Consider the following 72,089-nt stretch of genomic DNA (forward strand, 5'->3'; position numbering starts at 1 on the left):
ATTAGTTGTCGTCTTGAGTTAACTGTTTGGTTCAATTCTGCAAATGTGATGTTCAATTCTTCAGGCTGCAATTTTGTATTGTCTTTCATGTGAGAAATAAATCGAATTTATCTTTACAAAATTGTGGGTACATTCTGTTATTGTATACCATGTGAGGAGTAAATTGAATTTTGCTGTAGTAAATACATGAGAAACAAATACAATTGCTACAATTGGCTGTAGTTAACTGTTTGGTTAACTCTCTGATCTTCTATTATGAGTATGTTATATTGTGCAATGTGGTGCTCAGTTAATGTTTGGTTCATTTGTTGTGGTGTTTAGTTAACTGCTTGGTTCAATGTTATATTGTGCAATGTGGTGCTCAGTTAATGTTTGGTTCATTTGTTGTGGTGTTTAGTTAACTGCTTGGTTCAATTCTGCAATGCGATGTCCAATTGTCGTGGGTAGAATTTTGTATTGTTGTGCATGTGAGGAATAAATCGAATTTGGCTGCACTTAATACATGAGAAATATATACAAGTGCTATATTTCCTAGTTCTTAATCATGCTTGGTTTGGGTAAATGGGTTTTCCATGTGGCTTCAATTAATCTAATGAATCTGCAATGTGCTTATTTTTCATCAACATATTTTACTGATAGCATGTGAACCCTTACTTAACCTGATGACTAACTACCTTATATGTGTTGCAGGAAAACAATGGGAAGCACTGAAGTTTACAATCGAGGTTAGCACGTGCATGGTCCGTTTTCTAATAGCACATTATTGTGCAATTGCAGGAACCATTCTAATATTTTGGTTTTTAACAATTTGGTCTTGCGCATGTAGGTCCTGCTGCCAGAGGTTTTGACCCACTGTTCGACCCTTTTTGCATATGGGGAAATGAGTTGTCCATGAATATCAATCAAATCAAGAAACTCAGAAAGATTGTTGATAAAGAAATTAGCGACAAAAACAACAAGATCTTTGTCTGCACAATGAAGAAGACATCAGTTCACTACAAGATGGTAATAACTATTATACCTTGACTTTTTTATTCCTTTGCCCCATTTCCAATATAGAGAAGATATTTATGCACATCCTTGTTTTCAGGCCTTTCCAAAGCAGTTCACTGATGATTACCTCTTAAACCACCTCTATGGTCAAAAGGCGAGGAAGGTTTTCATACAACACCCACGGTTCAATATTGAAGTGTTCCTGAAGAGGTCGAAGGACGGACGGTCAATCATCCACAGACACTGGCCTAAAGTTGCAAAGACCTTCAACATGAATGAAGGCTCAATATTCGTCTTCTGCTTCAGTAGTTTTCCAGATGAGATGCATCTGTTTATATACCGTCTATGATGCTAATTTCGAAAGGTTCTACATTTTGCATGTGGAACTTGCTGCTAGTGCAATTCTGTAATGGGGTAGCTGAGTGCTGAAGCTATATCATGTTGTACTCTGATGTATTTCAATTATGAAATTCTGCTTCCTTAATATGGAAATGAAATATATTGTGTGCTTAATATGAATGTCAATTAGATTAATAAATAGATTATTAATAATAGGGCAATTAGCCTGCTAATTGGGTTTTGATATTGCAAACGGTTGTTGAAAAAATACCGTGGGCGATGACCTCAGGCAACGCACACAGTTTCTAGGAATAAACTGTGTTGGATCAATGAACAATCACACACGACTTTCTCTTGAAAACTGTTTGCGTTAGGCCACCTTGCACAAACGTTTACCACATAAAAACTGTGTGTCATGGACAGCCTTTGCCACACAGTTTCTTCTACGGACCGTGTGTGCTACATTCAATAACGCAAACGATTTAACGGGAAAAATTGTGTGTGATGTACATGTGAACGGAAAAGTTTTCCTTGGAGCGACTGTGTGGGATGTGCATACGAACGGAAACGTTTAGCGGAGACTGACTGTGTGGGATGTACTTGCGACCGGAAACAATTTCGCCGTATAATTGTATTTTTTTTAGCTCTACTGTACGCATTTCCGTATTTGAGTGCTCGCCGGTCGCACACGACCTCATTTTGCTGAACGTGTGTGCCAGGAGGGCATATCCCCGACGGTTTCTGGGTCGTGTGGGAAGGACCCCTATCGCCCACACTCACTTGGCGACGGTTCCAAATGCCGTCGCGAAAAGGGGTAAAAAACTGTTTGTTTAGGACCGACGCGCACCAGTGCTAGTAACTACTCCCTCCGTCTGGGTTTATTAGGCCTAAAGACAATTTCTCTTAGACCAAGACACATAGTAATTTGCTCACATTAATTCTTTCATTCCACTCCAAATGCACTCTCTCACATGCATGCAGCCAATAGAAAAGCACGCATGAAGTGTATTAATTTCTCAGTCATGACACCAACAACAATGACTTTCAATGCAACTAATGAAATGGTTGTATGCATGCACCTTTCCAAAGCGAGGCCTTATAAAAAGGGACATGCTTGTGATGCTAAGAGGCCTAATAAACCCGGACGGAGGGAGTAGATATGTTACCACATGCCTCTCTTTCTTCATTTATTGCTTGCCACATCTTCTATTTTATCTAGATATGTGTGATGTTACTACCTATGTTACTCCCACTATAGGTAATCTAAGATTTTTGAGAATACCTGATTTTCGTATAAGATGACTTACACACCTATACGGAGGAAGTACCTATGTACTGAAATACTTGTAGCTGGGGGAACAGAGGGAGTAGGAAGCAAGGTACCAAAATGGAGGGAGTGCATACCATCTCATTCTGTGTGTGCATGCATGCATAGCGCCGCTATTTCATTGAATATGTTAGGGCCGGAGTCTTCTCTCTGCTCGACCAGTCAATCCGAGTCCTTATCCGCTCCTCCTTCCGTCTGTCCCGCCTTCCCATGCGTGCATGCAGTTGCACCCACCACTCGAGCCGCTACGTGCTGCTCTATATATACTCGCCTTCATCTCCACTCTTTCTTCATTCTTGCTCCCTCACTGCCCCTCGCTTGATCTCTCATCTTAGCTAGCAAGGTAGCCTCTTACATTGTCCATGTCGATTGCCGTGGCCGCGTCGTCGTCTGTACCATGGCTCGCCCTCGTGGGTTTCCTCCTCGTGCTGCTCTGTGGCGGCACGCCGCACCGTGTCGACGGCGCGAGGCTCATGCGCGAGGTCGTGGCCTTGCGGGGAGCGCGTTGTGAGGATCTCGGTTCTAGCTCACATAGCCATGGCGAAAATGGGTAATTCAAAATAGGGATTTGTATTACAGACGTATTCCACCCAACCACCCACACATCTGTAGCAGTCCGCCTAGTCCATCGCCAAAAGAAAGGAGAAAGTAGCCAACGGCTATAAGTGGCATTACACCCGAGCTAACAGACCCAGTTTGGGCTAGCAAGTCGCTGGGGTAACTTCTTGGGCCTGGTCGACTTGGACCTCAGATCTGGTCCTGTAGCAATCTTCCTATTGTCGACACCAGCTTCAGCTGGTGTTGCTTCTTCTTCTTCAGGCGCAGTTGAGGTTGACAGTGGGTCACTAACATCCCTCCTTGTTTAGTAGCGGCTTGACCCCAAGCCGCAGCCCGAGGGAACTGTTGGCGCAAAGACTCCAGGTCCTCCCATGTAGGTTCAGCCGGAGAGGAACCACTCCACAATATCAAACCCTGCGCCACTGTCTTCTGTCCCACCTGACGGACTCGAGACTAAAGAACTTGCACTAGCACTTGTAGTCGAGAAAACCGGGGAGGCAGCTTGGAAAGTACCGTGGAAGTAGGAGGGATAACCTTCTTAAGCTGTGAAACATGGAAGGCCGGATGAATCTTGCTGGTGGCAGGTAATTCCAGTTTGTAAGCAACTTCACCAATCTTGCCAATTATCTTGAACGGCCCAAAAAACTTGAAAGAAAGCTTATGATTCGCCCGGTGAGCCACTGAAGATTGGACATAGGGTTGAATCTTAAGAAAAACCATGTCCCCAATATCAAAACAACTTTCAGCTCTGTGCTTATCGGCTTGGACCTTCATCCTCTGCGGAGCTCTATGCAAGTGCTGAGTGACAGAATCCAAAACTGTTTGTCTCTCTTGAAGCCAATGTTGGATATCAGGAGCAGCTACAGTGTCACTGGCTGAGATGACAAAGTACCTGGGAGAGTGCCCATACAAAATCTCAACGGGAGTCTTGCCCACTGCAGAGTGCCAATTAGTATTGTACCAAAATTCACACATTGAAAGCCACTTGCTCCACTGATGCGGATGTGCACTGATAAAACTTCTGAGATAACATTCAACTTGCTGATTTACTCTTTCCGTTTGCCCATCAGTAGCTGGATGATAGGCAGTACTCATATTGAGGTGTGTACCAGTTCTCTTGATCAGAGTCTGCCAAAATGTGCTAGTGAAGATAGGATCTCTGTCAGACACTATATGCTCGGGCATACGATGTAGCTTGTACACATTATCCAAGAACACTTCAGCCACCTTAGCAGTAGTGAAAGTATGTTTTAATGGCATGAAATGACCATATTTAGTAAATTTATCAATCACCAGGAATATACAGTCAAAATAACCTGAGATAGGAAGACCAGAAAAGAAATCCATAGTAACATATTCCCAGGCTTTCTTACGAACTAGCAGTGGGGACAGCAACCCGGGGTAATTAACCCTTTCTGGCTTAGCTTGCTGGCAAGTGAGACATGATTGGACTTTTCTCTAATAAATTTCTTCATTCCCGACGACCTAAAGAGGGAGTGAATTCTGCGATAGGTGACAGGGAATCCTGAATGACCACCAACTGGACTGTCATGGAAAGCAGCAAAGATCTTGTTATGAAGGTCCAGCTTATTACCAATCCAGATAGCTCCTTTGTATCTAATTATCCCTTGGAGTAGCTGGTGATTAGGTTTGGAAGTAGGATCAAGAGCTAACTGTTGAAAAAGTTCAGTAGCTGTCTTATCACCATTGTAACTGTCACTAATTTCTGCCATCCACACAGGCTGTACCTTGGAAACAGAGAACAATTGCTTCTCTGGTGGTCTTCTGGACAGAGCATCTGCTGCCGAATTCTCAGTCCCCTTCTTATAAGCAATTTGATAATCCAACCCCATCAACTTGGTAAGTGCTTTCTGCTGCCAAGCAGTGATAAACTTTTGACTCTGCAAATGGACTAAACTCTTCTGGTCAGTTTTGATAGCAAAATGTTGCATCTGCAAATAAGGTCTCCACTGCTCCACTGCTAACAAGATAGCCATATATTCTTTCTCATAGACTAACATACCTCTGTTCTTGGGGCCAAGAGCCTTATTAACATATGCCAAAGGGTGCCTTCCTGCATCAAAACTTCTCCAATTCCCTTATCACAAGCATCTGTTTCAATAACAAACGACTTATCAAACTGAGGAAGAGCTAGTACAGGAGCCTCAACCAATGCTTTCTTGAGAGTGAAAAAGGCTTCTTCAGTAATTGGAATCCATAAAAATGGCACTCCCTTCTCAAGAAGCTTGGTCAATGGTTTGCTGATTATGCCATAATGTTGAATACATTTCCTGTAATAGCCACTTAGACCAAGAAGTTATCTCACTTCTTTAACATTGGTAGGGGTAGGACAATTTTGGACAACAGTAATTTTGGTAGAATCAGTTGCCACACCTGCAGCACTAATGGTATGTCCCAAGTAGTCGATTTGTTGCTGAGCAAAGGCACATTTTGGACATTTTAACCTTCCACTGGTCAGCTCTGAGCGGCTCTAGCACTTTTCTAACATGTGATAGGTGCTCTTGGTAAGTTTTGCTGAAAACCAAGATGTCATCGAAGAAACACAATGTATTCTTTCTGTTTACAGGCTTCAAGGTAGTGTTCAGTGAACCCTGGAAAGTGCCAGAAGCTCCACTAAGCCGAAAGGCCAACACATTGAACTCATAGTGACCAATGTGAGTGGAAAAGGCAGTCTTATATTCTTCTCCTAGGGCCAGTCTAATTTGGTGGTAGCCAGCTCTCAAATCCAATTTTGTGAACCAAGCAGCCCCAGACAACTCATCCAATAGCACATCTATCACAGGGACTGGGAACTTCCCCGTAATAGTGATTGCATTTAACATCCTGTAATCAACCACCATTCTCCACTCTCCACCCTTCTTCTTAACAAGCAACATAGGTGAAGAAAATGGGCTTTTGCCGACCCTGATCATACCAGATTTAAGCAGTTCATTGATCTGCCTTTCAAGTTCATCCTTCAACTGAGGAACAATTTTGTATGGTCTCGCAGAAACAGGTCTTCCCCTGGAATCAGGGGAATGTGGCGGTCACAATACCTCCTGGGAGGTAATTCTGTGGGAGTTGCAAACACATCTGCAAATTCGTCAATGAGCTATTGCATTCCTATAGGAATTGGAGAAGGATCTGAAACCTGAATAGTTGAGATGGATACACATGTATAAGCACACTCAGTTGAATTGATCCCTTGCAAGGTAACCATTTTCCTGCATGATTGAAAGACATCCACTGCTCAACCCAGTCGATTTTCATGGGACTATGTTGGGCCAACCAGTCTAATCTGAGTATACCATCATAAGTGTTGAGAGACAGCAGCTTGAAATCTGATGTAAACTGCACCCCATTACTGGCCCAACTGCAAGCATTAATACTATGCTGACAAGAACTAACAGTTCCACCTGCATATGTAACATTGACTGGAGTAATGGAAGAAACACCTGACAATATCACATACTTGCTATCAAGGAAAGAATGTGTACTGCCAGAATCCACAAGAAATTGCAAGGAATGCCCTTGGATGAAGACTGTCAACTTCATAACAAGGGCCTCAGGTTCCTTTCCCATAGCAGCAGCAGAGAGCCTGATGGAATGCACTGAAGAGGTAGTGGATGAGGGATGCTCACTGTCAGAAGTTTCAGAATCCTCAGGTGTACTAGCCTGCAGTTGCTCAATCGTCTCCTAAACAAAATGCAGCTGAACAATGGACTTGCACACATGATCCTTGGACCACCTTTCACCACAAACAAAACAGAGGCACTTGGATCTCCTATATATACTCATGCAATGTAAACCACTTATCCTCATTATGGTGGGTTTAACAGTTTCAGACCCCTTCCGATCATCTACAGTTCTGACTTTAGGGGATGTTACAGCAGAAGAGACTGACGACATCCGCCTGGCTGGAAAATTATTGATGGGTGTAATCCCTTCTCCTAATTCTTCATGCAACAGAGCAAGTTCATAAGCCACATCTAAGTCCTTGGATTTCTGCAGTGCAACAGCAATCCTAACTCCAGGTTTCAGAGCATCCAGGAATCTTGTGGTGTAATGCAGGGCATTTGGCGAATCCTCATAGGCTGTTAACTGATCATACAACTCCGCGAAGCGATCCACATAATCCTCCATTGTGCTAGTTTGGGCAATACAAAATAACTTGTGCAGGAGAGTTTGGTGCTGGTTACGGTCAAACCTGCTTTGAACTGCATTACAAAATTCATTCCAATTGGAGTTAGGCATACGACGTTGAACAGATTCCAGCCAACGCGGCGCAACTCCTTCAAATTGAGTTGTGGCCAAGGAAATCCATCTATGGGCTGGGACGCTACATAATCTGAACTGATCTTCACAACGGTTTTGCCACATCCGTGGATTGGTGCCATCGAATCGAGGCATTTCCATATGCATAGAAAATGGGGATGACTCAGCAGCATCCGAAACAGAGAATTCACGAGGCAAAAAAAATTTGGGCGAAGGATTTGGATCTCGCGCACCTCTTGCCGAAGGAGGCACATAGATGTTATGCACCTTCCCGCGGTGGTCACCCTCGAAGCCCAGGCCGTCGCCGGCAGCGCTTCCACGAGCTTGGTCGTCGTTGTGCGACATCGAACTCCCGTCCAGCTTGAGCCCCGGATCCGCGGACTCGAGCTTGTTGACGTCCGCTCTAACTTGCTCGAGGTCAAGCGCGATCTCATCACGGATGGACATGAGGTTGTCGAGCGTCGAATTGTTGGCTTCTAGCATCTTGTTCATGGACTTGAGGAGAGATTCACCTTGCGCCTTGAACTTCTTGTCCAGATCGATGGAGATCTCGTGACGAAGCAGATCGGACACCGCTCAGCTCTCTTCACTGAGGTCCTCCATGGCCTGTCGCCGTCGACGGTCGCTGAATCTGGTGTAGTGGCTATGCGGCGGAAGATCCAGGACGAGAGGCTCCGATTACCAACTGTGAGGATCTCGGATCTAGCTCACATATCCATGTCGAAAATGGGGAATTCGAACTAGGGATTTGTATCACACACGTATTCCATCCAACCACCCACACGTCTGTAGCAGTACAGTCTCGGCCGAAGCGTCCTAGTCCATCGCCAAGAGAAAGGAGAAAGTAGCCAATGGCTATAAGTAGCGTTACACCCGAGCTAACGGTCCCAATTTGGGCTAGCAAGCCACTGGGGTAACTTCTTGGGCCTGGTTGACTTGGGCCTCAGATCTTGTCCTGTAGCAGTCTTGTTGTTGTCGACACCAGCTTCAGCTGATGTTGCTTCTTCTTCTTCAGGCGCAGTCGAGGGTGACAGTGGGCCGCTGACAGCCGCAGGCCGGTGTGGCTCCAGCTGGCACAACGGGGCAAACCAAGCCGACGCCGTGCAACACGACCGCCGCCGCACGGCGGTCTTCAGCGCCGCCCCTCCTCCGCCCTCCGGACGCGAGGTGTTCACGCGCAGCGCCCCTCATCCGCCCACCGGCCCGCCCGAATATACCGATCTTGTAAGAGCGTCGCGGGCCCACCTGGCTCCGGTTGGCACAACGGGCGCGAACTATGCTGGCGGCGGACACGGCCGCCACCGCACATCGCTCATTAGCAGCGCCCCTCCCCCGCCAGATGGCCGCACGGCGCTCATGCACCCCAAGCCTCTTCCGCCCCATCTGCCCGACCACCAGTGCCACTGTGGGTGCCACTGATCAACCATTATTGGTGGCCGTCTTCGTAGCCGGCCATAGCCCGTCGAGGACGCCGTCGCAATTTGAAGAAGCCGGCCGAGGGCTCACTCTCTGAGCTCGAAGAATCATCTCCGTCGAATTTCCGTTGCTAGCTTATTTTGGTCCTTTCGTAGTGTTCCGTGTGCATCCATCATGCACTAGTTGTGTTTCGTTTATTTTAAGAATGGGTTTGTCTAGGGCACATCTAAATGTGCCCTATTTATTGCATATTTAAGTGACTCAATCAAGTATAAAAAGGGAAAAAGAAAAAAGAAAGAAAATACCTGCATGAATCTCTGGGAAAAATCCACCTCGAACTTAGATGTGCAATACTTAGGGCATATCTAGATGTGCTTTAGCAAAACTGTTTAAGAATATATATATATATTAGTTCTTGTGCCGGCATCAGCATGCAATATAGTGGTGTTTTGATTATTGCATCTTGCACTTTTTTATTGGAACAAATCTCCAGTTTCACAAAGGTGGTTATTTTGAGCATAGACACGATCGATATATATGAAACACAATTTTGACCAGCAATTTATATATCATTATGTTTATCAAACCATTAAAACCATATATGTATTACGAAATGGATTTGCTAATTCCCATCTAGATGAGAAATTAAAGTTTACTCTAAAAAAAGAAATTAACAAAGTCACATCTAACTCCTATATCTTTGAATATTTATGTAAAAAAGAAAAGGAAAAAAAGCCCGCACAAATCTTCACGTAAAATCAAATGGTATAGGAGTTAGATGACAGCTAGCCAAACCCATTACGAAAGTATTTCTCAAAGATTTATGCAAAAATTACTCATATGAGGTACTGGAGATTATTGGAAGGTTTTAATTTGGGCACATCCGAATGGCCATTTTATTACTTACGAAGTTGAATGGAGAATTCGCCATCTTCGATGGATCCGGCTAGCCATCGGTTGAGATTTAACAGATTTCTAATCAACTCTGTGTGTGCTGAATCCCTATGATGCCATTGTTCATAAACAGAAAACATGTTTGCGTGATAAATTATTGCTTGATGCCGAACCCATCAGTTGGATAAAATCCCGAGCGACTATCTTCCATTGGTTGCACCCAAAGACCATGGACCTCACAGAAATTTGAAACTTTATGTTAAAAGTACAAACATTACGAGCTCCTTACGCGGATGGTGTCATCCATTAAAGGTACTCCCTCCGTCCGGAAATACTTGTCACCAAAATAAATAAAAGGGGATGTATCCAGATGTATGTTAGTTCTAGATACATTACCTTTTATCCATTTTGATGATAAGTATTTTCGGACGGAGGGGTAGCTTATACAACCAGTTTTCGAACACAGGGTTGTTTTCAACCACTTTTACTCTTTTGGGGCTTTCCAAACCAATAGTAATGTATCTTTGTTCCAACGAATGACATGCATAGGAGAGAAAAAAAATCCCAATGCAGCGAATGAGAGGCCTTATCTTTTCGCACCTTCACGTGCAAGTGCAACGCGTACGTACGGTACGATTGGCCAACCAGCTGAGCTGCAGGCATACGACGGACGTCCAGGCTCTCAGGCTTACTCGGTCTACTGGTGTGCTATATAAACACAGCCTCATATGCTTCTTGCAATGCTTATCACAGTCAGGCAGAGAGAGAGAGAGAGAGAGAGAGAGAGAGAGCGCAAACAAACAAACCGCAAAGCTACTTCTTCCTCCTCCATCCGGGCATCTGCCTCGCTCGATCGCCATGTCTCCACACGTCTCACCGCTGCGGCTCGCCGTCGCCGTTCTCCTCCTACTCGTGCTGATCTGCGGACGGCGACCATGCGGCGGCATCGGTGCCATGCCCGTGCCAGTGCGCGCGGACAGGAGCGGGCGAGCTCGGCGTGGTCACCGCCGGGGGAGCACAGTGCCGACGGGCGCCGGCGTCCGGAGGACGCCGGGCTTCTCGCTGCGCGGCACTCGTGTCACGCCGTCCGGCCCGTCAGAGCGCCACAACGCGTGGACCGATGCTAGCGACCCCGACGGGCGCAGCCAGAGTCTGGAGGCGCGGGCGTCACCCTGACCGCCGACGACGGCCGGCGTGGAGCATGCATATAACTATATAAGATGTAACCGGTGGGATTGACTTTTCCTTTCAGTGGCCAGGAGCTAGTAGCTCGGTTTGGTGTGTAATTTTTTTGTGCTAGTATGTGCTGCAGTTTTTTTTTTTTTTTTTTTTTGCGAATATGTGCTAGTATGTGCTGCAGTTAATCGGAGTTGCTTATCGCATTGTTGGTATGAGATTGATAATGCTAGTATCAATCAGTTCCCCTACGTGTAAAATAATTTAGTCAGTGTCTGCATGTACTCAGAAAGGATAAATAAAGAGTTATTAGCTGTTTTTAAATCTTCTTCCTGGTAACTGAATCCTCATTTGGGTCACTGGAATTTCACCGGCATCAGGAAAAGTTCCAGACACCCAACCAGACTTGAGCGATTTTCGTCATATGTATGTACTCCCTTTATAAAGAAATATAAGAGTGTTCAGATCACTAAAGTAGTCATCTAAACGCTCTTATATTTCTTTACGGAGGGAGTAGTATTTATTTGCATATTGCTGCATTAATATGGGACTGAATATACATAAGTTGCTCTGCCCCCCCCCCCCCCCCCCCCCCCCCCTTTTCGGCGGCGATGCCACTTGTCCCCATATCCAGGTCATTCGATTTCAGGCAACTTACAAATAACAGTTGCTCATATCTGAAACAAAATGCATTGTTTGCATGTTTCTGTCATGTACTCCCTTCGGTTCTAAATACAAGTCTTTTTAGAGATTTCTATATGAACTACATATGAATGTATAGACATATTTTAGAGTGTAAGTTGACTCGTTTTGCTCCGTATGTAGTTGATATTGTAATCTCTAAAAAAGACTTGTATTTATGAACGGAGGGAGTAGTATATTTGATGGAGTGGTTGTTCAGTTAGGAAGCTGCGGCTTGACTGACTGGGTCTCTCCCTCCCTTGCAGTCACGCTGTGCTGATGATTCTACATATCCTACACTTGATAGAGCTACACATGCAGAAATGCTGTGGATTAACTGGATTCAGCATGGGCCCCTTGTTGGTCCGTCACTGCCAGGGAGCTTGCCCTGCGTGCAACAGATTCATTCACCTGCTCCCACTGAACCCACCAGCAGTTGACCAATTCACAAACTGAATGTCTGCTATTTCTGTCACGCACACACACACACACACACGCGCACACACACACACACACACACACACACACACACACACACACACACGATGTTCTTCGATTCTAGACTCTTACAGTACGGTGCCCACACAATTTACACTGGATGTATACCGATGCAGATCAACACAACATTTTTCAACTCAGATTTATTACATGTTTTCAGATAATGTAAATGGTTGCTGTGAAATTCGCAGCACCTCCACCCATAAGACTACATGGTGGAACCACTGCTGAAATTTGGAGCTGCGTCGGGATCATGGTTGCTTAGGAGTGCATCTTGGCTAAATCCTGGCAAAACATTGTGACAGTTCATAGGCCACCTTCTCCTCCTCAGAGACGCCGTTCTCCTGAAGAGTGGAAAACAACAGAAAACAGATTGGCTATTGGTCAGTCTCTCGCATAAACACGGGTCGTCACGAGAAGAGTGATTGTGCACTGATAATTATAAGATCCTGGGAGGAATTTAGGCAGTGTCATTGTAATTGGTACAGGGAGTACCTTCAGGCCTTCATGGTCATCGATGACACAACTGGAAGCACTGGTACTACCATTCTGCAAGTAATACCCTGAGCAGAAGTTCGGAATGCTTGTGCCATTTTGATAAACATATGCATGTGTCAGCCCCTCTTGTTGTGATCTTATGGTAGTTTGGGCAGCAGAAGATGCTGTCCTCCTCCTCTCATTGTTACAGTCTTGATTATCACTGCCCTTTGGTGCACAGACTCTTTCCCTGTCACATGAAGAAGAGTGCAGAAGCAAGCGGAATCAGAACCATACAAGAATTTGTGCAGTTACAATAAGTTGAAACTGCTGAAAGTTAATAATGACTCATGTACCAGTTTTCAAAAAAAAATATAATGACTCATGTACCTTGGTAAAGATGCATGTCGCCTCCGCAGTGGAGTACCTCTTTCTCCTCTGAGGTGGTTCTCCTCAAGATGTACAAACTGCAGTCTCATATCATCAACCCCACTGCAACGTGGTAGTATTAGATTATGAGCAAGATTATACCGCTGATAAGGGGTATTAAACTAGGTTAGACATCCTAAGTCCTAAAGATTTCTGTGTGAAAACAAAATGTGACATGGGCATACAAATTATACAATTTCATGTGTATGCTAAGCATCTACACTAGTGCTGGTGTGCTGGCAGCAGATGGCAAAACAACCTAACCTTGGATAGACGAAACTAGTCTGTCCTCCAGCTCTGATATAATCCTGAAGCATCTGTGGGTGGTACTCCAAAATCTGTTTGCTTTCAAGAAAAGGAAAAATCCAATTTTAAGTTAGACGGATATAGTCAGCCTAAAACATACACTGAAGTGATGGTTCTCTACCTCTCGGTATATCAGATCTCTTATACCATCCTTTGTTAGCTTCCATCTCTCAAATTCGAACTCAAGTTTTGAAAAGGGGTGTGGTGAAGGCTCATGTTCCAAGTTAGGAAATCCTTCAAAATATGGATCAGCTAAAGCCTAGAATACATATATAAAATATTAAATTTATGTACTCATCGATTTCGGAATCAGTCATCATAAAAGCAAGAACTCTTTTTTGTCAAAAATATACCTCTTCAGCAGTAGGTCGATCTTTAGGATCAAATGCGAGTAAGCGTTCTAGGAGACGGACAGCCTGAGGATCAGCGTTACAAAACATACTAGGAAAGGGGATAGGATGTTTCCTCTTCATGCCAGTCAAATATCTCCTGGCCTTCTCATTACGAATCTGCAGTTGTTATAGCCATGTTAAAATTCATTGCCTGAGCACTACTGTGCAATGGCATGTGCTAGAAGTAGCAAAAATCTCAAACAGGTTACTATCTAGGAAACGATTTACTTAGAGAACCAACCACATAGAAGTCGTGCGTTTGTGAGCCAGGTTGGGGAAGTAGTTCTGTCACATTGTATTGCATTTTACAGAAAGCCAGAATTCTATCTGTGGCCAAGTCTATATATGCTTATTTTAAAGAAACCACCAGTAAAAAGCAACCAGTATGGTACTAACAAAAAACAGGAAAACAGTGAAATCTGTGTCCACTCGTGAATGGATGATATGTAGACATACCTGGGACAGGGTTTCATGTGATGGAGTTCCAAGGACATCTGTTATCAGATCTAGTTGGTGCTTGACATTCGTCCCAGGAAATAATGGTTTTCGAGTGAGAACTTCAGCAAATATGCACCCTATGCTCCAAATATCAATTGCAGGGGTGTACTGTACAGAGAAAATCAGCAGCGTTCATGGTGATGTAGGAAATTTGGGGGGAGGGGGTCTCAAGAGCTTTGCAAATAATGATTCTACAAGTGTCCACTGCAAGAAGATAAGTTCAGCAAAATTTGCATGTTTAGAAAGGAAAATTGGTGCCACTTTACTGCTTCAGTTTTCGCCATAATCGGCTGCATTTGGATACTTTCTAAAGGTGTTTTTTCAAAGATATTTCCTGAGTGGTTAGATACTAAAGCGCATGTTCACATTTGAAAGCACAGCTGTATTTGCTGCATAACTCTCAACACTTGTTAGTACAAATGTAGTTGTAATCCTTATACAACTGTAATAGCGTTAATATTTATCAGATTAATCTGCACCGTTACAATTTGAGACCACCAAAATAAATGGCGTTGAAATGTCGCTTTCCACTCCGATTAATGTGAGAATTTCTAACCCCCCTTAAGAGCGATATGTGGTGGCCGTTAACTTGTTTTAATAATATGGTAAGATAACATCATACACACACTATGACGGCTGGGGGAGTTTGCGAGCGATTCGACAAGAAAACATGCAATTTCTTTTGGCGAGTTCATTGTGAGGCGAAAGGTGGCAACTGCTCCGTGGCTTGGCGAAACGTGTGCCGCCTGGTCAAGCTCGGTGGTCTGGGCATTGCAGATACGAGGAAGATGGGCTGGGCTCTGAGGAGTAGGTGGCCTTGGCTCCAAGCATTGGCCCATCCAAGCCATGGGCTCACTCCCTATTAAGATGGAAGGCATGTCGACAGTCTCCTTCGTGCAGCGAGCAAGGTCATGTTGTGCGACGGCCGCCGTACCCTATTTTGGTTGGACAGGTGAATAACAGGATGTCAGTGGCCGATCTGTCCCCCATGGTACCTGCTGCAGTCAGCATGCGTGTCATCAATCGCCGCACGGTGAGTGAAGCATGCACTGAAGGACACTGGATCCATGATATCTCAAGCGCCCTCATTGTGGAGGGCATTATGGAGTTACTCCACCTTGTGGAGATCGTCGGCAGCCCTATCCTCTCCGCCGACACGCGACGACCAGTACGTCTGGACTATCTCCGCCTCCCGCCAGTACAACCCTCGATCTGCTTACATGGCTCTTTTCGCCGGCGGTGTCTAAAAACCACTCTCAGCACCAATCTGGGGTAGCTGGGCTCCTCTGAAATGCAAAGTCTTTGCAGGGCTAGCAGCAGCCAACTGTGTTGACCGTCTCCAAAGGCGAGGCCTACCCAGCCCTAATCAATGCCCGTTGTGCGACCAGGACGACGGGACAAACTCGCATCTGTTAACAGGGTGCGCCTCCGCACATCAGGTCTGGCACTCGGTCCTAAGCTACTTCTCGCTCCAGCATCTCTGCCCACAGCCCGGTGATAATTTCCCCACCTGGTTTGAAGTTGCTGTGGAGAGAGCTGGTGCTCAGAGATCCAACGGAGAGCACTCGATCATCATCCTCACAATGTGGCGGCTATGGAGGCTGCACAACACTTCGTATTTGATGATGCCTCACTAGACGCACTGGAGTTGGTGGACGCCAGTCTCACCGAAGCCCATCTCTGGATGATGCCTGGTGCCAAGGTGCTGAGGGCCTTGCCACAACACGGACACCCTCCTGAGCCTTTGCCTTGAGCCATAGCCCATAGTCTAGGACATTTACAGTTCTTTTGTTTTCTATTTTGCGTTTCTTGGCAGTGTGAGACATCTGCCTTCTTGGCATTTTTCTTCTACTACAATGACCAGCACTTATGTGCCCTTCGGAAAGAAAAAACATTATATACACATTTAAAGCATTAGAATGATTCATGCATTGGAAACAAGTCTGCAATAACAAGCAACAACGGCGTACAGATTTAGTACTGCAAGAGGCTTCCTTTCTGTATTATTGACTATAGTGCGCTCAGAATTGAAGACTAAGGGGCTGTTTCGTTCTAGAATTAACAATGTCACACTTTGCACAATTTTTTTTGCCAAACTTGCCTAAGGTTAGTTCAACGAAATTGGAGCCTAAGGGATCTTGCCACACTTTGTAAGTGTATGGCATGTGGGACCTTATTGGTGGAAAAAGAATCCTGCCGAAGGTGTGGCTTGAACCAAAGACCTACCTACGTCAATAAATTGCCCAACCTTAGGTGTGTGATGTGTGTCAACCATAGGCAAACTTGGCCTCAAACAAACAGACACCAACTTACTTTGAAGAAAAATGAGCCACATAATTCAGGAGCACGGTACCACCTTGTAGCCACATAGTCCTTCAAATTGCAAAGTGCACTAGGTAAGTAACTTGAGGAGAGAAATAGAAAATAACTACTTAATACAGCGACAAACGCCTTACAGTCCAAAATATAGCCAAGGGAGGATCATCACGCGATGCTCGTGCAAGCCCAAAGTCACAGATCTTTAGTTTGCAGTTCGAATTGACAAGTATGTTGCTCGGTTTTAAGTCACGATGAAATACATTAGCTGCGACAAGATAAATCATACGCAGAAAAGTAAGACAGGGTTTCATGAGAGTTCAAAATAAGACTGTACAAAGGATTCACACTTGATAAGACGTGATTGCTGATGATAAGGTGAATGATACGCCGACGGTTTCTGAACTAACCTGCATGGATGTACTTGAGGGCATGAAGAAGTTGATACAAGAAATACCGGTGATGCCCTGCAGTGAGGTTTTCATTTACTTGCATCACTTTTTGTAGGTCCGACTCCATGAGCTCAAAAACAACATAAATATCTCTAAACTCCCTTCGGGCAGGGGGGAGCAGGATGTGTTTGATCTCAACTATGTTTGGGTGGCGGAGAAGCCGAAGAAGCTTGATTTCCCAAAGAATGCGGGTGCCATCTGAGGCATGCTCAAACATATCATGTATCTTCTTGATCGCAACCCGCTCCCCAGTTTGGGTATCTACTGCAGCAGCAACTACTCCGAAGCTTCCCCTGCCAATGATCTCTTCGATCTGATACTGGCTTGCCTCCCCATATTCTGTGAAGAACTCCATGCCCAATGTTACCTAAAAGATCACAATTTCAGAATGCATGAACAGAAGAATGACGAACGACAATGTTGGTAGAATCTTGAATTCTATAAACATCTGAAGCAAAAACAATATATAGAGCATGTGTGAGGGAAAATTCTAGGTAGTCAATTACACAGAAAAAAAAGGATAAGCCAAGAGAAATAACACTAATTCATGTATCGCCAAATTTGTTAAAACCAGGCGCATTATAAAAGCAATGCAAAAGTTGGAGGGCAGATGTACCTAAGAGGGATTATCAAATGATTAATCTAGTAAAAACAAATCAATCAGAAAGCAAGTTCAGAAATAAATAAGCCATATATGTTACCATGAAGAAGCAAATTTACAACGGAATAGCTTCCGCAAACTACTGGAGAAGAAAAGATCAAGAAGAATTGTCACAGAAGAACTTAAGCAATTCCCAAGAGCTAAACCACAGTAAAGCGGAAGATTGTTATTCTCTTCTGATGATAATGGACAAGTCTAACAGAAGATTGATAGAAAAGCATTAGATCGGCAAACAAACTTTGAGCAAGCAGCACAGCGAAACCAATAAAGTTCAAGTAACAGAAATGGAATAATTGAACGGATTAGTTTGTATTACTACCATCACACACAACAATAAAGGGCAGCCCGGTGCATGTAGCTCCCGCTTGCGCAGGGTCCGAGGATCACTTTGGGTCTATTGTACGCAGCCTTTCCCTACATTTCGGTAAGAGGCTGTTTCCATCACAAAACAATAGTCAATATGGCAACATAATTTGAAGCAAATGACCATCATAATCAATGTTCGGAATGGGAGGAAATGAGCTCCGTGTCAACTTTCAAAGCCACCTAGAAAATATCAATCCAAATAACTAGATACGAATGAGGCAGTGTTAAGTTCAAGCTAGACATACAAGTATATGACGTGCTAGATTGGAGAATTATTCAGTAAATATCTGCTGAACTGAATAAGAAGAAAACTCCACAGCACATGATTGCTTGGAAATTAATGAGTTCACACCAAGTTACCAATTAGCGAGGATGCGATAAGCTAATCGGGATTATATCCAAAGTCTGCACGCCAAGGCCAAAAGGTGGTGCCTGCAGCCACAAGAAGCAAATTAAACAGATAGGAAGCAATCGGGCGTTTGTGCTGATTGGGTACAAGACGGAGTCAAGATGGTGAGCAATGGAGGATGGGAGGAGTGAAGAAGAACAAAGAAGATGTGCTAGGGACTGGGAGGGTGGGATAGAGGTAGGGGAAAGGGAAAGGAGGGCTAAAGTAGTCAAATTCATGGGCTCACGTTTGCAACGCCAAGTGTGGCTCTCGTGGAGAGTTCATCTTCTCCACGCGGATGCTACATCTGGAGAAGCACCAATAACTGATCTTTTTAACCTTTTTGGCGGAAAACGCAATTTGTACACCACAGATGGAAACAGATCTTTTGTAGCAAGAATTTCAATAGCAAGATTTGTCATGCGTTTATTGGGGAGATGAACGCTATCTACTTGCAGGTGAGATTTCAAGTCCTAAAAGATATATGTCATTTCGTGAGTCCTAAAATTAGAGTATAGGGAAGCTGCTCGCGCCTCTTCGCTCCTTGATGGCTCAGTCGATTCCTTGCTGCCTAGTGAAATCTCACGCTGGGCGTCCAGCTGCACTCCGGTGCCTTCTTGTGTGCACCTCCACTCTGCTGTGGTGGGGTGGCTTGCACACCGGAGCCGGACAGGAAACGAGTGTGTGGCACAAGGAAAATAGGTAACAACACCCAGCATCGAGGAACAAGGTGGTAGTGAGCCAACAAGGCTTACTTGTGTAATACAGCAAGGAAGAGAAATTTTGGGAAGAGAGAGGACTAGAAATGACGAGAAAAAAATGGCTGGAAAAGAGCAAGAGAGAAAGACGGTGGAAATGTCTAGAAAGACCACGTTAATACGGGTTAACTGTGGGAGTGGTAAAAAGTAAAAAAAAAAGGAATGGTGAAATTGAAGGGTGTTCGTATATAAAAAAAGAAAAATGATTAATTAATGATCTGCGTGTCACAATCCATACCTTGTGATTCAATCCAACCAAGCATTGAGAAGAAAAAGTGAGTATTTGTTCCATATAAATTACTCCTATGAAATAAATTTCTCCCCTCTCTCATTTTGAGGGGGAGAACAAATTTCTCCTCACTTACTAATACTAGTAGATATAGATATAAATTTATCCATAATAAAATCCACATGGTTCATTTAGGCAAGTGCGGCATTTTATTATCTAGTAAGCTTACCAACTATCTCTAGATAAAATAGGCATGTTATGCCTTTCCATTTTTCTAAGATATCCATAACGAACAAAGGGCCAAGATATGAGGGGTGTTTGGTCGGATACCAAAGTTTGCCACAACTTGAGTAAGAATGGTCCAAAGCAATATAGGCAATGTGTTCCTGTCTCATCAAACAAAAGACAATCAGATGTTTCGCTCAAGATCCCATTTTTCCTCTTTCACATCCAACTCTCTGAATGTATGACATTATCATCTGTACATATGTCAGCTACCTCAGCAACCCTCCCTTTCATCATCCTAACACCTTCACATTATGCGGTGACAGCGCGGCAAATGTAGATGACCAGAGATCACGACATCCTTCGCACTAACAGAGGAACAGTCACCCATTAAAGTTACAGCATAGAGTTACCAACTCTTTGCCTTTGCTGCCATGCAACATGTGATCTGCTGCAATAGCACCTGCGCCTTGTCATGGTAGTTCGCACTTCCATGTAGTAAGAGTGCAGTAGCTGCCCAAATTCGTAGACTATTTCTCATGAAGTTCAGTGTCCTCCCTAAACTGTCACCTAAGCTGCAATGGATCAAGATTCGATTGACTCATTTGTTTAAAATGGATAGCTAAGATGAAGTGAAAGGTGAAGCATTCCTCTTTCACTGGAAGCAAGGGATTCGAGTCCACAGCTCAAAAGAAAAGATTTTGAGCATCTAAAGACATTTGAAAAAAAGTTCAGAGATACTAAAGTTACACACAGAATTTAAAGGAATGGAAACCCAATTGTCAAAACCTGTCAAAATAGAATGGATGCAAGAATAATCAAGAATGACTCGTCATAAAACCTGTTCAATAACAAATGAGTCCGATGTAAAAGACTAATAGAGAAAGAAAATAAGTATTTAGATTTTTGAACTGCATCAATCAGGTACTGACAAATAGCAAAATCTTGCCATGAAACAAGGGAACTCGATAGGTTGCAACAGAAAAGCCACACAACCACACAAAGTTTGCAGAAAGATGCTCAAGCGTCGTACCTTGTTTAAGAGAGAGCCTACTAAATGCTCATGGAGTCACCAGAGAAATCAACAAGGAAGCGAGTAAAATAACTGAGAGATAATTGCTACACACCTATGCTCTTTTCCCTGCAACCATCGTGGCCAGGAACCAACACCCGCTTCAAGACAAAAATGCTGTCCCTTTCTGAATGTCAAACTTAATCAATTTTAGAAGGATCTGGCTCCATGGACCAAGGTGGAACCGAGAGTTCTTATTGGTGGAGCTAGTCCCTGCAGACAACATTAAAGTGATAAGGACACCAGAGTTTTTGCGGGAATGTCGAATAAAAATGGTAAATCTAACTAGTATGAACTACTGGAGGAAGTTAGGCACTATCAAACAAATTTGACCTCGTGCAGGGAAAAACAAGACCACAGGCTCTACAGAAAAAATAGGAGAACTGCACCTTCCTGAAGCAAGCAGCTGCCAAGAACTAATCCGCTTAAATTTGCATAGTCAGATATGAAAAGCTATAATAATTGTCACTCTACAGAATAATCCTCATGGGACACATGACTACAGCAGGAATAGTTTCATGCACATGGCCAGAAGAGCAGAGCAGGAAATAAAGCCTTATGGTATACCAACAGCAGCCAGCTAAAGTAATTTCCCTGTAAATATCATGACCAATGAACTAGCATCTCTATCCAGAGTAATAACGATGTGATCTCCTTATGAAGGTCAGACTTGAAAAGAATCTGGTTCCATGGTGCAACCAAGACATGTTGACGGCAGAATTAGGCCCTGCCGACAACATGAAAAGGACAAGGACACGGGAGCTTCCGCAAGACTATCCAAGAAATTAATCTAAAGAGAATCACACCAGTACGGAGGGAAATCACCCGGCACCAAACAAGTGTTTGACCCCATGAGACGTATAATATAGACAGAAAATGAAAAAAAAATGCGCCTTGGTGGAGCAAGCAACTGCAAAAAAGACTAGTTCATTTGGGGTTGCATAGTCAGATGTGAACAGCTATAACAATTGTTGCTTCTGTAGAATGATAGATTCCAGCACATGGGCAGAGCAGGAACCTAAGCCGTATGATTCGCATTACCAACACCAGAAGCCACCTAAGGAATAGCACCACCACGTAGCCAGATTAGAATAAAGCGTCAGCAAATCAACTTGTACTCCACTACTCCAGATATGAAAAAGGGAACAGGAAACTGTGGATAAGAGAAGACCTGCATGATCCTGGTTGGAGAAATAAAAGATGAGTTTGGGTTAGAAGCGCACAGGTTGCAGGTTCTTGGAACATGAACCTGAAAGCCTTGAATCGCACAGCGCCACTGCCGCATCCATCTATCAATTGGGCGAGCTTTGCAGAAGGAAAAGCCTCTGTTGCTCGTCTCAGTGGTACGCCATGGACATGGATGTGCTAGCTAGTAGAATAAGAGGCGATGTTTTACCCGAATAAATTGCTTGCTGCGAGACCTCCTAGACAAACCAAAGAAAGACGGCACAGGAAAAAGCTTTATTTATTCCACGGGTTCACGCAAGTCAAATGGGCAGGAGGAAATCAAGAAATGCAGCCGTCATTTCCACTGAAGTTCGTATGGAAAATTTCTGCCGAAGTTTCCGGTGAAAAGCCGGCGGGAGGTTTGGACCGGGTGAACTCCCCGAGCACGCAGGACAAGTCAAATTCGAGCGAGCGAGCTTACACACTGTGTTCAACCAGTAGGCGGCATCGGGGTTGTCGTACGGAAGAATCAACGAGCACGACGGGGACGTTTCTAGGCAAGCCAAATCCAGCCGTTTCTACAAGAAACATGCGGGCTTACTGAGATCGACGGCGGCGACTGATGTTCCGAGGGACTCACCGGCGTCCATGAGGTGTGGGCCGTGTCGAGCGGCTGCGGAGGCCTGGCGTTGGAGACGCGGGTGGAGGCGGCGAGGCCAGTGAGGAGGAGGGAGACGAGCTCGCGCCGTCGCCGGGGCGGAGCCGCCGCCGCGGGTGCTTCCCCCTTCCCCTGCCATGTGTGGTGCCCCTCCGGCGACGCCGAGCAGCATTGGGCAGCGCGCTGCTCGCTGCTGTCGCTCGCTGCTACCGCGGGTGCTCTCCAGGGCGGCGCTCCCCCTCTGCGGGGGATTCCGATTCGCCTTTCTCTCCGACGAGTCGCGGAGCCCGGAGGTCGCTGCGGTCACTGCCGCCGAGAAGGGGGGAGGGGGCGTGGTTCCAGGCACGGGGGAATGCAGTTACGGGCCACGGCAGGCCCGTCCTAGCCTAAACGGGCCAGGCACGGAACGGCACGCCCGTCCTAGGCTAAACGGGCCGGCTACCGCATACTGCACTCCTCAGCCCAGCCATGGCCCCCTTAGTAAATGGGCCCGTCTGGCGGCACGTTTAGCCTGTTGGCCCGCGTAGGATTCAGCCTATTCGGCGAAATCACTAGTTGAGGAGTCCTCGTTGCAAAGATCACTCCAACTCTCCAGGTTGTGACAAGTGGCGCGCTGCATGTGCGCCACTTGTCGCAACCTAAGAGTCTTCCCCTTTTTAGTACATCCATTTATTCAAAACGTTTTATTTCTCAAACCGTGCGTCCAACTCTCAAACTGCTTTCACCGTTGGACTCCTCGCGTAGAGATCTTCAAAACTAGATCCCATGTTGATAGGTTTTGACGAACTTTTTTTACGAAAAAAGTCGAACGAAAAAACCGAACCGGAAGCACGGGTTTTTTCCCTTTCCGAAAGAGTCACGCGTGTGCCTCTCACGAAATCACAACCGTGCCTCTCGCGGAAGCAAAACCGTGACTCTCGCGGAAGGAAAAAAAGAAAAGAAAGCGCGTTTTTTCATTTTCAAGGAGGCACGGCCGTGACTCTCGCGAAAGCACACCCGTGCCTCTCGCAAAAGCAAAACAGTGACTCTCGCGAAAGGAAAAAAACAAAAAACGTGTTTTTTTTTGTTTCCGAGAGGCACGGCCGTGACTCTCGTGAAAGCACACCTGTGCCTCTCGCGGAAGCAAAACCGTGACTCTCGTGAAAGGAAAAAAAATAGAAAACGCGTTTTTTCGTTTCCGAGAGGCACGGCCGTGACTCTCGCGAAAGCAAAACCGTGCATCTTGCGAAAGCAAAACCATGACTCTCGCGAAAGGAAAAAAACAAAGAAAACGTGTTTTTCGCGCAAGACAAAACAAAGAATACTGTTATAGTTGGCAAGAGATGTACAATCACCGTTGTTAGATACATGGCATACGTCTATTTCTAGAGGAAAGGCGCTTGATTAAGCGTCTACCTTTTATATATAAACACCGATGTTTAAAAATTTACTGATTTATTTTTCAGAGCATCTTCCCTAAACACCTTGTATTGTACAAGGCCTTAGGCAGCAGCCAAGGCCCAGTGGTGCCTCTACGGAAAAGATGAAACGAAAACACACGCACACACACCCGTTATGATGCGTGATCCGCCAGGTAAATACGGTGACAAATTACTCCCTCCGTCTTAAAATAAGTGTCTCAATATACAAACTTGAGACACTTATTTTGGAACGTAGGGAGTATCATTTAGATTGTAATAATGGTTTTAAAAATACGATACGATGCCACACAAACAAACACACCACATAAGTTACTAGCTCAATTCTAGTTTATTGGTCCCCTTCCTATTTTTTGTGAAATTTTGATCATAAATTTAACTAACAAAATGTTAGTGCATGTCATAAGAAATTATATTATTGAATTCGTATTTGAACATAGGTTTCGATGATATTATTTTTGCTATGTATAACTTATATTTTATCTTTGTTCAAGAATTCATTCGATTAACCTGTTAAATTGTCGATTAATCCCTACTCGTAGGGTCATCGAGTAGCCGATAAACTGATTAATTAATTAATTGGCCAATTAACTTTCTGATTAGCTTGTTAATCCCCTACTCGCCAGCCAACCGAGCAGCTACCAGTTAACGATTTCCTCAATAATGTATTTTATTAGTTAAAATTATGATTAAACTATGACCCTAAATACTAGGGGATGGTTAGAGGGATTGTGGTATCCCCAGCTCACCAGGGTTCAAATCCTGGTGCTCGCATTTATTCTTGGATTTATTTCAGAATTTTCGGCGATGCGAATTCAGTAAGAGAAGACGTTCCCGACGACTACAAGGCGCCTACGGGTGTATGAATGTGCGGTGTGCTAATATAGTTATGCAGTGTGGATCCTAGTGCTACCATTGCATCATTTAGACGGGAATTACCAACGGTGACCAGGCAAAAATTACATTTTCTACAACGTCATAAAAGTTGAAATTTTTTGTAAATACACACACATGTATATTACTTATGTTTAAAATTTCATAACATTTTACTTTCACACGTAGCGTACAAAAAAAGACAAATATGTATTTTAAAATGGACTGTTTTTTGTTTGTTTTTGGGCCGGAATTTTGTTTTTTTATACAACTTACGAATTATGTTTTCTCAAGACAAAATTTTATGGACCCATAGTAAACACATACAAGTTTTCACAGAATTTGTTTCAAATTTTTTGGAACTTTTATACATGGTTTTTGAACTTTTCAAAAAATATGAGCACCATGGTGCTCAAGCACTAAAACTTCGCACCCATCATTTACATACTTACATGAATGATACTTCTGCACTTTCGCTTCTGCACAAACTATAACAGTATAGGAGTAGTTATCCACCGTTCTTCTTGCCTTGACGACTGACGACCCGGGAATTGCAGCTAAATAATCACTGCCAGGTCTACAATAGACGCCTCACGGATCCATCTATCGGCCCAAAAGAAACATATTTATTCATTGGAAACTGCTTCCTTTCATCTGGATGTAGCGCGATGCTCAAAAAAAATCTGGATGTAGCGCTAGCTCGGCAGTCGGCTCGTCCACACGGCATGCGTCCTATGGGACCCAAGATCCCTTCTCTCCCCCAACATTCGCCAATTCCCACCACTCATCTCTCTCTCTCTCTCGATGGTCGTGCCTCCTCCATGTTTTTCAGGCACCCCGAGCACCCATGATACCGCTGCCAGTGGATCTCGCCACTGCAACGCCGGAGGGGGCCGCGTGGTTATGGCGGCTAGCTCAATACGAGTCGGGGCACTGGCTGACCTGCTTCGCGCAAAGTATTTCTCAAATGAAAATCTTTTCAAGGCTAAAGTAAAAGGGTCCTCATTTTGGAATGAAATCCAAACGGTAAAACCGTCATTCACTGTTGGGGCCGTTTCTAAGTTAATAATGGAAATCCACCCGCTTCTGGCTGGACGCATGGATTGGGCCTAATCCTTTGTGGATGAGCCATGCTCTTCCAGCTAGCAACCGACACGGAGCTCATGGTTGGCGATGCGCTTCGCTCCTCTCCTGCAGCCGTTAACTTCATGAGGAACCTCACCCCGGTTGAAGGCCGCTGTTGGGACGATCTGGTTCATAGGATCGGGGCTATATCCCTGAATGTAGGGGCCGATGCAGTCTCGTGAAGCTTGACTGCATCCCGCAAAATTCCCCGTCAAATCTAGTCAATGCAAACAAAAGACCGATCTGATAAAAGAAACTATGCAGCACATTATACGTCAACAGTCAACACTCCCCCTCACGTGTGGCTCCTTCAGGCCTAAGCGTGGACCGAAAGTGGGCTGCAATTTAATTGCGTCAGACATGTCTTGAACTCGCGACCTCTTGGCTCTGTTACCATGTAGAAGTGCATGCTCTAGACAATGCAATCAAAAGACCGATCTAATAGAAAAGACTAGGCAGCACATTATACGTCAACACTGGGATCCCACTGAAGACCAAATTTTTCCTTGGCAAATGTTTCGTAATCTCCTACCAACCTTTGAAGCAAAGCGTAATGGCCAATCCAATGGGACTTGCATTGTTTGCGGTCTGCCCGAAGAGCTAACCATGTGTTCTTCCGGTGCCACCTATCCCGTTTTGCTTGGAGTGCCATGAGAGAGCCGTTTGGGTAGAATTGGAACCCTTCGTCGGGGGCTGACTTGCTCGGCTTGTTGCAGACACAAAGGGGCGCATTTGCTAGGATCGTTCGGCGTAGCGTAGGGGCGCTACTGTGATCTCTATAAACTATTCATAACAAAATTACAATTGAGAAGAAATTTCCTTCTCATCCAGCTGGGGAAGCAACGCGACTCTAAGCTCATTGATACGTCTCCAACGTATCTATAATTTATGAAGTATTCATGCTGTTATTTTATCATTCTTAGATATTTTACAATTATTTTATAGCGACTTTATATTCTTTTTTGAGACTAACCTATTCACCCAGTGCCCAGTGTAAGTTGCTGTTTTTGCTTGTTTTTTACATCGCAGGAAATCAATATCAAACGGATTCCAAACACTGCGAAACTTTTTGAAGATTTTTTATGGACCAGAACACCCAAGATGGGCCAGAGCAGCACATGGGGGGGGGGGGTGCCTCGAGGGGGGCACAACCCACCAGGGCGCGCCTGGGGGCCCAGGCGTGCCCAGGTGGGTTGTGCCCACCTCGGTGGCCTCCCGTACCCCCTCTTTGTCCTATAAATTCACAAATATTCCAAAACCCTTCGGGGTTAACATAGATCAGAAGTTCAGCCGCCACAAAGCTCTGTAGCCACCAAAAACCAATCTAGACCCCGTTCCGGCACCCTGTCGGAGGGGGCAATCATCACCGGTGGCCATCTTCATCATCCCAACGGCCACCACGATGAGGAGGGAGTAGTCCATCCTCGGGGTTGAGGGTTTGTACCAGTAGCTATGTGACGCCCCCGATTCAATCGTACACTAATCATGCACGCAAACGTGTACGATCAAGATCAGGGACTCACGGGAAGATATCACAACACAACTCTAAAACATAAATAAGTCATACAAGCATCATAATACAAGCCAAGGGCCTCGAGGGCTCGAATACAAGTGCTCGATCATAGACGAGTCAGCGGAAGCAACAATATCTGAGTACAGACATAAGTTAAACAAGATTGCCTTAAGAAGGCTAGCACAAAAGTAGCAACGATCGAAAAGGCAAGGCCTCCTGCCTAGGACCTCCTAACTACTCCTTGAAGCCGAACTCCACATAGAATCATCCTCGGGATCTCTAGCTCCTGGACCCAGCATCTGGTTGCGACAACCAGGTATAGAAAGGGGAAAAGAGGGAGAAAAGCAACCGTCAGTACTCATCCGAAGTACTCGCAAGCAAGGAGCTACACTACATATGCATGGGTATATGTGTAAAGGGCCATATCGGTGGACTGAACTGCAGAATGCCAGAATAAGAGGGGGATAGTGTTGGGGAACGTAGTAATTTCAAAAATTTCCTACGCACACGCAAGATCATGGTGATGCATAGCAACGAGAGGGGAGAGTGTTGTCCACATACCCTTGTAGACCGAAAGCGGAAGCGTTAACACAACGCGGTTGATGTAGTCGTACGTCTTCACGATCCGACCGATCAAGTACCGAACGCATGGCACCTCCGAGTTCAGCACACGTTCAGCTCGATGACGTCCCTCGAACTCCGATCCAGCCGAGTGTTGAGGGAGAGTTTCGTCAGCACGACGGCGTGGTGACGATGATGATGTTCTACCGATGCAGGGCTTCGCCTAAGCACCGATACGATATTATCAAGGTGTAATATGGTGGAGGGGGGCACCGCACACGGCTAAGAGATCAATAGATCAATTGTTGTGTCTTTGGGGTGCCCCCCTGCCCCCGTATATAAAGGAGCAAGGGGGGAGGCTGCCGGCCTAGGAGGAGGGCGCGCCAAGGGGGGAGTCCTACTCCCATCGGGAGTAGGACTCCTCCTTTCCTTGTTGGACTAGGAGAAGGGAAGGGAGAAGGAGAAGGAAGGAAGGGGGCGCCCCCCCTCCCTAGTCCAATTCGGACTAGTCCATGGGGAGGGGTGCGGCCACCCTTTGGGGCCTTTCTCTCCTTTCCCGTATGGCCCATTAAGGCCCAATACGAATTCTCGTAACTCTCCGGTACTCCGAAAAATACCTGAATCACTCGGAACCTTTCCGATGTCCGAATATAGTCGTCAAATATATCGATCTTTACGTCTCGACCATTTCGAGACTCCTCGTCATGTCCCCGATCTCATCCGGGACTCCGAACTCCTTCGGTACATCAAAACCCATAAACTCATAATAAAACTGTCATCGTAACGTTAAGCGTGCGGACCCTACGGGTTCGAGAACTATGTAGACATGACCGAGACACGTCTCCGGTCAATAACCAATAGCGGGACCTGGATGCCCATATTGGCTCCCACATATTCTACGAAGATCTTTATCGGTCAAACCGCATAACAACATACGTTGTTCCCTTTGTCATCGGTATGTTACTTGCCCGAGATTCGATCGTCGGTATCTTAATACCTAGTTCAATCTCGTTACCGGCAAGTCTCTTTACTCGTTCCGTAATACATCATCTCGCAACAAAATCATTAGTTGCAATGCTTGCAAGGCTTAAGTGATGTGCATTACCGAGAGGGCCCAGAGATACCTCTCCGACAATCGGAGTGACAAATCCCAATCTCGAAATACGCCAACCCAACAAGTACCTTCGGAGACACCTGTAGAGCACCTTTATAATCACCCAGTTACGTTGTGACGTTTGGTAGCACACAAAGTGTTCATCCGGTAAACGGGAGTTGCATAATCTCATAGTCATAGGAACATGTATAAGTCATGAAGAAAGCAATAGCAACATACTAAACGATCGAGTGCTAAGCTAACGGAATGGGTCAAGTCAATCACATCATTCTCCTAATGATGTGATCCCGTTAATCAAATGACAACTCATGTCTATGGCTAGGAAACATAACCATCTTTGATCAACGAGCTAGTCAAGTAGAGGCATACTAGTGACACTCTGTTTGTCTATGTATTCACACATGTATCATGTTTCCGGTTAATACAATTCTAGCATGAATAATAAACATTTATCATGATATAAGGAAATAAATAATAACTTTATTATTGCCTCTAGGGCATATTTCCTTCAGATAGCTAATCCTGTCGAAGACTACGCTTCTGGCCACCTCCATCTTGCAGCATGTAGAAGAGAGTAGATGGTAAGTTCACCAAGTAGCATCGCATAGCATAATCCTACCCGGCGATCCCCTCCTCGTCGCCCTGTTAGAGAGCGATCACCGGGTTATATTTGGCACTTGGAAGGGTGTGTTTTATTAAGTATCCGGTTCTAGTTGTCATAAGGTCAAGGTACAACTCTGGGTCGTCCTTTTACCGAGGGACACGGCTATTCGAATAGATAAACTTCCCTGCAGGGGTGCACCACATAACCCAACACGCTCGATCCCATTTGGCCGGACACACTTTCCTGGGTCATGCCCGGCCGCGGAAGATCAACACGTCGCAGCCCCACCTAGGCACAACAGAGAGGTCAGCACGCCGGTCTAAATCCTATGCGCGCAGGGGTCTGGGACCATCGCCCATTACACACCTGCACGTTGCGTACGCGGCCGGAAGCAGACCTAGCCTAGTAGGCGTTCCAGTCCAATCCGGTGCGTGCCGCTCCGTCGCTGACGTCACGAAGGCTTCGGCTGATACCACGACGTCGAGTGCCCATAACTGTTCCCGCGTAGTTGGTTAGTGCGTATAGGCCAGTGGCCAGACTCAGATCAAATACCAAGATCTCGTTAAGCGTGTTATTTTGAAGTATCCGCGGACGCCGACCAGGGCCAGGCCCACCTCTCTCCTAGGTGGTCTCAACCTGCCCTGTCGCTCCGCCACAAAGTAACAGTCGGGGGCCGTCAGGAACCCAGGCCCACCTCTACCGGGATGGAGCCACCTGTCCTTTCAGCCCCTCATCAGAATCACTTGCGGGTACTCAACGAGCCGACCCGACTTTAGTCACCACATGTGTCATGTATATAAAGTATATAGTATATACCCGTGATCACCTCCCGAAGTGATCACGGCCCAGTAGTATAGCATGGCAGACGGACAAGAGTGTAGGGCCACTGATGGAACACTAGCATCCTATACTAAGCAGTAGGATAGCAGGTAAGGGTAACAACTGTAGCAACAATGACAGGCTATGCAACAGAATAGGCTTAACCGAAATCAGTAACATGCTACACTACTCTAATGCAAGCAGTATAGAGAAGAATAGGTGATATCTGGTGATCAAGGGGGGGCTTGCCTGGTTGCTCTTGCAAGGAGGAGGGGTCGTCAACAGCGTAATCGGTCGGGGCACCAGCAGCGGCGTCGGTCTCCTAGTCTAGCGAGAGAAGAGGGGGAAGAAACAATGAATACAATGCAAACAGATGCATAACGATGCATGACATGACAAAGCGTGATGCTAGGTGTGCCCAAACGCGATAGTAGGTGATACCGGCGAAGGGGGGAAACATCCGGGAAAGTATTCCCGATGTTTCGCGTTTTCGGGCAGATGAATCGGAGGGGGAAATTTGCGAATTCGATATGTTAGGGAGGTGTGGCGGACGAACGGACCGCGTATCCGGATTCGTCTTGTCGTTCTGAGCAACTTTCATGTACAAAGTATTTTCATCCGAGTTACGGATTATTTTATATTAATTTTTAAAGATTTAAATCATTTTAAAATTAACAGAATTAATTAAATTAGAAAATGCAATTATGACGTCAGCATGACATCGGGGTGATTTCAGCAGTCAATTGACTTGGTCAAACTGACGTGTGGTTCCCTCTGACCTTAACCTAGTTAATTAACAGGTTTAATTTTAACTATTCAAGTTAACTAGGCTAATTAAGCAAGGTTAATTAACTTAATTATATTACTACTTAATTCATTCATTTTAGTATTTATTTTTATTTTCCAATTTTGTTTCACTCTACTTTCTTTTTTTTATTTACAGGGGGAGGACCCCACCTGAAAGTGGCTCTGGCCACCTCCCACCTATGCACAAACGCACACAGGGGAGGGCAGAGGGCGCGGCGGCCGGACATGGCCCCGGCGACGCCATGCCCGCGGCCGACAGTGGGGTAGGCGGCAGGGGACGGCTGCGGGCGTACGTAGCGCACGGGCGACTGGGCTGGCGCGCGGGTCGGGCGCGAGCGGCGTGGGGAGCGCTTGCACTGGGCGCGGGTAGAGCGGGCCGCGGCTGGGCGAGCACGTGCGCGCGCGGTGGCGCGTCGAGCAGGGGAGGCCGGTGCGGGCGGCGACGCGTCGGAGGCGGCGAGCGCTGGAACAGGGAGAGGAGGGGAAGGTGAACGGGGCTCACCTCGAGCCGTAGGGGACTGGCAGCGGGCTCGAGGGGGCTCGGGATGGCCGGAGACGACGACGAATGAGGCGGCAGCGACGACGTCGGCGAGCGGGCGTCCAGCGCTCCAGATCGGGGCAGGACGGAGGAGCTACAAGGAGGAGAGCGGGGCGGTGCTTGGCGATCCGGTGACAGGGTCGGCGCCGGCGACGGTGGACGGCGGCCTTAGCGGAGCGGCGACTTGCATCGGGCGCGGGCGTGCGAGAGGAGGGGATCGAACAGGGGCGCCCCTCCCCGTTCGTCAGCGCGTGCGTGAATCGTGGGTGGCGGCGTGCAGGGGGAATGAGGGAGAGATGGGGATCGGGACAGGAGTAGCTAGGGTTAGTAGCAGGGGGTGTTGGGCTGGGCCGACCGGTTGGCTAGCTGGGCCGGTTGGCCCAGCGTTGGGGGGGGGGCTGTTTTACTTTGTTTTAATTCTGTTTAGTCTTTTCCTTTTATTTATTTCTTTTAGTTCTTATTTGTTTTTCTTTTAGTTTAAAAAAATACAAAAGTGGCACCTAAAATAGTGTTACAATTTATGCCACTACCACAAATAGTTTAGCACTGAAATAAAATAGTTTGAAATTGTTTATTATTTTAAAGCATTTGAATAACTGTTTTGTCACTGTTTATTTATTATAGTGCATTTAAATGCTTTATAAAAGTGTGGTTTCTCCACCAATATTACATATGATTATTTGTCACATGCAGAACATTTTAGCTTTGACATTTGAAAACTTTTATTGTTTGCTTGATTTTGAATTTGAATTCGAACCGGTTTCGAACTAACGCGGGTTTATCAACAGTAACCGAGGTGATGTGGCATCATTAGCAGGGAATTACTGTAGTCTAATTATCCGGGCGTCACAATTCCCCTCCACTACAAGAAATCTCGTCCCGAGATTTAAGAGGTAGAGAGGGGGAGGTCTAGTTACGAAATTCTCTCGGATCTGCTCGGCCTTGGTTGCTCTTCTCGAAGAGATCGATCCATTACATTGACGTCTTCATTTCTCTGCTTCAGGTCATCATGGTGAAGTCGTCATTTTCATCGGGAACTCCAACGTACTTACGAATAGGTAAGGGGCAGCTCAGCTACGACAGAATGCTTTTGAGGGAAACAATCTGGGGTTAACCTATGAAATGAGCATAAGATTATCTCTCGAGTTGAACATATAAAATACATCGAGAGTAAGGTACGAAGGTACAATAAGAGGTTCCAAGCGGATAGATAGTTGCTCAAAGTCTGAACCAGAGTGAGAAAGGGGTTTAGAGCAACGGGAGTAAGTATTGCGTCTAACACCAGAATAGAGCACTAGGAAGGTGGCCCGTGAATTAAATATGAAGCCAAGCGTGGGGAAAAACCATGAGAAACAGGGTTGTATAGGAGAGTCAGGTTTCGATCCTGTGGAACTGTGGGTTATGGGCCCACCATGTGAGTTAAAAGTAGGAAGGGCGCTGACATCTTGCACGATCATGATAGCAAGGCATGTCAGAGAATAGCCTTTCAGTTATGTCGGCAACAACGTCGGTACCAAGGGCGAGGGACAAAGAGAACCATTTTCCTGCTCGTTGAACGAGACGGACCAATAGGCAAAGTTCTCGTCCATCGGTGGTTACTGAAATGTCATCAACAATAGTAACAGGGTCTTACTGACAGAGTTGTACACCGAGGTGTTTACATAAGCAATGAATTATTACTGCTTAGATCATATAGATCACAAGAAGGATTAAACAAAACAATGGAAAGGAAAATGTGTTTAAACACATATTTCAGGGGGTATATCCTTCCCAAGGACAAGCAGGGCATGATATCCATGACGGGATATAACGTAGAAAACTCTTTAGGAAAGGGGAGAGAAATTTCATGACATTACCCATACAACAGTGTTTGGGGTAATTAATAAACAAATTTTAGCATTGTGCTTCAAATGTTCTTATTGAAAATCGGAGTACCAAAGACATGCTTCGAGATAGCATTGGCATGGTCTTCAAGCAAAGGTCAGACTTGGGATACACAAAGGATCCATCGGGAACACTCACAGAATAAGTCTTATAATTTCCTCATGGAAGAACGGATAATCTAGCTAAATAAGGAAACTATGACAATAGGTCCTCCGGCCAGGTGTGCTAGGCATGACATCATCTTATCGGTTTAAAGACCAATGTTATAACTCTTGGGAATATGTTCCAACCATCATATCTGACCGAGATTCAAATCTGATTGGTGTCAGGATACTTCAAACTCAGGATGCCTGAGAAGAAAAAGGTGCGACACAAATTGACGATAGGACATTGTAAGATTCTCGGGAAATGAACTATGGAAGCGAGTTCCGAAACAAGAGTTCATCAGTAAACCAACGAGAGGATGAGGAGGTAGCTGATGGAATCAACGACAATTCATCGAGGTTTCCAAAAAGATGGATTTCTACAATTATGTGAACAAGGAGATAATATTGGACATATCGAAGTAGATAACGAAGTATGTTCGAGGAAAACAACCACGGGTAAACATTGATCAAAACGTGCACCTGGAAGGATGGACTAAGTAGTCCGATCGATGTTAGAATGGTGATTCAATAACCAATAGACTAAGAATCAAGCTATCAACCATTAACTTCAAGCAATAGGGTTGCTAGAAGTTTTGAAATTACACATCAAAATTAAATGGCTCGTATCCCAGTTAGAAACAACACGGGGCCAAGATATTAACGGAGATGGCGAGAAGTATTACTATATCAAGAATTCTTAAGAGGTGGTGAAATTCCCACAACATTTTTGACATAAAAGATGGTAATACTCCAAGGTAGAACATAACATAAGTTGGATAGCAAGGAACTCAAGGTACAACACAAATCGTGAACCAGTTTTGTGTTACGGAAATGCAAGAATGTTGTCGATGTTAACACAATCATCGAGGGGGCAAGGATGATATCTCTCATCATGAATTCGATTGATATCGTAGAAACGCTCAGAATGCTGATGATGATCACGACATATTTGTCGAGAGGTTTCATGAAGATGTAATCGGTCAGCGATGACATCAAGTCAAAGGAATGATGATGCGAAAGGTTATTGGAACCAAGGGTACGACGCCAACTCGGAATCAAGCTTGCTGTTTGAGGTGAAACGATAAGACCAGGAAGATCGACGTAAGGTTAGCTCATCGTTGAAAATTGTGCTCCGGGAAGAAGGACCATGTAGCACAGTTAAAATTTAGTACATTAATGATATAGCCGATCAAGCTAGCAATGACTTGAAGGATTATTAAACTCGTAAGCAATGGGAATTACTTAGAGTTATTGAATCGGAGTGCGGAATCAATTCACTTATGGGTGTTCTCGAGCGACTAATAACTCAGAACCCGGGGCAATTTGAAAACGGTGAGAAGCAATACTAGATAAAGACTCATAGGAAGCAACACAGTGCTTTGATATTCTCAAGATACCGGAGGGCAATACTCGAAGGAAGATCAAAATAGAGGTTGCGGAGATGTATCGATCAGCAAAAGACAAGTGCTTTAACTTGTCTGAGAAATGGGATCAAGGAGAGAATATGGTCGGAACCATGATTGCAAAGGGATCAATTCCAATTCACAGTCACGAGATGATATTATATTAAGGGGGCAATTATTATTACAAGGAGTTTCCATGATAGGATCTACATCGTTTCCATGGGCATGTAAACAAAGTCCAAGGTCGACTCCCACTTCTCCAATGCATAACCTTTCATTCACTTCTCGTGTTTGATGAAGTTGTAGTGTTGAAATTTTATCTGGCAAAATACCAGAAGAGTATGACTCGTGAAAACTCTCGGGTTCACACAAATTAAGGAAGGCATAGGCTCAACCCATCGGGGCTTCTTAGAAACATATACCACAAACTTCAGGGGTAAATAACTCAAGCTCGGAAGCAGAGCATGTTTGACCAAAGGAGAGGATACAAATTACCAAAGGCATTATGTATCAGGGAGGATTCACAAGGCGGTAAAATATGAAGGACACTGTCGAAGAATAATCCAACAAAGGATCTGACGGTCCATAGCAGAGTTGATGTGAGCATCGGTACACAATCAGATAAAGAAACAATGCAAAGGCATCTGATTATAGAACATCTGAATAATTCGATGCTTAGATAACAAAGGAATTATGATTTCCAAAACGAAGGATCAGAAGCAGACGCTCTGATTAAGAATGGATAAGTTGAACAGACTTAGGGGGGGTACAATCGACGGCAAATTGATTGGTCGAGAACCAGCTCATGTCCGGAGTGACGTTCGAGCCAAAGGGAAGAATTCTAATTGCTTGATGATTGCGAGCATTCGCAAGCATATCGAATTAATGTACTCAAAATAAGTGACAAAAGGTGCCAATAAGATTACTAGACTTATGGGATTAACCATAATGCAAGCAAGGAAGGATTTCAAGAACAATAGTCTGTTGAGGATTTTTGGAAGATCAAATGGTATTTCAAATACCTTTTTGAAATACACGAATCAACTGGGGATGAGCGGAGGCTCCATAACTGCGGGAAATTATCCATAGGGGTATTCAGGTGGCAAAGAACCGCAAGGCAGTAGGCACAAGGTATTCTCGGAACAATAGAGAGAATCTTGGGGTATCTTCTAATAACAAGATCAACTGGGGGTAAAAGTAAGAACGACAGGTGTATGTATTCATCCATAGGGATATTTCGATGGTAGGGAATTGCAAAAGCAACGGGCACAAAGTCTCAAGAGAACATCAGAGAGTATCTTCGGAATCCTTCGGTGCACCAAGCAATCATCTGGAGTGAGGGGCTCTCCGGGAGGAAGTAATTACGAGAACCTAGAGTTTAGAGTTAGCAAAATCATTTAACCCGAATAGAAGAGAGATCAGAGTTCCAGAGTAAAGATCGAGGAGTAAAAGATCCTAATACCACCCAATGGCGACGTGGGCCCGTAAGACACACAGCCATGTTAGTAAAAGTTTTGCAATGACTAGACTCGACTTCGGCCAAGGAGGTGGAAAGGGGGATTCCTACAGGTAGTCGGCTCTGATACCAACTTGTGACGCCCCCGATTCAATCATACACTAATCATGCACGCAAACGTGTACGATCAAGATCAGGGACTCACGGGAAGATATCACAACACAACTCTAAAACATAAATAAGTCATACAAGCATCATAATACAAGCCAGGGGCCTCGAGGGCTCGAATACAAGTGCTCGCTCATAGACGAGTCAGCGGAAGCAACAATATCTGAGTACAGACATAAGTTAAACAAGATTGCCTTAAGAAGGCTAGCACAAAAGTAGCAACGATCGAAAAGGCAAGGCCTCTTGCCTGAGACCTCCTAACTACTCCTTGAAGCCGAACTCCACGTAGAATCATCCTCGGGATCTCTAGCTCCTGGACTCCAGCATCTGGTTGCGACAACCAGGTATAAAGAAAGGGGAAAAGAGGGAGAAAAGCAACCGTGAGTACTCATCCAAAGTACTCGCAAGCAAGGAGCTACACTACATATGCATGGGTATATGTGTAAAGGGCCATATCGGTGGACTGAACTGCAGAATGCCAGAATAAGAGGGGGATAGCTAATCCTGTCGAAGACTACGCTTCTGGCCACCTCCATCTTGCAGCATGTAGAAGAGAGTAGATGGTAAGTTCACCAAGTAGCATCGCATAGCATAATCCTACCCGGCGATCCCCTCCTCGTCGCCCTGTTAGAGAGCGATCACCGGGTTATATCTGGCACTTGGAAGGGTGTGTTTTATTAAGTATCCGGTTCTAGTTGTCATAAGGTCAAGGTACAACTCCGCGTCGTCCTTTTACCGAGGGACACGGCTATTCGAATAGATAAACTTCCCTGCAGGGGTGCACCACATAACCCAACACGCTCGATCCCATTTGGCCGGACACACTTTCCTGGGTCATGCCCGGCCGCGAAAGATCAACACGTCGCAGCCCCACCTAGGCACAACAGAGAGGTCAGCACGCCGGTCTAAATCCTATGCGCGCAGGTGTCTGGGCCCATCGCCCATTGCACACCTGCACGTTGCGTACGCGGCCGGAAGCAGACCTAGCCTAGTAGGCGTTCCAGTCCAATCCGGCGCGTGCCGCTTCGTCGCTGACGTCACGAAGGCTTCGGCTGATACCACGACGTCGAGTGCCCATAACTGTTGCCGCGTAGTTGGTTAGTGCATATAGGCCAGTGGCCAGACTCAGATCAAATACCAAGATCTCGTTAAGCGTGTTATTTTGAAGTATCCGCGGACGCCGACCAGGGCCAGGCCCACCTCTCTCCTAGGTGGTCTCAACCTGCCCTGTCGCTCCGCCACAAAGTAACAGTCGGGGGCCGTCAGGAACCCAGGCCCACCTCTACCGGGATGGAGCCACCTGTCCTTTCAGCCCCCTCATCAGAATCACTTGCGGGTACTCAACGAGCCGACCCGACTTTAGTCACCACATGTGTCATGTATATAAAGTATATAGTATATACCCATGATCACCTCCCGAAGTGATCACGGCCCAGTAGTATAGCATGGCAGACGGACAAGAGTGTAGGGCCACTGATGGAACACTAGCATCCTATACTAAGGAGTAGGATAGTAGGTAAGGATAACAACTGTAGCAACAATGACAGGCTATGCAACAGAATAGGATTAACCGAAATCAGTAACATGCTACACTACTCTAATGCAAGCAGTATAGAGAAGAATAGGCGATATCTGGTGATCAAGGGGGGGCTTGCCTGGTTGCTCTCGCAAGAAGGAGGGGTCGTCAACAGCGTAATCGGTCGGGGCACCAGCAGCGGCGTCGGTCTCGTAGTCTAGCGAGAGAAGAGGGGGAAGAAACAATGAATACAATGCAAACAGATGCATAACGATGCATGACATGACAAAGCGTGATGCTAGGTGTGCCCAAACGCGGTAGTAGGTGATACCGGCGAAGGGGGGAAACATCCGGGAAAGTATTCCCGGTGTTTCGCATTTTCGGGCAGATGAATCGGAGGGGGAAAGTTGCGAGTTCGATATGTTAGGGAGGTGTGGCGGACGAACGGACTGCGTATCCGGATTCGTCTCGTCGTTCTGAGCAACTTTCATGTACAAAGTATTTTCATCCGAGTTACATATTATTTTATATTAATTTTTAAAGATTTAAATCATTTTTAGAATTAACAGAATTAATTAAATTAGAAAATGCAATTATGACGTCAGCATGACATCGGGGTGATTTCAGCAGTCAATTGACTTGGTCAAACTGACGTGTGGTTCCCTCTGACCTTAACCTAGTTAATTAACAGGTTTAATTTTAACTATTCAAGTTAACTAGGCTAATTAAGCAAGGTTAATTAACTTAATTATATTACTAATTAATTCATTCATTTTAGTATTTATTTTTATTTTCCAATTTTGTTTCACTCTACTTTCTTTTTTTTTATTTACATGGGAGGACCCCACCTGAAAGTGGCTCTGGCCACCTCCCACCTATGCACAAACGCACACAGGGGAGGGCAGAGGGCGCGGCGGTCGGACATGGCCCCGCCGACGCCATGCCCGCGGCCGACAGTGGGGTAGGCGGCAGGGGACGGCTGCGGGCGCACGTAGCGCACGGGCGACTGGGCTGGCGCGCGGGTCAGGCACGAGCGGCGTGGGGAGCGCTTGCACTGGGCGCGGGTAGAGCGGGCCGCGGCTGGGCGAGCACGTGCGCGCGCGGTGGCGCGTCGAGCAGGGGAGGCCGATGTGGGCGGCGACGCGTCGGAGGCGGCGAGCGCTGGAACAGGGAGAGGAGGGGAAGGCGAACGGGGCTCACTTCGAGCCGTAGGGGTTGGCAGCGGGCTCGAGGGGGCTCGGGATGGCCGGAGACGGCGACGAACGAGGCGGCAGTGACGACGTCGGCGAGCGGGCGTCCAGCGCTCCAGATCGGGGCAGGAGGGAGGAGCTACGAGGAGGAGAGCGGGGCGGTGCTTGGCGATCCGGTGACGGGGTCGGCGTCGGCGACGGCGTACGGCGGCCTTAGCGGAGCGGCGACTTGCATCGGGCGCGGGCGTGCGGGAGGAGGGGATCGAACAGGGGCGCCCCTCCCCGTTCGTCAGCGCGTGCGTGAATCGTGGGTGGCGGCGTGCAGGGGGAATGAGGGAGAGATGGGGATCGGGACAGGAGTAGCTAGGGTTAGTAGCGGGGGGTATTGGGCTGGGCCGACCGGTTGGCTAGCTGGGCCGGTTGGCCCAGCGTGGGGGGGGGCTGTTTTACTTTGTTTTAATTCTGTTTAGTCTTTTCCTTTTATTTATTTCTTTTAGTTCTTATTTGTTTTTCTTTTAGTTTAAAAAATACAAAAGTGGCACCTAAAATAGTGTTACAATTTATGCCACTACCACAAACAGTTTAGCACTGAAATAAAATAGTTGAAATTGTTTATTATTTTAAAGCATTTGAATAACTGTTTTGTCACTGTTTATTTATTATAGTGCATTTAAATGCTTTATAAAAGTGTGGTTTCTCCACCAATATTACAGATGATTATTTGTCACATGCAAAACATTTTAGCTTTGACATTTGAAAACTTTTATTGTTTGCTTGATTTTGAATTTGAATTCGAACCGGTTTCGAACTAACGCGGATTTATCAACAGTAACCGAGGTGACGTGGCATCATTAGCAAGGAATTACTGTAGTTTAATTATCCGGGTGTCACAAGCTATGTGTTTAATCCCCCCTCTCTCTCGTGTTATTGAGATGTCACGATCTTGATGTATCGCGGGGTTTGTTAATATAGTCGGATCATATGGTGTTTTCCCCTCTCTATCTTGTTGTGATGAATTGAGTTTTTTCCTTTGAGATTTCGTTTTATCGGATTGAATACTTTTATGGATTTGAGAACACTTGATATATGTCTTGCAGTTGAATACTCGTGGTGACAATGGGGTATCGTATTGATTCACTTGATATATGTTTTGGCACTCAACTCGCGGATTCCCGAGGTGACATTGGGGTAATCTATGTATAGGGGTTGATGCACGTTCTTGTCTTTGTTTCTCCGATAGAAATCTTGGGGCATTCTTTGAAGTTCTTTGTGTTGGATTGAGTATTATGAATATGAATTTCTTTGGTGTTATTTTAGTACGAACTTTAGGATAGATCGAATGGAAAGAATAGATTTGTGTTATTTGAGTACGAACTCTTGAATAGATCGAACGGAAAGAATAGCTTTGAGGTAGTTTCGTACCTTACAAACAATTTATTCTTATATTCTCCGATAGATAGGAACTTTGGAGTGGTTCTTCATAGCACTTTGAGGGACGGTTATATGATCCAATTATATTAGCATTGTTGAGAGGTTGCACTAGTGGAAGTACGGACCCTAGGCCTCATTTCCAAGCATTGCAATGCCGTTTTTGTGTCCGTTTACTATTTGTACCTTGTTGTTTTTATTTATTCAGATTATAAAAATATATTTCTACCATCAATATTACACATTTATCACCATCTCTTCGTCGAACTAGTGCACCTATACAATTTGTCATTGTATTGGGTGTGTTGGGGACACAAGAGATTTCTTGTATTTGGTTGCAGGGTCGTCTGAGAGAGACCATCTTCATCCTACACCTTTCACGGATTGATAAACCTTAAGTCATCCACTTGAGGGAAAATTGCTACTGTCCTACAAGACTCTGCGCTTGGAGGGCCAACTCGTGTCTACAAGAATAAAGTTGCGTAGTAGACATCAAGCTCTTTTCTGGCGCCATTGCCGGAGAGGTGAGTGCTTGAAGCTATATCTTTAGATCTTGCAATTGAATCTTTTAGTTTCTTGTTTTATCACTAGTTTGGTTTAGAAAAGAAAACTACATAAAAAATGGAATTGAAGTTGCATCATATTACTGATCATCTTTATAATATCTTTCGTGAAAATGATGGAAAGGAAAATTATGCTCAATTGTTAGAAGAAGAAGTCAATAAAATGTTTGGCACAAAATATTTGAATGATGAGCATGGTTTCAATATTTCTAGTATTAATTCTTTGAATATCCATGATGATAGTGATATGCAAAGCCATAAGCTTGGGGATGCTATGTTTGATGAAGATGATATTTTTAGTCCCTCAAGTTTTAATGAGAAAATTTATTATGATGATTGCATGCCTCCTATTTATGATGATTATATTAATGAAAGTGGATTTGGAGAGGTCATGACTTTATTTAATGATGAATCCACCATTTTGGATGAGGCTTCAATTGACTATGATAACAAAGTTGCTATCTATGATGATTATGGTGATGACATGTATGCTATATTGAATAATGATAACCATGAAACTTGTCATCATGATTTTAATTCTCAATATCATGATAGTTATTTTGTTAAGTTTGCTCCCACTACTATTCATGACAATAAATTTGCTTATGTGGAGAGTAATAAGTTTTCTATGATTTTGTGTCATGAAAAGAATGCTTTATGTGATTGTTATATTGTTGAATTTCTTCATGATGCTACTGAAAATTATTATGAAGAAGGAACTTATGCTTGCAGGAATTGCAATAATATCAAGTTTCCTCTCTATGTGTTGAAAGTTTTGAAGTTATGCTTGTTTTGCCTTCCTATGCTAATTGATTCTTGTTTCCATAAGTTGTTTGCTCACAAAATCCCTATGCATAGGAAGTATGTTAGGCTTAAATGTGTTTGTCATGTGATTCATGATGCTCTCTTTGTGTTTTAATTCTTTTTTCTTTTATGCGAGTATCATTGAAATCATCATGCCTAGCTAAAAGGCATTAAAGAAAAGCACTTGTTGGGAGACAACCCAACACTTTTACCTACTGGTTTTGTGTGTTCACATGATTAAGATAATGTAGTAATCATGTTTTATTGCTTTTGTTTCAATAAAGTGACAAGTAAAGCCTTTGGGATCATGTTGGGTGATAGTTGACTTGACCCTGCTGAAAAACAGAAACTTTTGCGCTCACGAAAATAAGTCTCATTTTTAACAGAAGAGTGCTTTTGAGTTGATTCTTTTTGCAGAAGTTTAATATACAAATTGCTCACGTGCTCCAGAAATTTTCATAATTTTTTGGGGTAGCAGAAGTATGGTTTGAGTACATATTACTACAGACTGTTCTGTTCTTGACAGATTCTGTTTACAATGCATAGTTTGCTTGTTTTCTAGTTTCTATGCCTTATATTGCTCAATATAAATTATGGAAATGATATGCTACAATAGGCATTGTGTGAAAACAATTATGAATCTTGTCTTTTACAGTATCAAAGTGAAATGGTTTGCTCTTTATCGTACTAACCTATCTCACGAAGTTTCGTTAAGTTTTGTTTGATTAAAGTTTTCAAGTTTTGGGTGAGATATCGGTATGAGGAGAATAAGGAGTGACAAGACCCTAAGCTTGGGGATGCCTTGCACCCCTAAGGTAATATTCAAGGAAAGCTTGGGGATGCCCCGCAAGGCATCCCCTCTTTCTTATTCAACATTATCGGTAATCTCACTTGGAGCTATGTTTTCATTCGTCACATTATATGTGTTTTGCTTGGAGCGTCAATTTATTTTGTTAGGATTTGCTTGTTGTTATTTGAAATAATGTTTTGAATCTTGTATTTCAATAAAAGTGGCATTTATAGGAGAGCGGCGATATAGCTCATAGCGGCATATACTCCCATTATCTAGACCGAACTTCCCATGAGATCGGTCACCTAACACGGCATTAATTGGTGCACGCACGAGCGCTAGAAAATCGCCGTATTGTGCTGGGTCGTATGGGAGGGAATGGCCCGCTCGTATGCCGCGGAGTACGAATACGTATGACACGAGCGATGGGCCCCGTGTAGGACGCCCAAACTAACAGTTGGTCCGTGGGAACATAAGTTGCCTCGTGCTTGGACGGTAGTACAGAATTATTTTCCGTCCGCTCGTTCATTGCAGGAGACGCGTGCTTTTCTGTCTGATGGGTCGGGCCTCGGGGATGGGGCCGGGGCCATGGCGACGACGGCGGCGACGACAACGACTGTGGCGGCGAACGACGCGGTGGAAGGGAATGCTCTGGTGGAGTTCCCGGTGGATCTGGTAGTCAGGTACACGCGGTTCCTCTGTTCCCACCACCCCTTCCTCAAATCTCTGTCGCCGCGGTGTTCTGATCTGCGGTGCCCAGCCTGGTAGGTTGCCTATCTTCCAAAATGCGATACACGTGGCAACGCCGGATCTCGATGGAGGGAACGAGGTGAGTAGCCGTCGGGACGATGTGGCTCCAGAGTCTTCTGTGGCTGCGCCTACGGAATCGGGTGAATCCGGATCCAAGAGCGCGTGAGATTTAGAGGTAATAATCATGCTTGTTGTGTGCTATTTCTGTGTGGATTACCCATGCGTGCTACGACTGCAAAAATAGAAAATCTGAAAGAATGGAAAGAGATGTGTAGTGTGTCATATCAGTGATGAACAGGAGGAAAAGAATGAGGAAGTTAGCTCATAGGATGTTTGTGGACTAGGTCGTGGGCGGTGTGTATATTTTCTTGCTTTGCCATTGTTGGTGGTGACGTGAATAACGTTGAAGGCAGATGAGTACTCTGGTTGCAGATAATGTGTGGCGGAAATCTTACTGCAATCCTGTGTAACTCAGGGAAACGTTAGCTCTAGAAAAATGACATCAATCTTGCCATTGCTGAAAATTGGACGAAAATGAATAGACAGCTTGCAGTTGATAGAATTTCCCAGTGTCGGAAATTCTCCATTTTCTCTTGCTCTTTGCTACTCCCTCCGTCCTAAAATTCTTGTCTTAAAATTGTTTAGATGTGGATGTATCAAGTCATTTAAGACAAGAATTTTGGGACGGAGGGAGTATTAATTTTGAGCCAAATGCTTGTGACATGCTATATGACAGTCTCACAATTGTCATATATATTTAAATCCAGACGTGTTTATAGTTTTTGGGATGGGCAATGGTGTTTTTCAATCCATATGATTAACGTACGAGTTTACATAACCATGATGCATTGGCTAGTTATGGACAATCTTTCTTCTTCTTTTTTGCAAGGGATCACAGAAACACCGGAGAGCCATGTAGTAACTAGTAAAACCGTGGACACGACAAACCAGAAATATTTTGCCAGATGACCTGAAGCACTACCAGCAGGACCAGATCAATCGCATGTCACTAGCATTTCGGCACAGCAGAATGTATGTTAAGGCATTGGAGCTGGTTCAACTTTGGGATGCAAGTGTAGAGGCGTATGGAACTGTGATGGGCCTTTTCGAGCATAACCCGTCGGTGATGGCTCCATTCAACAAGTGTCGTGACGGGCTGGGACTTGAGGACCGGGCTGGCAGCAAGAAGGTGACAGAAGCCGGCACATAATGAGGAAAAGAAAGTGCACCTTCTGATGCTGGACTGTAGGGGAGCGTGAACCCTCTCTTTGGTTTAACGACACCAAGCAAGAAGAGAGTTGTTGGCAGACCAACGAATGCACGGGGCAAAGCTCCTTTCTAGGGATGAGCAAGAGATCTAGGTTTTGCAACATTTGCAAAACCTAGAGCCACCAAAAAAGACCTGCCACGGATAGAGGTGATCTCCCCAAGCAATCCAGGAAGGAAGCCAAATGCAGCAGGTGTGGTGTCCCCAAGCATAGGAAGAACACGTTGATACATCTCCAATGTATCTACTTTTTCTCACGCTTTTTCTCTTGTTTTGGACTCTAATTTGCATAATTTGAATAAAACTAACCCCGGACTGACACTGTTTTCAGCAGAACTATCATGGTGTTGTTTTTGTGCAGAAATAAAAGTTCTCGAATGAAACGAAACTTTGCGAGGAATTTTTATGGAATAAAAGAGAATTTTGTTGGGGATCGTAGTAGAATTTTAAAATTTCCTACGCATCACCAAGATCCATCTATGGAGTATACTAGCAACGAGGGGAAAGGAGTGCATTTACATACCCTTGTAGATCGCGAGCGGAAGCGTTCAAGTGAACGGGGTTGATGGAGTCGTACTCGCCGTGATCCAAATCACCGATGACCGAGTGCCGAACGGACGACACCTCCGCGTTCAACACACGTACGGAGCAGCGACGTCTCCTCCTTCTTGATCCAGCAAGGGGAAATGAGAGGTTGATGGAGATCCAGCAGCACGACGGCGTGGTGGTGGAAGTAGCGGGGATCTCGGCAGGGCTTCGCCAAGCTTCTGCGAGAGGGAGAGGTGTTGCACGGGGAGAGGGAGGCGCAGGGGCTGTGGTGCTGCTGCCCTCCCTCCCCCCCCCACTATATATAGGCCCCCTGGGAGGGGGGCGCCGGCCTGGATCCCATCTAAAGGGGGGGGGGGCGGCGGCCAGGGGGGAAACTTGCCCCCCAAGGCAAGTGGGGCGCCCCCACCCCAGGGTTTCCAACCCTAGGCGCAGGGGGGAGGCCCATGGGGGGCGCCCCAGCCCACTAAGGACTGGTTCCCTTCCCACTTCAGCCCATGGGGCCCTCCGGGATAGGTGGCCCCACCCGGTGGACCCTTCCGGTGGTCCCGGTACAATACCGGTGACCCCCGAAACTTTCCCGGTGGCCGAAACTGGACTTCCTATATATAATTCTTCACCTCCGGACCATTCCGGAACTCCTCGTGACGTCCGGGATCTCATCCGGGACTCCGAACAACTTTCGGGTTTCCGCATACTCATATCTCTACAACCCTAGCGTCACCGAACCTTAAGTGTGTAGACCCTACGGGTTCGGGAGACATGCAGACATGACCGAGACGCCTCTCCGGTCAATAACCAACAGCGGGATCTGGATACCCATGTTGGCTCCCACATGTTCCACGATGATCTCATCGGATGAACCACGATGTCGAGGATTCAATCAATCCCGTATACAATTCCCTTTGTCAATCGGTATGTTACTTGCCCGAGATTCGATCGTCGGTATCCCAATACCTTGTTCAATCTCGTTACCGGCAAGTCGCTTTACTCGTACCGTAATGCATGATCCCGTGGCTAACTCCTTAGTCACATTGAGCTCATTATGATGATGCATTACCGAGTGGGCCCAGAGATACCTCTCCGTCATACGGAGTGACAAATCCTAGTCTCGATCCGTGTCAACCCAACAGATACTTTCAGAGATACCCGTAGTGTACCTTTATAGTCACCCAGTTACGTTGTGACGTTTGGTACACCCAAAGCACTCCTACGGCATCCGGGAGTTACACGATCTCATGGCCTAAGGAAATGATACTTGACATTGGGAAAGCTCTAGCAAACGAACTACACGATCTTTTGTGCTATGCTTAGGATTGGGTCTTGTCCATCACATCATTCTCCTAATGATGTGATCCCGTTATCAATGACATCCAATGTCCATAGTCAGGAAACCCATGACTATCTGTTGATCAACGAGCTAGTCAACTAGAGGCTTACTAGGGACACGTTGTGGTCTATGTATTCACACATGTATTACGATTTCCGGATAATACAATTATAGCATGAACAATAGACAATTATCATGAACAAAGAAATATAATAATAACCATTTATTATTGCCTCTAGGGCATATTTCCAACAGTCTCCCACTTGCACTAGAGTCAATAATCTAGTTACATTGTGATGAATCGAACACCCATAGCGTTCTGGTGTTGAACATGTTTTGCTCTAGGGAGAGGTTTAGTCAACGGATCTGCTACATTCAGGTTCATATGTACTTTACAAATATCTATGTCTCCATTCTGAACACTTTCACGAATGGAGTTGAAGTGACGCTTGATATGCCTGGTCTTCCTGTGAAACCTGGGCTCCTTGGCAAGGGCAATAGCTCCAGTGTTGTCACAGAAGAGAGTCATTGGGCCCGACGCATTGGGAATCACCCCTAGGTCGGTAATGAACTCCTTTATCCAGACTGCTTCCTGTGCTATCTCTGAGGCTGCCATGTACTCCGCTTCACATGTAGATCCCGCCACGACGCTTTGCTTGCAACTGCACCAGCTTACTGCCCCTCCATTCAAAATATACACGTATCCGGTTTGTGACTTCGAGTCATCCAGATTTGTGTCGAAGCTAGCATCGACGTAACCCTTTACGACGAGCTCTTCGTCACCTCCAAATACGAGAAACATATCCTTAGTCCTTTTCAGGTACTTCAGGATATTCTTGACCGCTGTCCAGTGTTCCATGCCGGGATTACTTTGGTACCTTCCTACCAAACTTACGGCAAGGTTTACATCAGGTCTGGTACACAACATGGCATACATAATTGACCCTATGGCCGAGGCATTGGGGATGACACTCATCTTTTCTCTATCTTCTGCCGTGGTCGGGCATTGAGCCGTGCTCAATTGCACACCTTGCAATACAGGCAAGAACCCCTTCTTGGACTGATCCATATTGAACTTCTTCAATATCTTGTCAAGGTACGTACTCTGTGAAAGACCTATGAGGCGTCTTGATCTATCTCTATAGATCTTGATGCCTAATATATAAGCAGCTTCTCCAAGGTCCTTCATTGAAAAACACTTATTCAAATAGGCCTTTATACTTTCCAAGAATTCTATATCATTTCCCATCAATAGTATGTCATCCACATATAATATGAGAAATGCTACAGAGCTCCCACTCACTTTCTTGTAAACACAGGCTTATCCATAAGTCTGTGTAAACCCAAACGCTTTGATCATCTCATCAAAGCGAATGTTCCAACTCCGAGATGCTTGCACCAGCCCATAGATTGAGCGCTGGAGCTTGCATACTTTGTCAGCATTCTTAGGATCGACAAAACCTTCCGGCTGCATCATATACAATTCTTCCTTAAGGAAGCCATTAAGGAATGCCGTTTTGACGTCCATCTGCCATATCTCATAATCATAGTATGCGGCAATTGCTAACATGATTCGGACGGACTTCAGCTTCGCTACGGGTGAGAAAGTCTCATCGTAGTCAACCCCTTGAACTTGTCGATAACCCTTAGCGACAAGTCGAGCCTTATATATGGTCACATTACCATCTGCGTCTATCTTCTTCTTAAAGATCCATTTATTTTCTATGGCTCGCCGATCATCGGGAAAGTCAGTCAAAGTCCATACTTCGTTTTCATACATGGATCCTATCTCGGATTTCATGGCTTCTAGCCATTTGTTGGAATCCGGGCCCGCCATCGCTTCTTCATAGTTCGAAGGTTCGCCGTTGTCTAACAACATGATTTTCAGGACAGGGTTGCCGTACCACTCTGGTGCGGTATGTGTCCTTGAGGACCTACGAAGTTCAGCAGTAACTTGATCCGAAGCTTCATGATCATCATCATTAACTTCCTCCTCAGTCGGTGTAGGCACCACAGGAACATCTTCCCGCGCTGCGCTACTTTCCGGTTCGGAAGGGGTGACTATCACCTCATCAAGTTCCACTTTCCTCCCACTCAATTCTTTCGAGAGAAACTCCTTCTCTAGAAAGGACCCATTCTTGGCAACGAAGATCTTGCCTTCGGATCTGAGGTAGAAGGTATACCCAATGGTTTCCTTAGGGTATCCTATGAAGACGCATTTTTCTGACTTGGGTTCGAGCTTTTCAGGTTGAAGTTTCTTGACATAAGCATCGCATCCCCAAACTTTTAGAAACGACAGCTTAGGTTTCTTCCCAAACCATAATTCATACAGTGTCGTCTCAACGGATTTCGACGGAGCCCTATTTAAAGTGAATACGGCAGTCTCTAAAGCATAGCCCCAAAATGAGAGCGGTAGATCGGTAAGAGACATCATAGATCGCACCATATCCAATAGAGTGCGATTACGACGTTCGGACACACCATTTCACTGAGGTGTTCCAGGCGGCGTGAGTTGTGAAACTATTCCACATTTCCTTAAGTGTGTACCAAATTCGTGACTTAAATATTCTCCTCCACGATCTGATCGTAGGAACTTTATTTTCCTGTCACGTTGATTCTCAACCTCACTCTGAAATTCCTTGAACTTTTCAAAGGTTTCAGACTTGTGTTTCATTAGGTAGACATACCCATATCTACTTAAGTCATCAGTGAGAGTGAGAACATAACGATATCCTCCGCGAGCCTCAACACTCATTGGACCGCACACATCGGTATGTATGATTTCCAATAAATTGGTTGCTCGCTCCATTGTTCCGGAGAACGGAGTCTTGGTCACCTTACCCATGAGGCATGGTTCACACGTGTCAAATGATTCGTAATCAAGAGACTCCAAAAGTCCATCTGCATGGAGCTTCTTCATGCGCTTGACACCAATGTGACCAAGGCGGCAGTGCCACAAGTATGTGGGACTATCGTTATCAACTTTACATCTTTTGGTATTCACACTATGAATATGTGTAACATCACGTTCGAGATTCATCAAGAATAAACCATTGACCAGCGGGGCATGACCATAAAACATATCTCTCATATAAATAGAACAACCATTATTCTCGGATTTAAATGAGTAGCCATCTCGAATTAAACGAGATCCAGATACAATGTTCATGCTCAACTTTTGGGTTTCCGCATACTCATATCTCTACAACCCTAGCGTCATCGAACCTTAAGTGTGTAGACCCTACGGGTTCGGGAGACATGCAGACATGACCGAGACGCCTCTCCGGTCAATAACCAACAGCGGGCTCTGGATACCCATGTTGGCTCCCACATGTTCCACGATGATCTCATCGGATGAACCACGATGTCGAGGATTCAATCAATCCCGTATACAATTCCCTTTGTCAATCGGTATGTTACTTGCCTGAGATTCGATCGTCGGTATCCCAATACCTTGTTCAATCTCGTTACCGGCAAGTCTCTTTACTCGTACCATAATGCATGATCCCGTGGCTAACTCCTTAGTCACATTGAGCTCATTATGATGATGCATTACCGAGTGGGCCCAGAGATACCTCTCCGTCATACGGAGTGACAAATCCTAGTCTCGATCCGTGTCAACCCAACAGATACTTTCAGAGATACCCGTAGTGTACCTTTATAGTCACCCAGTTACGTTGTGACGTTTGGTACACCCAAAGCACTCCTACGGCATCCGGGAGTTACACGATCTCATGGTCTAAGGAAATGATACTTGACATTGGAAAAGCTCTAGCAAACGAACTACACGATCTTTTGTGCTATGCTTAGGATTGGGTCTTGTCCATCACATCATTCTCCTAATGATGTGATCCCGTTATCAATGACATCCAATGTCCATAGTCAGGAAACCCATGACTATCTGTTGATCAACGAGCTAGTCAACTAGAGGCTTACTAGGGACACGTTGTGGTCTATGTATTCACACATGTATTACGATTTCCGGATAATACAATTATAGCATGAACAATAGACAATTATCATGAACAAAGAAATATAATAATAACCATTTATTATTGCCTCTAGGGCATATTTCCAAAAAAATTCTGGAGCCAAGACCTACCGGAGAGGGACCCCTGGGTGGGCACAACCCACCAGGGCGCGCCCCTGATGTCTACTACGCAACCTTCTTCTTGTAGACGTTGTTGGGCCTCCAAGTACAGAGGTTTGTAGGACAGTAGCAAATTTCCCTCAAGTGGATGACCTAAGGTTTATCAATCCGTGGGAGGCGTAGGATGAAGATGATCTCTCTCAAACAACCCTGCAACCAAATAACAAAGAGTCTCTTGTCTCCCCAACACACCCAATACAATGGTAAATTATATAGGTGCACTAGTTCGGCGAAGAGATGGTGATACAAGTGCAATATGGATGGTAGATATAAGTTTTTGTAATCTGAAAATATAAAAACAGCAAGGTAACTAATGATAAAAGTGAGCGAAAACGGTATTGCAATGTGTTGAAACAAGGCCTAAGGTTCATATTTTCACTAGGGCAAGTTCTCTCAACAATAATAACATAATTGGATCATATAACTATCCCTCAACATGCAACAAAGAGTCACTCCAAAGTCACTAATAGCGGAGAAGAAATGAAGAGATTATTGTAGGGTACGAAACCACGTCAAAGTTATCCTTTCTGATCGATCTATTCATGAGTCCGTAGTAAAATAACACGGAACTATTATTTCCGTTCGATCTATCATAGAGTTCGTACTAGAATAACACCTTAAGACAAAAATCAACCAAAACCCTAATGTCACCTAGATACTCCAATGTCACCACAAGTATCCGTGGGTATGATTATACGATATGCATCACACAATCTCAGACTCATCTATTCAACCAACACAAAGAACTTCAAAGAGTGCCCCAAAGTTTCTACCGGAGAGTCAAGACGAAAACGTGTGCCAACCCCTATGCATAAGTTCACAAGGTCACTAAACCCGCAAGTTGATCACCAAAACATACATCAAGTAGATCACGTGAATATCCCATTGTCACCACAGATAAGCACATGCAAGACATACATCAAGTGTTCTCAAATTCTTAAAGACTCAATCCGATAAGATAACTTCGAAGGGAAAACTCAATCCATTACAAGAGAGTAGAGGGGGAGAAACATCATAAGATCCAACTATAATAGCAAAGCTCGCGATACATCAAGATCGTGCCAAATCAAGAACACGAGAGAGAGATAGAGATCAAACACATAGCTACTGGTACATACCCTCAGCCCCGAGGGTGAACTACTCCGTCCTCATCATGGAGAGCGCCGGGATGATGAAGATGGCCACCGGTGAGGGATCCCCCCTCCGGCAGGGTGCCGGAACAGGGTCCTGATTGGTTTTTGGTGTCTACGGAGGCTTGCGGCGGCGGAACTCCCGATCTAGGTTTCTTTCTAGAAGTTTGGGTATATATGAGAGGTATTGGCGTCGGGAACAAGTCAGGGGGTCTCCGGGCTGTGCACGAGGCAGGGGGGCGTGCCCCCCACCCTCGTGGGCAGCCCCGGGCTCTTCTGGTCCATCTCCGATGCTCCGTGGGCTTCTTCTGGTCCAAAAATAATCTCCGTCAAATTTCAGGTCAATTGGACTCCGTTTGGTTTTCCTTTTCTGCGATACTCAAAAACAAGGAAAAAACAGAAACTGGCATTGGGCTCTGGGTTAATAGGTTAGTCCCAAAAATCATATAAAATAGCATATAAAACATCCTAGAAGGATAATATAATAGCATGGAACAATCAAAAATTATAGATACATTGGAGATGTATCAAGCATCCCCAAGCTTAATTCCTGCTCGTCCTCGAGTAGGTAAATGATAAAAACAGAATTTTTGATGTGGAATGCTACCTAACATAATCATCAATATAATCTTCTTTATTGTGGCAAGAATATTCAGATCCATAAGATTCAAGACAAATGTTTGATATTGACATACAAATAGTAATACTTCAAGGATACTAACAAAGCAATTATGTCTTATCAAAATAACATGGTCAAAGAAAGTTCATCCCTACAAAATCATATGGTTTGGTCATGCTCCATTTTCGTTACACAAGAATGCTCTCCTCATGCACAACCCTGATGGCAAGCCAAGCAATTGTTTCATACTTTAGTAATCTCAAACTTTTTTCAACTTTCACGCAATACATGAGCGTGAGCCATGGATATAGCACTATGGGTGGAATAGAGTATGATGATGGGGGTTATGTGGAGAAGACTAAAAAGGAGAAAGTCTCACATTGACGCGGCTAATCAACAGGCTAGGGAGATGCCCATCAATTGATGTCAATGCGAGGAGTAGAGATTGCCATGCAACGGATGCACTAGAGCTATAAATGTATGAAAGCTCAACAAAAGAAACTAAGTGGGTGTGCACCCAACTTGCTTGCTCACGAAGACCTAGGGCATTTGAGGAAGCCCATTGTTGGAATATACAAGCCAAATTCTATAATGAAAAATTCCCACTAGTATATGAATGTGACAAAACAAGAGACTCTCTATTATAAAGATCATGGTGCTACTTTGAAGCACAAGTGTGGAAAAAGGATAGTAGCATTGTCCCTTTTTTTTTCTTTTTCTTCTTTTTTTGGGCCTTTATTTTTTTTATTTGGCCTTTCTTTTTTTTTCTTTTTTTGGGACAATGCTCTATTAATGATGATCATCACACTTCTATTTATTTACAACTCAATGATTACAACTCGATACTAGAACAAAATATGACTCTATATGAATGCCTCCGGCGGTGTACCGGGATGGGCAATGAATCAAGAGTGACATGTATGAAATAATATGCATGGTGGCTTTGCCACAAATACGATGTCAACTACATGATCATGCAAGGCAATATGACAATGATGAAGCGTGTCATAATAAGCGGAATGGTGGAAAGTTGCATGGCAATATATCTCGGAATGACTATGGAAATGCCATAATAGGTAAGTATGGTGGTTGTTTTGAGAAGGATATAAGGAGGTTTATGTGTGATAGAGCGTATCATATCATGGGGTTTGGATGCACCGGCGAAGTTTGCACCAACTCTCAAGGTGAGAAAGGTCAATGCACGGTACCGAAGAGGCTAGCAATGATGGAAGGTGAGAGTGCATATAATCCATGGACTCAACATTAGTCATAAAGAACTCACATACTTATTGCAAAAATCTACAAGTCATCAAAAACCAAGCATTACGCGCATGCTCCTAGGGGGATAGATTGGTAGGAAAAGACCATCGCTCGTCCCCGACCGCCACTCATAAGGATGACAATCAAAGAACACCTCATGTTTCAAATTTTTCACACAACGGTTACCATACGTGCATGCTACGGGACTTGCAAACTTCAACACAAGTATTTCTCAAATTCACAATTACTCAACTAGCACAACTTTAATATCACCATCTTCATATCTCAAAACAATCATCAAGTATCAAACTTCTCATAGTATCCAATGCACTCTATATGAAAGTTTTCATTATATCCCTCTTGGATGCCTATCATATTAGGACTAAATTCATAACCAAAGCAAATTACCATGCTGCTTAAGACTCTCAAAATAATAGAAGTGAAGCATGAGAGTTCATCTATTTCTTCAAAATAAAACCACCATCGTGCTCTAAAAGGATATAAGTGAAGCACTAGAGCAAAAGACAAACTACTCCGGAAGATATAAGTGAAGATCAATGAGTAGTTGAATAATTATGCAACTATGTGAAGACTCTCTAACATTTAAGAATTTCAGATCTTGGTATTTTATTCAAACAGCAAGCAAAAAATAAAAAATTAATGACGCTGCAAGCAAAACACATATCATGTGGTGAATAAAAATATAGCTCTAAGTAAAGTTACCGATGAACGAAGACGAAAGAGGGGATGCCATCCGGGGCATCCCCAAGCTTAGGCTTTTGGTTGTCCTTGAATTTTACCTTGGGGTGCCTTGGGAATCCCCAAGCTTAGGCTCTTGCCACTCCTTATTCCATAGTCCATCGAATCTTTACCCAAAACTTGAAAACTTCACAACACAAAACTTAACAGAAAACTCGTAAGCTCCGTTAGTATAAGAAAATAAATCACCACTTTTGGTACTGTTGTGAACTCATTCTAAATTCATATTGGTGTAATATCTACTGTATTCCAACTTCTCTATGGTTCATACCCTCCGATACTACTCATAGATTCATCAAAATAAGCAAACAACACTATGAAAACAGAATTTGTCAAAAACAGAACAGTCTGTAGTAATCTGTATCAAACGCATACTTATGGAACTCCAAAAAATCTGAAAAAATAGGAAGTCCTAGATAATTTGATTATTGATCTTCTTCAAAAAGAATCAGTATTTTATCACGTTCTGGTGATTTTTAACAAGGGATAATTGATTTTATACCCCTAGTTGGGTCACACTCGGCAGGTCTACCCCTAGTTTTCGAAAACCCTCGGTTTTGCCCAAGCCCGTTTGCTCCTCTTATGGTTTTGCCCTTCCGTCACGTTTCATGTGTTGACCGTCTATGGACTTTTCGTTGGACTTATTTGCCCCTGCTTCCTCACTCTCTCACTAGACACTTCCAAGTGGGACCCAACACTCAGAAAACATCCCTCTCTCTTCTCACTAACATGTGGGACCCACAATGGACCAAATATCTCGAACGGAGACTGCCATGTTGTAAACAGAATATCAATTTTGCATTACTTTTTTTTGCAATAATTAACACCACATAAACTAATTAAAATACCAGTAATTAACACAAATCAGTACTTAAGGTCGATCTCATCTCGAATATAATTAATCATCAATCCATAGTTGCCTGCTATACTACCTAATTACATTGCGTCAAGTGTGTCAACGATTGAAACGACGCCCTCTGTAGGACGAGGATGAGCTCGCCGGAGCCAAAGGAATTGGCGCCGGAGCTCACCGGAGCCAACGGAATCGGCACGGGAGCTCGCCGGAGCCAACGGAATCGGCGCCGGAGCTCACCAAATCCTCCTCGCCCGTGCTTCCCCATGACGGGCGCTTGACCACCGCCGCTGCAGCATGGAAGGAGGCCCCGGGGAGTCGCGCACCACCTCCTCCCGCATCTCTGCCCACCATGCGTCCCCGGCCGCCGCCTACATTGGGCACCGACGAGATCCGTGGCTCCACCACTGACCGGAACCCCGTTGGCCTTCCGCGGGTCGCTTTGGATCTGGGCCAGCGGGGGGCGTCGGTGTTGGCTGGCCCATGTTGGAGTTGACGAGGGTCAACAAGGACGCAGTCGCTGCAGTTCGTGCCTCGCACATTGCAGCACCGGATTAAACAGGGCTCGCAGCGGCGCAGCTCGTCACCAGATCCACGTGGACGTCACCGATGAATGGATCGAGACATGGACCTCCATGAGCGGAGGCATGGTGGCTTTGGTGCTGCTCCCTACTCCTGTCCGGGAAGAGAAAAGAGGAGGGTGAGAGACAGAGAGAATCGAGAGACAAAGGGAGAGGGAAGGAGCACGGGCAGGGCGGTGCTCGCGCCCAGCCCCGATGGCCGGCCATGCAGACGAGGCGGGTCGAGGCGGTTTTCCTCCTGCGGGTGCTCGAGCCCAACCCCGATGGGATCCATGGCTCCACCACTGGCGGGACCTTCGCTGACCCTCCCTTCGCTGGCCATGGACGGGATCTGTGGCTCCAGCACCGACAGGATTTGAGAGAGGGGGGAGGGGATCTGGGACTAGGTTTTGACCGACAGGAGAGAAATAAAAGGGAACATGGGATGGTTTTCTGAGTGATGGGTCCACTTGGTAGTGTCTCACTAGAGAGTGAAGAAGCAGGGGCAAAATGGTCTAATAAAAAGTCCACGGACAGTCAACGCACGGTCAAATGACACTAACTGGACGGAACCATGACGAAAGGGCAAAACGATAGGAAAAGCAAAGTGGCTTGGGCAAGACCGAGTGTTTTTGGAAACTAGGGGCAAAACTGCCGAGTGGGACTCATCTAAGGGCACAGAAATAATTATCCCTTTTAACAATTCTGGGACTGAGCTCAAAGTTTCTGTTTTTACAGCAAGATCAAATTAACTATCACCGTAGGTTATCCTATAGGTCTTACTTGGCACAAACACTAATTAAAACATAAAACCACATCTAACCAGAGGCTAGATGAATTATTTATTACTAAATAGGAGCAAAAAGCAAAGAACAAAAGTAAAATTGGGTTGCCTCCCAACAAGCGCTAACGTTTAACGCCCCTAGCTAGGCATGAAGATATCAATGATGCTCACATAAAAGATAAGAATTGAAACATAAAGAGAGCATCATGAAGAATATGACTAGCACATTTAAGTCTAACCCACTTCCTATGCATAGGGATTTTGTGAGCAAACAACTTATGGGAACAATAATCAACTAGCATAGGAAGGCAAAACAAGCATAACTTCAAGATTTTCAACACATGGAGAGGAAACTTGATATTATTGCAATTTCTACAAGCATATATTCCTCCCTCATAATAATTTTCAGTAGAATCATGAATGAATTCAACAATATAACCATCACATAAAGCATTCTTTTCATGATCTACAAGCATAGAATTTTTATTACTCTCCACATAAGCAAATTTCTTCTCACTCGGAATAGTGGGAGTATCATAAGAGACTCGAATACTATACATTTTTTCCACATTAAAAGAGTAGTGTTCGAAAAAAGGGTAATCATAATCATGACAAGTTTTACAAATATAATCATCATTACTCTTCATAGCATAAGTGTCATCACAATAATCATTATAAGTAGCAACTTTGTTCTCATCATAATCAATTGAAACCTCTTCCAAGATAGTGGAATCATTACTAAATAAAGTCATGACCTCTCCAAATCCACTTTCAAAATTATCACAATAGGATTCAACATCCTCCAAAATAGTGGGATCATTAGTTCCTAAAGTTGACACTCTTCCAAACCCACTTTCATCAATATAATCATCATAAGTAGGAGGCATGCTATCATCATAACAAATTTGCATATCAAAACTTGGGAGGCTAAAAACATCATCTTCATTAAACATAGCATCCCCAAGCTTGGGACAAACATTAATTGCAGCAAATATATTCTCAAACATGTCATTCTCATCAAACATAGCATCCCCAAGCTTGGGCCTTTTCATATCATAAGCATAATCACTCTCATCATTAATAGTATGGATAGCACCAATAGTATAGCAATTATCATCATCACAACGAGTAATAGGAGCAACATCATTTGGGAGGGATACCTTTCTACCTTTGCCTCTCCGTCTTTTCTTTTTCTTCTTCACGTCATGTGAGGGTTTAATCCTCTTTTTGGAGCTCCTTATTGATGAGATTGGTTGAATAGAAGGCTCCTCCTCGTTACCTGATTCATCATAAGAAATAATAGGAGGATATTGGGAAGTCTCTTCCCTTTCATTAGTATTTCTTCATCTTCTATTTGCTTTCTTTTCTTTATGTAATTGGCAATATAAGGATTTTCAATGCAATTCACCGCACAATACATAAAAATTTCTTCTAGATCAAAATCAAGAACTTTATCAAGGACAAATTCTCGCATATCCTTAGTTATACGTTTCATTTCTGCATAACCCAAAAGCAAACTAAGTTCATTATGATGTGCAAGGGAAATCAAGTTATCACAATTTTTGGACACGATACGATCATGAAACAATTTGCATTGGGTATTTAAATGGTCACGTTCATTGCAAAGTTCACAAGGATGGCAAAGAAATTTTAAATTTTCAGCACAAACAACTAGCATTTCTTGCAACCATTTAGTTTCTAAATACTTATGCCTCTTGTAAAATCTATCTTCCCTATTTGGTGTGTACTTGCAAACTCTATGCACTCCACAAAAATTGACATGCTTATAAGAGACATTTTCATCATGACTAGTGCAATCATCATTAGTACTATGGATATTCAAAGAGTCCATACTAACAACATTGCAATCATGCTCATCATTCAAAGATTTAGTGCCAAACATTCTAATGCATTCTTCTTCTAGCACTAGAGCACAATTATCGGAATCCTTATTCTCATGAAAGATATTAAAAATATGGAGCATATTAGGTACCCTCAATTCCATTTTTTTGTAGTTTTGTTTTATAAACTAAAGTAGTGATAAAACAACAAACAAAAAGATTCGATTGCAAGATCTAAAGATATACCTTGAAGCACTAACATCCCCGGCAACGACGCCAAAAACTGCTTGATGTCTACTACGCAACCTTCTTCTTGTAGAGGTTGTTGGGCCTCCAAGTGCAGAGGTTTGTAGGACAGTAGCAAATTTCCCTCAAGTGGATGACCTAAGGTTTATCAATCCGTGGGAGGCGTAGGATGAAGATGGTCTCTCTCAAACAACCCTGCAACCAAATAACAAAGAGTCTCTTGTGTCCCCAACACACCCAATACAATGGTAAATTGTATAGGTGCACTAGTTCGGCAAAGAGATGGTGATACAAGTGTAATATGGATGGTAGATATAGGTTTTTGTAATCTGAAAATATAAAAACAGCAAGGTAACTAATGATAAAAGTGAGCGAAAACGGTATTGCAATGTGTTGAAACAAGGCCTAAGGTTCATACTTTCACTAGTGCAAGTTCTCTCAACAATAATAACATAATTGGATCATATAACTATCCCTCAACATGCAACAAAGAGTCACTCCAAAGTCACTAATAGCGGAGAACAAACGAAGAGATTATTGTAGGGTATGAAACCACGTCAAAGTTATCCTTTCTGATCGATCTATTCAAGAGTCTGTAGTAAAATAACACGAAGCTATTCTTTCCGTTCGATCTATCATAGAGTTCGTACTAGAATAACACCTTAAGGCACAAATCAACCAAAACCCTAATGCCACCTAGATACTCCAATGTCACCACAAGTATCCGTGGGTATGATTATACGATATGCATCACACAATCTCAGATTCATCTATTCAACCAACACAAAGAACTTCAAAGAGTGCCCCAAAGTTTCCACCGGAGAGTCAAGACGAAAACGTATGCCAACCCCTATGCATAAGTTCACAAGGTCACTGAACCCACAAGTTGATCACCAAAACATACATCAAGTAGATCACGTGAATATACCATTGTCACCACAGATAAGCACATGCAAGACATACATCAAGTGTTCTCAAATCCTTAAAGACTCAATCCGATAAGATAACTTCGAAGGGAAAACTCAATCCATTACAAGAGAGTAGAGGGGGAGAAACATCATAAGATCCAACTATAATAGCAAAGCTCGCGATACATCAAGATCGTGCCGAATCAAGAACACGAGAGAGAGAGATCAAACACATAGCTACTGGTACATACCCCCAGCCCCGAGGGTGAACTACTCCCTCCTCATCATGGAGAGCGCCGGGATGATGAAGATGGCCACCGGTGAGGGATCCCCCCTCCGGCAGGGTGCCGGAACAGGGTCCCGATAGGTTTTTGGTGTCTACAGAGGCTTGCGGCGGCGGAACTCCCGATCTAGGTTTCTTTCTAGAAGTTTGGGTATATATGAGAGGTATTGGCGTCAGGAACAAGTCAGGGGGGTCTCCGGGCTGTCCACGAGGCAGGGGGCGCACCCAGGGGGTGGGCGCGCCCCCACCCTCGTGGGCAGCCCGGGACTCTTCTGGTCCATCTCCGATGCTCCGTGGGCTTCTTCTGGTCCAAAAATAATCTCCGTCAAATTTCAGGTCAATTGGACTCCGTTTGGTTTTCCTTTCTGCGATACTCAAAAACAAGGAAAAAAACAGAAACTGACACTGGGCTCTGGGTTAATAGGTTAGTCCCAAAAATCATATAAAATAGCATATAAATGCATATAAAACATCCTAGAAGGATAATATAATAGCATGGAACAATAAAAAATTATAGATACGTTGGCGACGTATCAGCCCCCCTCTCCTGGCGCGCCCAGGTGGGTTGTCCCCACCTGGTGGCCCCGCAGACCCTGATTCTGACGCTATAAAATCACATATTTCTAGAAAAGATCAGGGAGAAAGAATTATCGCGCCCCACGAGATGGAGCCGCCGTCACCTCGTATTCTTCATCGGGAGGCCAGATCTGGAATCCGCTTGGGGCTCCGGAGAGGGGCATCTTCGTTCTTCGTCATCACCAACCCATCTCGATCGCCAATTTCATGATGCTCCCCACCGGGAGTGAGTAATTCCTTCGTAGGTTTTCTGGTCGGTGAGGAGTTGGATGAGATTCATCGTGTAATCGAGTTAGTTTTGTTAGGGCTTGATCCCTAGTATCTACTATGTTCTTAGATTGATGCTGCTATGACTTTGCTATGCTTAATGCTTGTCACTTTGGGCCCGGGTGCCATGAACTCAGATCTGAACCGTTTATGAATTCATCATTATATCCATATTTTAGATTCGATCTTGCAAGTTATAGTCACCTACTACGTGTTATGATCCGGCAACCCCGGAGTGACAATAGCCGGGCCCACTCCCGGTGATGACCGTAGTTTGAGGAGTTCATGTATTCACTATGTATTAATGCTTTTTTTCGGTTCTCTATTAAAAGGAGGCCTTAATATCCCTTAGTTTCCAATATGGACCCCGCTGCCACGGGAGGGTAGGACAAAAGATGTCATGCAAGTTCTTTCCATAAGCATGTATGACTATTTACGAAATACATGCCTACATTATATTGATGAACTGGAGCTAGTGCCATATCGCCCTAGGTTATAACTGTCTCATGATGAATATCATCCAACAAGTTACCGATCCAATGCCTACGAATTTATCTCATATTGTTTTTGCTAAGTTACTACTGCTATTGTTACTGTTACACCTGCTACAAAATACTGCTATCACTGTTACTGTTACCGTTGATGCTGTCACTACTATCAAAACTATCAAACTACTCTGCTACTGATCACTTTGCTGCAGATAATTAATCTCCGGGTGTGGGTTGAATTGACAACTCAGCTGCTAATACCTTCAAATATTCTTTGGCTCCCGTTGTGTCGAATCTATAAATTTGGGTTGAATACTCTACCCTCGAAAACTATTGCGATCCCCTATACTTGCGGGTTATCAAGACCATTTTCTGGCGCCGTTGCCGGGGAGCATAGCAATATTTGTTGAGTCACTTGGAATTATTATCATATTATCACTATGAAGAATCTGAAGGATCCAAAGACTACGATTTATCCCTCAAAGATGAGGGGAGGTAAGGAACTGCCATCCAGTTCTGCTTTAGATTCACCTTCTGTTATGAGTAAAGTTGCAACACCACCACATGCCATTAATTCTAATATGTCGCAAGTTATTGATCATGCTACTTCTACTATGAATGATGCTTATGATGATGCTAGTACCTTGCTTGATAATGATGATGTGCCACTTGGTGAATTTCTTGATGAACAAATTGCTAGAGTAATACAACATGATGCTGTTGAATCTGATGATGAGCTTGAAACTGAAACTCCTGAAACACCTGTTAGAACTAGCCTTCCTAGACATGAATTGTCTAAGGTACCGGAAGGTTATGTTATGAATGACGAGACAACTTGAGATATTCTTGCTTGTAAGGATAGAGATGATCTAGAGAAATTACTATGCAAGTATAAAGAAAAATCTTTGAATGCTAGAATGAAATGTGATCCTAAGTTTGCTACTTCACCTATCTTTATTGCCGATAAGGATTATGAATTCTCTGTCGACCCAGAGTTAATTACTTTGGTTGAATCTGATCCTTTCCATGGTTATGAAACTGAAACTGTTGTGTCACATCTTACTAAGTTGAATGATATAGCCACCCTTTTTACTCATGATGAGAAAACTCGCTATTACTTTATTCTCAAATTATTTCCTTTCTCATTAAAGGGTGATGCTAAAGCTTGGTACAATACTCTTGCTCCTGGTCGTGTGCGTAGTCCCCAGGATATGATTTATTACTTCTCTGAAAAATATTTTCCTACTCATAAGAAACAAGTTGCCTTACAGGAAATATTTAACTTTGTGCAAACTAAAGAAGAGAGTCTCCCACAAGCTTGGGGGAGGCTTTGCCAGTTACTTAATGCTTTGCCTGATCATCCTCTTAAGAAAAATGAAATACTTGATATCTTCTATAATGGACTAACCGATGCTTCTAGGGACTTCCTAGATAGTTGTGCTGGTTGTGTTTTCAGGGAACGAACTATTGCTCAAGATGAAGAATTATTGAATAACATATTGAAAAATTATGATGATTGAACTCTTCCCGAACCACCGGCTAAACCCACTCCGAAGAAGAGGGGTATAATATATCTCAGTCCTGAAGATATGCAAGAGGCAAAGAAATATATGAAGGAAAAAGGTATTAAAGCTGAGGATGTTAAAAATTTACCTCCTATTGAAGAAATACATGGGCTTAGTACACCACCACTACCTAAGGTGTTAGAGGTAAATTCTCTAATGAAGTTCAATGATAATTATAATCCTTACAATATGCATCCTAGTCAATGCCTTTATGAGTTTGAAAACTACATTACAAAACAAGACCACTTCAATGCAAATGTTATGAAACAATTGAAATACAACTCTGATATGATTACTCGCTCGAGTGACTTGTTATTTAGAATTTCAAATGATGTTAGAGGTGTTGGAAAACATGCTTCTATGGTACAAACTCAGTTAGAACAAGTTGCTAAATCACAAAGAGAATTGCTTGATGAAATGAATAATAATATGCATGACTTTGCTGTTAGAGTTGCAACTAGAGGAGGTAAAATGACTCAGGAACCACTTTATCCTGAGGGACACCCAAAAAGAATTGAACAAGACTCACAAAGAAACAACACCACTGCACCTAGTCCTTCTTCTAAAAAGAAAAGGAATAAGAAAAAATGATAGGACTTTGCATGCTTCTAGTGAACCTGAAGTAGAAAAACCTCCTGATAATGAAAATGAAATTTCTATCGCTGATGTTGAAGATCAATCTGGTAATGAACATCCACCTAATGATAATGAAAAAGATAATGTTGATGTTCATGAAGATGCTCAACCAAATGAAAAAGAACCAGATAATGATGTTGAGATAGAACCACCTGTTGATCTTGATAACCCACAACCTAAGAATAAAAGATATGATAAAAGAGACTTCATTGCTAGAAAACATGGTAAAGAAAGAGAACCGTGGGTTCAAAAGCCTATGCCTTTTCCACCCAAGTCAACTAAAAAGAATGATGATGAAGAATTTGAACACTTTGCTGAAATATTGAGGCCAGTCTTTTTGCGTAATCGCTTGACTGATATCTTGAAAATGCCTCCTTATGCAAAGTATATGAAAGACATCATCACTAATAAGAGAAAAATACCGGAAGCTGAAATCTCCACTATGCTTGCTAATTATACTTTCAAAGATGGAGTACCTAAAAAATGTGGAGATCCGGGTATACCAACTATACCTTGCTCTATCAAAAAGAATTATGTGAAAACTGCTTTGTGTGATTTAGGAGCTGGTGTTAGTGTTATGCCTTTCTCTTTATATAAAAGACTTGACTTGAATAAACTCACACCTACTAAAATATCTTTGCAAATGGCTGACAAATCAACTGCCATACCTATCGGTATTTGTGAGGATGTGCCCATTGTTGTTGCTAATGTTACTATTTTGACTGACTTTCTTATACTTGAGATGCCCGAGGACGACAACATGTCGATTATCCTTGGTAGACCCTTCTTGAATACTGCAGGGGCTGTTATTGATTGCAATAAAAGCAACATCACTTTTCATATTAATGGTAATGAGCATACGGTGCACTTTCTGAAGAAACAATTTCAAGTGAATGGTATTAATGTTATTGAAAAATCTCCGACAATCACTATTGGAAGTTTTCAAATACCTTTACCTACTGTCAAAAATAAATATGAAATGCTTATTGTTGGGGACATTCATATCCCCATTGAGGTAACTTAGTTATTTACGAAAGTTCTTCGGTTTCATGCTAATCGAAAGTGGTTGTTAATAAACCTGATCAACCTTATTAATGAATCATTTTTGAGCGGTATGAAGTTGATGAATTTAGTAAGCACTACCTTATGTCCTTACTTTTTGTTTTCTGTTTTTACTAGTTCAATAAAATAAAATGCCGTGCTTAGTCAGTTTTCTGAATTTCCCGTGCAATAAAAAATGACCCAAAAATAAAAATTCTCAGAATGCCCTGAAAATTTTATACAATTTTTTCTGAATATTTCTGAATTTTTGGTGCAAATAATACCAGAGGGAGGTGCACCAGGTGGGCACAACCCACCTGGGCGCGCTAGGACCCCGAGGCGCTCCCTGGTGGGTTGTGATCCCCACGTGGACCCCCTCACTTACCTCTTCATCCCACATCATCACTTACCTCCAGAAAAAGATCCCCATTGCTCTCTCTCCCGTGTTCTTGTCCTCAAACCCGCGGATTTCGATCTCTTTGCTTGAAGCTCCGTTTTCGAAATTGTTTCGGGGGATTGTTGCTTGGTATGTGACTCCACATTTTATCCAATTAGTTTTTGTTTTAGTAGTTTATATTTTGAATAATTAGCTACTCTTGGTGCTGCTGTAGATGGGCTTGCATGTTGAATTCATAGTGTTCTAAGTAGTTTGAATGCTTGCTATGGCCTCTATGTATCCCTATGAGTGGTTGCTATCAATTTTGTGAAGTTTTGTTGAGAAAATTCTGTGGACTAAAATTTCAGATTTTTGTTCATAGGAAAATTGTACGCGGACATGAATATCTTTAGAAAGTTTGGCTCTAAGAAGAACGTCAAGGGTGTTATTGGGGAGTCATCTGATAGTGATCTCCATCCTTGGAGGTTGGCGGAAGTACGGCCGTGCGAATGGTCGCACACTCCGTTCCTGGAAGAGGCTGGAATCCTTCAGGAGTTCATGCAATATATTGCTAATGCCGGCCTCACCAACTTCGTCGCAGATGAGTGTGACCAGCATCAAATCCTCACAAACATCTTTCTTCAAAGCTTTACTTTCTTGCCTAGAAATAATCCTCCTGAAGTGAGATTTGACTTATATGCTGAAAATCCTCAAATACCACTTACTGAATTTTGTGACATATGCATGATCCCTTCTGATGGGAGTTTAGCTGAACCTAGACCGGCTGGGTTTGAGGACTTTTATTGCACTTTGACAGTGGGGGATGAGAGAGGGGTGTCAGCCACCACTGCCGCTGGCTTGCATTTTCCTGTTGTTCGTTACTTTGCTCTTTTCATTTCAAAATGCTTGCTTGCTAGAGAGAAGGTGGGTGCGCTCAGTTCACCAGACCTTGTTGTTTTACGTCGTGCATTAGAGGGTGACAACACTTATAGCCTGGGAGCTATTGTGGCTCGTCGCGTCCATCTTAATAAATCCCAGGGTAAAATACATGGTGTGATTTTTGCTACTCGTTTGGCGGCTCAATTCAATGTTGAGATACGCCCTCATGATTACCCCCTGACCAAGGTTTACCTAGACCATGCAGCCATGGAACACCATCATTTTCTTGCACACGATTCTCCTAACATCCCTATTCCATATAACCTGGTTTTTAGCGTTAAAACTTGTGATGTTATTCCATTGCCTGCACCTACTTTGTTTGATCCTGTTGCCAGGGGCGGATATAGGATTATGCCTGCGGACATCATCGCCTACCGGAATGCTCAGGCTGCTGTAGAGGCAGAGGAGGAGCCTCAGCAGTGGGATGAGTGGATGCCTGCTCCTCAGGATCCCTACTATCATCCAGGCTACTGATCGACTACCAAGCTAGGCCAAAAGCCTAAGCTTGGGGGAGTACATGTTTCTCACCGACATTATATTCATGTACACTATATCATTCTATTTGTCTGTGTTCACACTTTTTCATTGTATCATCCATGCTTAGATTTATTTTCTTGCTTCCTTCTTGTGTGTTTGAAAAACTCTAGAAAAACCAAAAAATTAGTTGTAGTAGTTTACTTTCTATGCATGCTTAGTAGTAGAATTAAAAAGAAAATCCAAAAAGATTTCCTTGTTCTTTTTTTTCTTGTTGGGAGCTTTCCCGTGTAAATAGTTTTTCTCGTTTTTGCTTTTCCCTTGTATTTGCTTGTTCAAGAAAACCAAAAACTTCAAAAATATTTCAGTGTGTTTCTCTGAATTTCTTTTCTTTTTATTCGAGTCTTGCCGAGGAGAAGACCACGATGAAAATGTAGAGTGGCTCTCATATCAATAATTGTTGAACTAATAAAGAGTCCATTTTACCTTGTCTTCTCCTGTTGAATAAATTGTCTTGCAGATTCCAGCTTAGTCCGTGGCACTCTTGCACTATTATTATTTTCATATCGTTCGGTTGTGCAAGTGAAAGGCAATAATGACGATATTCGATGAACTGGCCGTGGCAGAGAGAAACTGGTATGAACTCGACTTGTTCTATTTGTGTAAATATGTTTAACCTAGTATCCATGATTCAGCCCATTATGATTAAACATGTTTGCAATGACAATTAGATATTATAGTTTCTCATGCCATGCATAAGTAGCTACGAGTGGATAATGATTTATCTTGGATATCAACATTGCGTTAAAATGATTGTGATGTAGTATGATGATATGGTATCCTCCTCTGAATGTTCGAGTGGCTTGACTTGGCACATGTTCATGCATCTAGTTGAATCAAAACCAACACGGCCTCTATGATATTTATGTTCATGGTGTTCATATCCTACTCATGCTAGTGTCCAATGTTACTTATGCATAATGCATGGTTATGATCATTGTTGCACTCTAGCTGGCTGCTTCTCAATCTAATTGCTAGCCTTCGCCTGTACTAAGTGGGAACTCTGCTTGTACATCAAAAACCTTAAACCCAAAGTTATTCCAGATGAGTCCACCATACCTACCTAAATGCGGTATTACCCTACCATCCTAAGTAAATTTGCATGTGCCACCTCTAAAAACTTCTAAAAATATCCTTTTTGTGTGCCTGGATCGTTCATGGAATGACAAGAGGTGGTCGGTATCTTCCATGCTAAGCGGGTTATTCTCAGGTCGAGTGTTTATTCACTCGCCATCGCACGAGAAAAGGGCGTTAATAGGGATGCCCAGTCCCAAACTGCAAACATGGAAAAGAGTTCATCTCTTAAATAATCAAACAAAAACTCACAATGGAGTCAAAACCTTTACTTTTATCACTTGGGAACCGCCACTAGCATGCTTAGCATGGAAGATGTTGATAACTGATGGTCGTGAAGTGAATAAGAAGGGTGCATGTCTCAAAATATCATTTATCTCTATTTTAAAACTTGAGATCTAGCACCTCTGCAAATCACTGCTTCCCTCTGCGAAGGGACTATCTATTTACTTTTATGTTGTGTCATCACCTTCTAAAACAAGCGCCGGAACCTGAGAGCACAGTTGTCATGATTTATGCATTGTGTATAGCTAATGTTGGGTGCATCATGACTGGATCTTTTCTACCATGAATTACAATGTCTAGTCGCTACTTGAACTTTGGGGGTGCTCTGCATTTATGTTTTGTGGTCTCAGAAAGGGCTAGCGAGATACCACTATTGTCATATTCTATCATGGTTGTTTTGACAACGTGTTGCTGTTTGAGATGTCTTATTATTGCTCGCTAGCTGATTATGTCATTGATATGAGTTAATATAATCTTTAAGAGTTATTGTCGACATGGTTAGTTATAATGTTGGCTGAAAACCTGGGTGCTGTTTAAGCCTATTTATGCAAACAAGAGCAAAAGAGTTCGTAAAAGTTTTTCTTTCTCACTTTCAGTTTGTCAACTGAATTGCTTGAGGACAAGCAAAGGTTTGAGCTTGGGGGAGTTGATACGTATCCAACGTATCTACTTTTCCTCACGCTTTTCCTCTTTTTTTGGACTCTAATTTGCATGATTTGAATGAAACTAACCCCGGACTGACGTTGTTTTCAGCAGAACTACCATGGTGTTGTTTTTGTGCAGAAATAAAAGCTGTCGGAATGAAACGAAACTTTGCGAGGAATTTTTATGGAATAAAAGAGAATTTATGGAGCCAAGACCTACCGGAGAGGGGCCCCTGGGTGGACACAACCCACCAGGGCGCGCCCCCTCTCCTGGCGCGCCCAGGTGGGTTCTCCCCACCTGGTGGCCCCGTAGATCCTGATTCTGACGCTTTAAAAACACATATTTTCAGAAATAATCAGGGAGAAAGAATTATCGCGTTCCACGAGATGGAGCCACCGTCACGTCATGTTCTTCATCGTGAGGCCAGATCTGGAATCTGTTTGGGGCTCCGGAGAGGGGGATCTTTGTTCTTCGTCATCACCAACCCATCTCCATCGCCAATTCCATGATGCTCCCCACCGGGAGTGAGTAATTCCTTCGTAGGCTCGCTGGTCGGTGAGGAGTTGGATGAGATTCATCATGTAATCGAGTTAGTTTTGTTAGGGCTTGATCCCTAGTATCCACTATTTTCTTAGATTGATGTTGCTATGACTTTGCTATGCTTAATGCTTGTCACTTTGGGCCCGGGTGCCATGAACTCAGATCTGAACCGTTTATGAATTCATCATTATATCCATGTTTTAGATCCGATCTTGCAAGTTATAGTCACCTACTACGTGTTATGATCCGGCAACCCCGAAGTGACAATAGCCGGGCCCACTCCCGGTGATGACCGTAGTTTGAGGAGTTCATGTATTCACTATGTGTTAATGCTTTGTTCCGGTTCTCTATTAAAAGGAGGCCTTAATATCCCTTAGTTTCCAATATGGACCCCGCTGCCACTAGAGGGTAGGACAAAAGATGTCATGCAAGTTTTTTCCATAAGCGCGTATGACTATTTACGGAATACATGCCTACATTATATTGATGAACTGGAGCTAGTGTCGTATCGCCCTAGGTTATAACTGTCTCATGATGAATATCATCCAACAAGTCACCGATCCAATGCCTACAAATTTATCTCATATTGTTCTTGGTAAGTTACTACTGCTATCGTTACTGTTACATCTGCTACAAAATACTGCTATCACTGTTACTGTTGCTGTTGTCACTACTATCAAACTACTTTGCTACTGATCACTTTGCTGCAGATAATTAATCTCTAGGTGTGGTTGAGTTGACAACTCAGCCGCTAATACCTTCAAATACTCTTTGGCTCCCCTTGTGTCGAATCTATAAATTTGGGTTAAATACTCTACCCTTGAAACTGTTGCAATCCCCTATACTTGTGGGTGATCACACGTGCGAGCGGCAAGTTGGCTGATACGCACAAAGACTAGGTTGCGTTTACTTTGATCATATACTGTGTAGCTGCGTTTTTTTATTAATCTCTAATCTATGGCTTTGTAAAAGAACTGAAGTGTCATACTGTTTGAACTATGTTGTTGCCATGTAGATCTAAAACGTCTACGGAGGGGGTAGTAGTGTGTGTGCTGGTTCAAAAACACTGCTGCCATGTGTGATGCATGCACGGTTGGTGTGCCTTTTAGCATATTATTAATTCAAAATTTGAGTTGAGGGCGGAGAGAAATGAGGGTCTCAGCGTTATCCAAACTATTTAAAGGGTTGTGACGCCATCCGGACCAAGTCCATGTGAAACCAGGTCCAAGAAAAGTGGCAAACGTCGAGACCGTTGAAGACCACCATGGGGACATCAATAAATGAGGACTGGTTCATGTCAGGAGCACTATACAAAAAGCTTCCCAAAACATCAATACGCCACGTTATACCTCCTGTTATACCTCCTCTTGCACAAATCCCTATGAGGACCAATGCTTCAGATAATGTGACTATATGGTAGTATGACCCATGATGAATTTTCGCATTGACAGCCCTATGCTTATTTTACAAATCTACATGTTGCTGTTTGAAAACAGAAAGCTTGCCGCTGTTGCAAAAATTCCCTAGAAAAGTCAGAATGTGATAAAATTTTGAAACTTTTTGCATAATAAGCTCTGATAAATTTTCTACAGTGTGGTAGAATTTCATAATGTTTGGAGTTGAATAAGTATTGATACTCTTACATTCTTTACAGACTGTACTATTTTGGCATATTGTTGTTATGTTTGCATTGTTTGCATTGCTTGCATATGTTTGCTTGTTTAATGATTCTATTTGAGGATAGGAGTATTAAATATGCAGAGGCATTTAGTATGCAATGTTGAATAATAATTTTTGTGATTTGCTACAGTAGAGAATGATAAGGTTTTTGCATTGGTTTATACTAACTTATCTCACGAGTTCTTGTTGTGTTTTGTGTGGATGAAGCTTTTGAGATTTAGGAAAACCGTGATATAAAAGGAATTAAGGAGACACAAAAGCTCAAGCTTGGGGATGCCCAAGGCACCCCAAGATAATATTTCAAGAAATCTCAAGCATCTAAGCTTGGGGATGCCCTGGTAGGCATCCCACCTTTCTTCTTCAGCAATTATCGGTTAGTATCGGTTGAGCCTAAGTTTTTGCTTCTTCACATGAGTTGTGCTATCCTTGGAATGTCATTTTATTTTGTTTTGCTTGCTGTTTTAATAAAATACTTAGATCTGAAAGTTTTTAAATAAAATAGAGTCCTCAAATAGTTGCCAGGGAGGCTAGGTAAGCGGCACGCACATCCCGTCAACGAAGCTCTTTTCTATGGAATTACTCTTGTGCTTCACTTATATCATGTGAGTAAATTGTTGAATGAATTGAATATCATGAAGTTGAAATTATATCATGCCTAGTGGTAGCTTCACATTGGGTTTAGAAAGTGAAATATTTTGAGGCTTGACAATCACAATATTGGTCATACAAGCAATTCACGAATAATTAGTATAAGGAAGAGAACTTTCACATGCAAATACACTGTCATGGAAATCTTTTGTGATTGTGAGCCCCCATCAAAATATTATATGCCAAAATTGTTGACGTTGGACAAGGAAGACAACGCAATGATTTATGTTTGCTCATA

General features: G+C 43.9%; 1 protein-coding gene, 1 long non-coding RNA gene and 1 pseudogene across 4 annotated transcripts; 1 reads left to right on the forward strand and 2 right to left on the reverse strand.

Moving 5' to 3' along the window:
* Positions 1-12,095: 12,095 nt before the first annotated feature.
* On the reverse strand, positions 12,096-18,505 carry LOC109766822 (mitogen-activated protein kinase 13). 3 transcript variants are annotated; one of them, XM_040391963.3, is made up of 12 exons: positions 18,415-18,505; positions 18,008-18,102; positions 16,986-17,394; positions 16,716-16,843; positions 16,573-16,632; positions 14,218-14,367; positions 13,723-13,878; positions 13,491-13,628; positions 13,328-13,401; positions 13,025-13,126; positions 12,653-12,884; positions 12,096-12,501 (listed from the first exon to the last, which is right to left on the reverse strand). In XM_040391963.3, exons 2-12 carry the CDS (start codon positions 18,008-18,010, stop codon positions 12,436-12,438), a joined length of 1,518 nt encoding a protein of 505 aa, XP_040247897.1. In that variant the 5' UTR covers positions 18,011-18,102; positions 18,415-18,505; the 3' UTR covers positions 12,096-12,435. The 3 variants fall into 3 exon arrangements, with proteins under 3 accessions (XP_040247897.1, XP_040247898.1, XP_020181175.1); XM_040391964.3 differs by lacking the exon at positions 18,008-18,102 and having other exon boundaries at positions 18,415-18,504; XM_020325586.4 differs by lacking the exon at positions 18,415-18,505 and having other exon boundaries at positions 18,008-18,119.
* Positions 18,414-23,021, reverse strand: LOC141025838 (uncharacterized; annotated as a pseudogene).
* A 20,660-nt stretch (positions 23,022-43,681) lies between these two features.
* Positions 43,682-45,676, forward strand: LOC109766823 (uncharacterized). The gene is made up of 2 exons (XR_005759392.3): positions 43,682-43,954; positions 44,032-45,676. It is a non-coding gene; the product is annotated as an uncharacterized lncRNA (long non-coding RNA).
* The last annotated feature ends 26,413 nt before the right edge of the window (positions 45,677-72,089 follow it).

This window comes from Aegilops tauschii, chromosome 6 (genome assembly GCF_002575655.3).
Source record: "Aegilops tauschii subsp. strangulata cultivar AL8/78 chromosome 6, Aet v6.0, whole genome shotgun sequence".
Taxonomy (NCBI): domain Eukaryota; kingdom Viridiplantae; phylum Streptophyta; class Magnoliopsida; order Poales; family Poaceae; genus Aegilops; species Aegilops tauschii.

What these genes read in the sequence shown, in the direction of transcription:
- LOC109766822 (XM_040391963.3), bottom strand. An exon ending in CCTCAAGTACATCCATGCAG is followed by an intron (nt 16,844 to 16,985) that starts GTTAGTTCAGAA and finishes ATCTTGTCGCAG; the next exon opens with CTAATGTATTTCATCGTGAC. An exon ending in CCTTGGCTATATTTTGGACT is followed by an intron (nt 16,633 to 16,715) that starts GTAAGGCGTTTG and finishes TGCAATTTGAAG; the next exon opens with GACTATGTGGCTACAAGGTG.